The sequence below is a fragment of the Bufo gargarizans genome, chromosome 10 (genome assembly GCF_014858855.1).
Source record: "Bufo gargarizans isolate SCDJY-AF-19 chromosome 10, ASM1485885v1, whole genome shotgun sequence".
Lineage (NCBI taxonomy): Eukaryota > Metazoa > Chordata > Amphibia > Anura > Bufonidae > Bufo > Bufo gargarizans.
The window spans coordinates 3,423,657-3,484,871 of record NC_058089.1 but is presented as its reverse complement, the minus strand read 5'-3'; the positions used below and the strand labels follow the sequence as shown (position 1 = coordinate 3,484,871).

Sequence of the window (61,215 nt, the reverse complement as noted above, 5' to 3'; positions counted from 1 at the left end):
CCCTCCTGCCCTCTCCAGACACACAGCCGTCTATGTATCTTCTCCACAGTATTACGTTCCCATCCCCCCCCACCCTCATTTCCGAGGAGTGGAAGCTAATAATAAACACTCTCTCAGTGCGCCATAAATAGATTTGCAAAACTGGGTGCGAATTTCACACCCGTCGCTATAACCATTCGTCTGCAGGTATCATTTCCTCCAAAATAGTTAAGCACCAAACAGAAATCTGTGCCAACCTAAAGCAAGCTTCCTCTGGTTCCCCGTGAGGTTCTCCTCCTATGTCTTTGGGTATGATGGTACATCATGAAGGGACTGTCTCTCTAGACTTGCCCTGTGTCTGTCCAGGTAGGATGGGGTCATTCGCTAGTCAGAGAGTGGACCCCCGAGATGATCGCTCTAACCCAGAGGATTTTTCTGAAAATACCTTCCTGATTTGCACTTTTCTACTAGTATCTCCTTGGTCATACTGAGGTGGATTCTTCATCACACTCATTAACTACCAAACAACCAAAGGGGTTAAATAGTGAATGGGGCGTCAGATCGGCGCGTATGTTATTAGGAGTAAAATCTAATACCTGGACACGCGGTAGCCGACCCGGTACCATTCTGAACATGTGATACCCGATCGTCTGATGGGAGTTTTTATCGTGTTGGCCGTTTTGTAAGGTAGAAAAGTTCAGATATCGGATGAGGCTAAATGTGAAGACACTTTATTTACAACTAGATCTGAAGTTGGACGTGTCGGAAATGGGGCCGAATACAACTACAGATGGGTTGTATGAAATGAATTATTATTGAATATACTGAGTATTGTGTTTAAAAATGCCTTTTTGGGGGTATTTTAAAAGGAGGATATTATGATATATTTAAATGTATAACGATAGGACAAGGAAATGAGGTATCGCAATGTTTTAACAAATACCGCCCATACTTGTGAAAATCCAGGAGGCCCCTGACGAAGCCGAGGAAAACCCGGGTCGGGCAGTTGGGACGATTTTATGAGCAATCCAAGATGCCCATCTTGTGAGTGAATAAAGTGTCTGGGCAGAAGCTTCTATGGGGATCTAGACTATGCTGTTTTCCGATTGAAGGCATGACATCTAGAGATCCTCTGCTGCTCGGCGGTGGCGGTGTGCGTGGAGAGCAGAGATATCGGAAAGCGACTCATTGGTCGCTCAGTAGAACTCGCATTGGTTACACAGAGTGCGGATCTGCTGTAGTTTTGTGGGTGAAGGAGGGAATGGAGACGAGTCCTGGTTTTTGGATCCTACTGAAGTATGGTGACACTTTCCAGGGACAAGTATTTATATTGATGAATAACTTCTCTTTTCATCCAGACATTTGTGTCCACGTGCATCTCCTGAGCTACGATGACTTCTCCCCGGGCCGTAGCCTTTGCTTCTCTCTCCCTCTTCCACATCCTGGTGACGCCATTATTCTTACTGTCCAGTGTAGTCCGCTCCACCGTTAAAGCGCTGGTCAGGTAAACGATAGTGAGCAGCGGTGCTGAAAGCGGGCGTGTAGTGGGTGGAGGCATTCAGTGTCTTATGGGGGTGAGGGCACTGGGAGGGGAATCTGTGGGACGTGCAGTTAAGTAGTGGATCAGTTGCAGATTAATGGTGGCTGTCAGTGGCTGAGCCGTGGTGGTAGCTCCATGGTACCTGCAGGTAAGTGTCTGTCAGTGGCTGAGATTGGATGGTAGCTCCATGGTAGCTGTGGGTAGGTGTTGGTCAGTGACTGAGCTCTGGTGGTAGCTATGTGGTACCTGCAGGTAGGTGGCGGTAGTGGCTGAGCAGTGGTTGTAGCTCTCTGGGACCTGCAGGTAAGTGGCGGATGGTGGCTGAGCAGTAGTGGTAGCTAATGTGGTACCTTCAGTAAGTGGCAGTCAGTGGCTGAGCGAGCAGTGGTGGCAGCTATGTGGTACCTGCAGGTAGGTGGTGGTCGGTGGCTGAGAAATGGTGGTAGCTATGTGGTACCTGCAGGTAGGTGGCTGAGCAGTGGTGGTAGCTCTCTGGGACCTGCAGGTAGGTGGCGGTCGGTGGCTGAGCAGTGGTGCAGCTATGTGGTACCTTCAGGTCGGTGGCGGAGCAGTGGTGGTAGCTCGATGATACCTGTAGGTCTGTGGCTGAGCATTGGTGGCAGCTATGTAGTGCCTTCAGGTCGGTGGCGGAGCAGTGGTGGTCGCTCCATGATACCTTCAGGTCGGTGGCTGAGCAGTGGTCGCAGCTATGTGGTACCTTCAGGTAGTGTAGGTCAGTGGCTGAGCAGTGGTGGTCGCTCGATGATACCTGCAGGTCGGTGGCTGAGCAGTGGTGGTAGCTCTCTGGGACCTGCAGGTAGGTGGCGGTCGGTGGCTGAGCAGTGGTGGTCGCTCCATGATACCTTCAGGTCGGTGGCTGAGCAGTGGTGGTCGCTCCATGATACCTGCAGGTCGGTGGCTGAGCAGTGGTGTTAGCTCTCTGGGACCTGCAGGTAGGTGGCAGAGCAGTGGTGGTGGCTGTCTTCTAGTGCTCTCCCTGACCCATTGATCTCCTGCAGAGACGCCGTTACCTTGTTGGGTGAGGGGCGGACGTCTTGAAATGTTGATGTTTTGTATTTCGGCTTCTTGTAGCGTCCAGAAGCTCAGCGAGTTCTTCTCCAGCGAGGAGATCGGCGAGGAGACGGAGAAGTGTGCGCTCTCCCATAAGACGGGGCATCAGAACAAGTATCAGGCGCTGGTGAGTTACCGGAAATGCGAGTCACATGACCTTGACCACCGCCGCTATCACCAACACAGTCTCTCCCCGCTCAGCCCCTCAAGGTGGTCAATCGTAAGAGGCCGATCAGAGACGATTGGAACGTTGTCAGCTGCCCCCAGCGGAGGCCCGAGAGCGACCCCCAGGGGAGGAGGAAGAGGAAGTCTGTATAAAGGCGAGGATGAACCACCAAATTTTGCAAGCCACGACATGGTGGGGGGGGGGAATCACTGTGTATCGCACGGGGAAGAGAGGGGGAGCACTGTATATTCACAGGGATGAGAGGGGGGGTCACTGTGTGTCCACGGGGATGAGCGGGGTCACTGTGTATCCACGGGGAGAAGGGGGGGTCACTGTGGTATCCACAGGGATGAGGGGTGTCACTGTATCCACGGGGAGTACGGGGGTCACTGTGTATCCACGGGGAGAAGGGGGGTCACTGTCTATCCACAGGGAGGAGGGGGTGTCACTGTGTATCCACGGGGAGGAGGGGGGGTCACTGTCTATCCACAGGGATGAGGGGTGTCACTGTATCCACGGGGAGGAGGGGGGTCACTGTCTATCCACGGGGAGGAGGGGGGTCACTGTCTATCCACGGGGAGGATGGGGGTCACTGTCTATCCACGGGGAGGAGGGGGGTCACTGTGTGTCCACGGGGATGAGCGGGGTCACTGTGTATTCACGGGGAGGAGGGGGGGTCACTGTTTGTCCACAGGGAGGAGGGGGGGTCACTGTGTATCCACAGGGATGAGGGGTGTCACTGTATCCACGGGGAGTACGGGGGTCACTGTGTATCCACGGGGAGGAGGGGGGTCACTGTCTATCCACAGGGATAAGGGGTGTCACTGTGTATCCACGGGGAGTACGGGGGTCACTGTGTATCCACGGGGAGGAGGGGGGTCACTGTCTATCCACGGGGAGGAGGGGGGGTCCTGTCTATCCACGGGGAGGAGGGGGGTCACTGTCTATCCACGGGGAGGAGTGGGTGTCACTATATTATATTCACAGGGATGAGGCGGTCACTGTGTATCCACGGGGAGTATCGGGGTCACTGTGTATCCACGGGGGAGTACGGGGGGTCCACTGTGTATCCATGGGGAGTACGGGGGGTCACTGTTTATCCACGGGGAAGAGAGGGGGGTCACTGTATATTCACAGGGATGAGGGGGGGTCAACTGTGTATCCACGGGGAGGAGGGGGTGTCACTATATATTCACAGGGATGAGGGGGGGTCACTGTGTATCCACGGGGAGGAGGGGGGTCACTGTTATCCACGGGGAGGGGGGGTCACTGTATCCACGGGGAGGAGGGGGGTCACTGTATCCACGGGGAGGAGGGGGTGTCACTGTATATTCACAGGGATGAGGGGGGGTCACTGTGTATCCACGGGGAGGGTGGGTGTCACTGTGTATCCACGGGGAGGGGAGGTGTCACTGTATCCACGGGAGGAGGGGGGTCACTGTATATCCACGGAGAGTGCGGGGGGTCACTCTGTATCCACGGGAGGAGGGGGGGCATTCTGGGGGAGGGGCCCCGCTATCATCCAGTGGTAACTCCCATGCTCCTCTGCAGGTCAGCAGCGGCTTTTTCACGTGGACTCCGGAGGGCACGCCTGCACTATCAAGCATTGACATCCGGATTCCTCGAGGTGATTTACTCCTCCTCTCCCATGATGCTCTGCTCCTCCCGGTATATTATACAGCAGTATTTGACGGCGTTCTCCCCGCCCCCAGGTCAGCTGACTATGATCGTCGGACAGGTCGGCTGCGGGAAGTCCTCGCTCTTAATGGCCACGCTGGGCGAAATGCACAAGATCTCCGGGGACGTATTCTGGAACAGGTGAGAACTCCAGAACTGGGGGGGGGGGGGGTCAGTAGTGCGTCCACACTGGTTGTCAGCCGGCTTATCTATAAGTGGGGGGTCTGTGGTGTGTCCACACTGGTTGTCAGCCAGCTTATACAAACCGGATTCCCAAAAAGTTGGGACACTATACAAATCGTGAATAAATACTGAATGCAATGATGTGGAGGCGCCAACTTCTAATATTTTATTCAGAATAGAACATAAATCACGGAACAAAAGTTTAAACTGAGAAAATGCACCATTTTAAGGGAAAAATATGTTGAATCAGAATTTCATGGTGTCAACAAATCCCTAAAAAGTTGGGACAAGGCCATTTTCCCCGCTGTGCGGCATCTCCCCTTCTTCTTACAACACTCAGCAGACGTCTGGGGACCGAGGAGACCAGTTTCTCAAGTTTAGAAATAGGAATGCTCTCCCATTCTTGTCTAATACAGGCCTCTAACTGTTCCATCGTCTTGGGCCTTCTTTGTTGCACCTTCCTCTTTATGATGCGCCAAATGTTCTCTATAGGTGACAGATCTGGACTGCAGACCGGCCATTTCAGTACCCGGATCCTTCTCCTACGCAGCCATGATGTTGTGATTGATGCAGAATGTGGTCTGGCATTATCTTGTTGAAAAATGCAGGGTCTTCCCTGAAAGAGATGACGTCTGGATGGGAGCAGATGTTGTTCTAGAACCTGAATATATTTTTCTGCATTGATGGTGCCTTTCCAGACATGCAAGCTGCCCATGCCACACGCACTCATGCCACCCCATACCATCAGAGATGCAGGCTTCTGAACTGAGCGTTGATAACAACTTGGGTTGTCCTTGTCCTCTTTGGTCCGGATGACATGGCGTCCCAGATTTCCAAAAAGAACTTTGAATCGTGACTCGTCTGACCACAGAACAGTCTTCCATTTTGCCGCACTCCATTGTAAATGACCCCTGGCCCAGTGAAAACGCCTGAGCTTGTGGATCTTGCTTAGAAATGGCTTCTTCTTTGCACTGTAGAGTGTCAGCTGGCAGCGGCGGATGGCGCGGTGGATTGTGGTCACTGACAATGGTTTCTGGAAGTATTCCTGAGCCCATTCTGGGATTTCCTTTACAGTAGCATTCCTGTTTGTGGTGCAGTGTCGTGTAAGGGCCCGGAGATCACGGGCATCCAGTATGGTTTTACCGCCTTGACCCTTACCACAGAGATTGTTCCAGATTCTCTGACTCTTCGGATGATGTTATGCACAGTTGATGATGATAGATGCAAAGTCTTTGCAGTTTTCGCTGGGTAACACCTTTCTGATATTGCTCCACTATCTTTCTGCGCAACATTGTGGGAATTGGTGATCCTCTACCCATCTTGGCTTCTGAGAGACACGGCCGCTCTGAGAAGCTCTTTTTATACCCAATCATGTTGCCAATTGACCTAATTAGTGGTAATTGGTCTTCCAGCTCTTCGTTATGCTCAAATTTACTTTTTCCAGCCTCTTATTGCTACTTGTCCCAACTTTTTGGGGATTTGTTGACACCGTGAAAATTTGAATCAACGTATTTTTCCTTTAAAATGATACATTTACTCGGATTAAACGTTTGATCCGTCATCTACCTTCTATTACAAATAACATAGTGACATTTGCCATCTCCACATCATTGCATTCAGTTTTTATTCACGATTTGTTTAGTGTCCCAACTTTTTTGGAATCCAGCTTATCTATATGTGGGGGGTCTGTGGTGTGTCCACACTGGTTGTCAGCCGGCTTATCTATATGTGGGGGCTCTGTGGTGTGTCCACACTGGTTGTCAGCCGGCTTATCTATATGTGGGGGCTCTGTAGTGTGTTCATACTGGTTGTCAGCCGGCTTATCTATATGTGGGGGCTCTGTGGTGTGTCCACACTGGTTGTCAGCCGGCTTACGCTCAGCTCATGATTCACGGTGCATTAATCCTCTTATCGGCGGGGTGCGAGGCGTGCTGTGGCTCCTGCCTCGCTGAGTGATCAGGTGCTGGAGTCAGCGTCCCGTGTACGATCGCCTCTAATCTGTTTGCTCAGCTGCAGATTGCCGCCATTTACTGCGTCTAATGACTTGTGCTTTATTTTCCAGCGTTGCTGACGGTGAGGCGACGGCGGAGGACATGAGGTGAGTGTCCTGAGATATGGAGGGGGGGGCGGGAGGTAGCGCTCCAGTGGGGGTCGCTGGAATACCGCACCGGATTTACTGCAGTCAACTCGACAAAGCGTGGGGGCTCTGTCGGCTCCATCGAGTGCCTTTCAAATGCTGGGATTAACGCAGTGGGGGGAGTCTTGAAGACCCTCCATGTTCTTACACCTGTCTCTTGTTTTACAGCGCAGAGCGGGAGGCAGCCATGGATGTGGAGATCAGGTGACGTCTGGGTCATTGTCCTCGCGGTTCTGTGCAGGAAAGTCAGATAGCGACCAGTTGCGCTGCTCCCTCTTTTCCTGAAGATCATTTGTTTATATATTCATTTGCTCTTCGTTTTGATAAATAAAAAGAGATGGAAAGTCGCTGACTCCTCCCACCGCCGGCAAAGGTCACAAAACCGAAAGTGACGTCATTGACTCCTCCCACCGCCTCCAAATATCACTAAAATCAAACTCTAATAAAAGAGAGTATGGAGGCGCAGCAACACACTCTGAAGGAACTCCCCCTTCTTCCTCTAACAGGGGGCACTCCGCCTTCTTCCCCTGACAGGGGGCGCTCCGCCTTCTTCTCTGACAGGGGGCGCTCCGCCTTCTTCTCTGACAGGGGGCGCTCCGCCTTCTTCCCCTGACAGCGGGGGCTCCGCCTTCTTCCCCTGACAGGGGGCGCTCCGTCTTCTTTCTCTTACATACCCAGTGCTACAGGAGGGAACTGCTGGGAGCTGATGTATGTCACAAATCCTGCACTCCTCAAAACGTAAAGTGGTCATACCCCACCCTCCGCGGAACGCAACACGGTCATACCCCGCCCTCCTTGGAACTTAAAGCGGTCATACCCTGCCCTCCTTGGAACGTAAAGCGGTCATACCCCTCCCTCCTCGGAACTCAACGCAGTCATACCCCGCCCTCCTTGGAACTTAAAGCGGTCATACCCTGCCCTCCTCGGAACGTAAAGCGGTCATACCCCTCCCTCCTCGGAACGTAAAGCAGTCATACCCCGCCCTCCTCAAACGTAAAGCAGTCATACCCCGCCCTCCTCAAAGCGTAAAGTGGTCATACCCCACCCTCCTCGGAACGCAATGCGGTCATACCCCGCCCTCCTTGGAACTTAAAGCGTTCATACCCCGCCCTCCTCGGAACATAAAGCTGTCATACCCCACCCTCCTCGGAACATAAAGCCGTCATACCCCTCCCTCCTCGGAACATAAAGCCGTCATACCCCACCCTCCTCGGAACATAAAGCCGTCATTCCCCACCCTCCTCGGAACATAAAGCCGTCATTCCCCACCCTCCTCGGAACATAAAGCCGTCATTCCCCACCCTCCTCGGAACATAAAGCCGTCATTCCCCACCCTCCTCGGAACATAAAGCCGTCATTCCCCACCCTCCTCGGAACATAAAGCCGTCATTCCCCACCCTCCTCGGAACATAAAGCCGTCATTCCCCACCCTCCTCGGAACATAAAGCCGTCATTCCCCACCCTCGGAACATAAAGCCGTCATTCCCCCCCTCCTCGGAACATAAAGCCGTCATTCCCCACCCTCCTCGGAACATAAAGCCGTCATTCCCCACCCTCCTCGGAACATAAAGCCGTCATTCCCCACCCTCCTCGGAACATAAAGCCATCGTAGGTTTGTCACCACTTTCTCATCAGGCAGATACTGTGCAGACATTGCGGCTTCAAGAACTAATCTTCCTGATAAACCAGGTCTTATGTTTAGGAGACGCAGAATTTGTGGAATCCATTGGCTTCAGCGCCTCGGGCCGGAGACTGCATTCTGACTCTAGTCCCGGGTGCGGTTCTTAGTCACATCTACATCACACTGCAGGAGATCACCCCAATCATACAGCTGCCCGAGATGGACACGGCAGGTGACAGCGCCAACCCTTTCATCCACCACAAAATGAGAGGATTAGGGGGAAAAAAGAGAGCCCCTCCAACTCAATGCCCCTGCCCTCCCTGTCACTTCCTGCCCTCCTTGCCCCTCCCCTTCCTCTCACTATCCCTGTTTGCTCTTCTAGCACCTCCCATTCCTCTCCCTCTCTGCCCTTTTAACCACTTCTTTTCCTCCCACTTCTTGCCTTTCTAGTCCCCCTACCCCCTCACTCACTTCCTCCCCTTCTAACTGCTCCCTCTCACTCTGCCCTTCTAGCCCCTCCCCTTCCTCTCCCTCCCTGCCCTTATAGCTCCTACCTTTCCTCTTACTCTCCCTTCTAGCCCCTCCCCTTCCTCTTACTCTCCCTTCGTGCCCTTCTAGCCCCTCCCCTTCCTCTTACTCTCCCTTCGTGCCCTTCTAGCCCCTCCCCTTCCTCTTACTCTCCCTTCGTGCCCTTCTAGCCCCTCCCCTTCCTCTTACTCTCCCTTCCTGCCCTTCTAGCCCCTCCCCTTCCTCTTACTCTCCCTCCCTGCCCTTCTAGCCCCTCCCCTTCCTCTTACTCTCCCTCCCTGCCCTTATAGCCCCTACCTTTCCTCTTACTCTCCCTTCCTGCCCTTCTAGCCCCTCCCCTTCCTCTTACTCTCCCTCCCTGCCCTTCTAGCCCCTCCTCTTCCTCTTACTCTCCCTTCCTGCCCTTCTAGACCCTCCCCTTCCTTTCCCCTCCCCCTCTGAAATATTGCAGTATGGAGATGGTCAGTGTGCTTGGGCTGAAGAGCATGCACTCTATTGCGCCCCACTTAATGCTAACCCTTGTGCTCTTTTTCAGGAGGCGGGGGGCGGTGGCGTACGCCTCCCAGAAGCCCTGGCTCCTGAACGCTACGGTGGAAGAAAACATCACGTTTGAGAGCCCCTTTAATAAGCAGAAGTGAGGATCTGCTAAGTCTTTGTGCCACTGTCTGCTTGGTCAGGAAGTGAAGGGGTTAATGATAACTTACCCTCAGGATAGGTTATCAGTATCGGATGGGCGGGGGCCCGACTCCCATGGAGAAAAAGTGCTATGGGGCCCGGAGGACGAGAGAGCCTGTATATACATAGATGACGAACCTATGAAGAAAACCTGCTCAGGGGCCCGGAGGACCCATTCATTTCTATGGGGCAGCACGATGTGCTGCCTGGATCCGGAATTGCAGATCCGCACTTCCGGGTCCGCAATTCCGATCCTGAAAAAAATAGAACATGTCCTATTCTTGTCCGCAAAACACACACGGACATGTGAATAGACCCTAAAAGCTGTGAATCTGTAGCCACTTCAGGAGCTGGTTCTCTGCTGTAAGAGCTGTGAACTGACCACTGCTGAGAATCCATTATCCCAATGATACTGAGAGTCGCTCATTGCCACTGCAGATCGGTGATGTTCTCTGCCCCTGTCTTTCATAGTTCTCCCCCTTCGCTCTGCGCTGTTCTCATAGATTGATCCCATACCGTGTATCTGCAGGTATAAAGCCATGATTGACGCCTGTTCCCTGCAGCCAGATATCGACATCCTGCCACATGGAGATCAGACGCAGATTGGAGAACGGGTGAGTAATGCTGGTATGTGGCCACCAGGGGGCACCATGTTCGGATCAGTGATTCCCTGCTGCTTGGACATGTGAAATGACTGCTGGACCTGGACAGACGGATGTATCAGTTGCCAATAACATTGCAGTCCATTAATAGAAACCTTTTCCTTTTTTATAATGGTTCCATATCTTGTATTTCAGGGGATTAACCTGTCCGGGGGTCAGCGGCAGCGCATTAGCGTGGCGAGGGCGCTGTACCAGCAGGCGAGCGTTGTGTTTCTGGTGAGCATTTACCTCTTGTCTGCTGTATGTGTGAGCTGTGAACCTGGAGCTATTGGTATAGTATATACCAGTATATGACTAGAGATAACGCATCCCAAAGGGTGCCCAGATAACGCATCCCACAGGGTCTCCAGATAACGCATCCCACAGGGTCTCCAGATAACGCATCCCACAGGGTGCCCAGATAACGCATCCCACAGGGTCTCCAGATAACGCATCCCACAGGGTCTCCAGATAACGCATCCCACAGGGTCTCTAGATAACGCATCCCACAGGGTGTCCAGATAACGCATCCCACAGGGTGCCCAGATAACGCATCCCACAGGGTCTCCAGATAACGCAACACACAGGGTGTCCAGATAACGCATCCCACAGGGTCTCCAGATAACGCATCCCACAGGGTCTCCAGATAACGCATCCCACAGGGTCTCCAGATAACGCATCCCACAGGGTGTCCAGATAACGCATCCCACAGGGTGTCCAGATAACGCATCCCACAGGGTGTCCAGATAACGCATCCCACAGGGTCTCCAGATAACGCATCCCACAGGGTGTCCAGATAACGCATCCCACAGGGTGTCCAGATAACGCATCCCACAGGGTGTCCAGATAACGCATCCCACAGGGTGTCCAGATAACGCATCCCACAGGGTGTCCAGATAACGCATCCCACAGGGTCTCCAGATAACGCATCCCACAGGGTGTCCAGATAACGCATCCCACAGGGTGTCCAGATAACGCATCCCACAGGGTGTCCAGATAACGCATCCCACAGGGTGTCCAGATAACGCATCCCACAGGGTCTCCAGATAACGCATCCCACAGGGTGCCCAGATAACGCATCCCACAGGGTGTCCAGATAACGCATCCCACAGGGTGTCCAGATAACGCATCCCACAGGGTGTCCAGATAACGCATCCCACAGGGTGTCCAGATAACGCATCCCACAGGGTGTCCAGATAACGCGTCCCACAGGGTGTCCAGATAACGCATCCCACAGGGTCTCCAGATAACGCGTCCCACAGGGTGTCCAGATAACGCAACAATTAGCAGCACATCTCCCGTGTAATCAGGATGAGAGACGCCCGATTATCTGCAGCACATCTCCTGTGTAATCAGGATGAATGATCCCGTTATCTGCAGCACATCTCCTGTGTAATCAGGATGAGAGACGCCCGATTATCGGCAGCACATCTGTGTAATGAGGATGAATTACCCCCGGTTATCTGCAGCACATCTCCTGTGTAATGAGGATGAATGACCCCCGGTTATCTGCAGCACATCTCCTGTGTAATGAGGATGAATGACCCCCGGTTATCTGCAGCACATCTCCTGTGTAATCAGGATAAATGACCCCGGTTATCTGCAGAACATCTCCTGTGTAATCAGGATGAGACGCCCGATTATCTGCAGCACATCTCCTGTGTAATGAGGATGAATGACCCCCGGTTATCTGCAGCACATCTCCTGTGTAATCAGGATGAATGCCCCCTGGTTATCTGCAGCACATCTCCTGTGTAATCAGGATGAATGACCCCCGTTATCTGCAGCACATCTGTGTAATCAGGATGAGACGCCCGATTATCTGCAGCACATCTCCTGTGTAATCGGGATGAGACGCCCGGTTATCGGCCGCAGATCTTCCTCTATGATCAGAGATGTGATAATCCCTAGAACTGAATGAGGGAGGAATGATCGGTGGTGATCGTTTCCCCAACATTCACTATTGCTTGATGATTGTCCTTCAGGCAGGGCCCTTAACGCTGACTTTCCCGTGGCCCCATCCTCTTGGCTTTGTGATTCTGTAGATTGAGGCTTGGCACCATTTAGCCGGTGTCTGCTGCCACAGAACACCACATGGGGGTCGTCGTCAGCCACATTACCCTTATAGGTGTCCCCTTTCTCCATGGGCACCATAAACCGCAGCGTGGCTGCAGCGCCCATCTTGTGTCCACTTCAGACCTCCCACAGAATTGCCCCTATTACCCACACGCTCTGCATGGAAGCCTCCGACACTCCTTCATTTAAAGGGGTTGTGCCAGTAATAAAAATGTAATAAAATAAAATGAAGTCTCTGTTGAAAATACTTGTCCTCTCTAGCGCTGCAAATCCAAAGACAATGTGGGAAAAGTCAGCTGAGTAAAGTTATATAGAAGGATTGCGCTGCAGGAGAGAATTATTTTACGTAAATAGAAGTTCCTTTTGTAGATCCTCAATCAATGTGGTCATATGCCAACCTCACAATCTAACACCGGTATGGAAACCTGTTGTGAAATGAAAAAGCGCACTATGGTGTAGCAAATTCCAAGTACTTGACGCACCATGTGAATAGATTATACTCACAGGATTTCTTGTTAGTAGATGCGTGTAAAAACTAGATGGTATCTTCAATAGAACTCTGTTGGAGGAAGAGAACTATAGTGTAGCATGTAATTACACTTGACACGCTTGCTACAAGATTGTACTCACAGAATATCCTTTGTAAGATGCATGGAAATATATCTGCGCAGTCTTCACAGACGGCTGGGCAGGTGGAGCCGGCAAGGATCAAGACACTTGAGCAGGAAAAATCCCAAATATCGATCCGACAGATGAAACACTTCTACACCTGGATGACAGTGAACCACAGCTTCCCAAAAGGACTGGCAAGTAGGATGGATGCGCACCAAAGGGTCAGATAAAAGTTGTTTAATAAAAACAGAAATTACAGCTAAAAAACATATATTAAAAGTCTCTGAAATGCCCGACCCGGGTTTCGCCGTGATGCTTCGTCTGGGGCGTTGATTAGTAATTGGATTCCACAGAGTTTAAATTAGCAGGAGACCTCCCCTGTACCACGTCATGAACACATTCACAAGAATACAAGGTAAGAACAATTATATACAAGCAGACACATATGGACAAAGAATATATATAAAATTACACATAAAAATATATAAAAATATATGGGGCAATGTATTGCTGGCAAATATATTAGAATAGACAGGCATTAACATCACACTCAATATTCAATCCTTGAGGCTGAATGGTTCCTAAAAGAAACATCCATTCAACCTCTTTTTTGTTTATTAAGGAGATAAAGTCCCCTCCACGGGTAGGTGTGCGCACAAGTTCTAATCCAAAAAAGCGCAAATCTCTAGGGTTTTTATTGTGACAGATTTTAATATTTAATATTACGTATGTGTTCCTGCATACGAGTTTTTAGACTGCGTGTAGTCCTGCCGACATATTGGAGGCCACAGGGGCACTCCAAAAGATAAATTACGCCAACATTATTGCAGGAAAATTGGCCCCTAATTTTCAAAGTGATATCCTTGGTTTTATTGCTTATAATGGTATCCACAAACCTTTCTCGGTCTTTTTGGATACGGTTTTTGCAGGGTAAGCAAAAGCCGCACCATGTAAACCTGCCTTTATGTGTGCTAATGCGTTTTTTACTAGTAGCGAGATTTGCACTCCGGACCAATTTATTGGTAAGATTGTCGGCTCTTGTAAAGACTACAGGAGGCCTAGCTGGTAAATCTTTACTAAGTACAGGATCGTTCTGAAGGATATGCCAGTTTTTACTGATCATATTTTTAATACAACCCATCTTGCTATTATATCGAGTCAGGAATGTATATCTGAAATCCTTCTTATGTTCATATTTATTATTAGTTGTCTGAGATGTAATATCAGTGCGTTTCTGTTCTACTTCCTCCTTACAGTGATCTAAAAATTCAGTCTCATATCCCTTTTCCAAGAATCTGTTTTTGATCAATTGTCCTTGTTCTCTGTAGTCTTCTAACTTACTACAATTTTTTGAGATACGTTGGAATTGGTTTTTAGGGATGTTTTTTAGCCATGATGGATGATGACAACTATTTAGCTCAATATACGTATTAACATCAAACCGTTTTGAAGAAGGTCTTAGTTTTTAATCTCCCATCTTCCACAAATATAACCAAATCTAGGAAATCTACAGAAACCGCACTGATATGACTAGTGAATTTTAAATTAAAATTATTTATGTTAATGCCCGCTATGAAGGTATCTAGACCCTCCCTCTCACCTAGCCAGATGAGAAGGCAGTCGTCTATATATCTTCGCCACACTAATAGCTGTCCCCCTCCCAAATCTTTTTTAAGAATCTGGTCAATATTCTCCCTCTCCCACATTGTCATAAAAAGATTGGCGAGGCTTGGGGCGAATTTCGACCCCATCGCCACGCCAGAATGCTGAAGATAAAAATTATCTTTATAAAGAAAATAATTGTGAGTCAGATTTTTATCTTCAGCATTCTGGCAATCTTTTTATGACAATGTGGGAGAGGGAGAATATTGACCAGATTCTTAAAAAAGATTTGGGAGGGGGACAGCTATTAGTGTGGCGAAGATATATAGACGACTGCCTTCTCATCTGGCTAGGTGAGAGGGAGGGTCTAGATACCTTCATAGCGGGCATTAACATAAATAATTTTAATTTAAAATTCACTAGTCATATCAGTGCGGTTTCTGTAGATTTCCTAGATTTGGTTATATTTGTGGAAGATGGGAGATTAAAAACTAAGACCTTCTTCAAAACGGTTTGATGTTAATACGTATATTGAGCTAAATAGTTGTCATCATCCATCATGGCTAAAAAACATCCCTAAAAACCAATTCCAACGTATCTCAAAAAATTGTAGTAAGTTAGAAGACTACAGAGAACAAGGACAATTGATCAAAAACAGATTCTTGGAAAAGGGATATGAGACTGAATTTTTAGATCACTGTAAGGAGGAAGTAGAACAGAAACGCACTGATATTACTTTTCAGACAACTAATAATAAATATGAACATAAGAAGGATTTCAGATATACATTTCTGACTCGATATAATAGCAAGATGGGTTGTATTAAAAATATGATCAGTAAAAACTGGCATATCCTTCAGAACGATCCTGTACTTAGTAAAGATTTACCAGCTAGGCCTCCTGTAGTCTTTACAAGAGCCGACAATCTTACCAATAAATTGGTCCGGAGTGCAAGTCTCGCTACTAGTAAAAAACGCATTAGCACACATAAAGGCAGGTTTACATGGTGCGGCTTTTGCTTACCCTGCAAAAACCGTATCCAAAAAGACCGAGAAAGGTTTGTGGATACCATTATAAGCAATAAAACCAAGGATATCACTTTGAAAATTAGGGGCCAATTTTCCTGCAATAATGTTGGCGTAATTTATCTTTTGGAGTGCCCCTGTGGCCTCCAATATGTCGGCAGGACTACACGCAGTCTAAAAACTCGTATGCAGGAACACATACGTAATATTAAAATCTGTCGCAATAAAAATCCTAGAGGTTTGCGCTTTTTTGGATTAGAACTTGTGCGCACACCTACCCGTGGAGGGGACTTTATCTCCTTAATAAACAAAAAAGAGGTTGAATGGATGTTCCTTTTAGGAACCATTCAGCCTCAAGGATTGAATATTGAGTGTGATGTTAATGCCTGTCTATTCTAATATATTTGCCACCAATACATTGCCCCATATATTTTTATATATATATATATTTCTCGTGCTTTTTTCCATTGGGGGACACAGACCATGGGTATAGCTTAGAGGTATTAGTAGGAGGGACACTATGCAAATGAAAGAGCTCCTCCTCCTCGGGCTATACCCCCAGACTCCACCAGGAGGAACTCAGTCTTTGCTTAGTGTCTGGTGAAGGAGGTTGACACTCTCTGATTCTACTCCTTTTTGTTATTTTTATTCTAGATGGGGACACAGGTCGGCATGGCGCCTTCCTGGTCCCCCGTGGAGTGCCCGCCGCCGTCTTTGGGACGTTGCCTGGCTGCCTCCATTTCCCCCCAAGAAGATAAGTGGATCCGGGCTCGACCTGTTAGCTCCGGCATCCCACCAGCTGCTGGGACGCCTGCTGCCTACCCTCCTCCAGAGCACTGTTCTCCTGGATTGGAGTCAGAAGTCTGAAGAGGCGCATCCCTGCTGGTCTGGACATCGAGGGAGCATGCTGAGCAGATAAGTGTTGCCCAATCCCTCCCCCTCCCTCTGTGTCTATTTGTCTGTGGCTACCTGGGTGAGCTTGAAGAAGGATCCTGATGGGGCACTTTCTTCATTTTGGCACTGGAGTACTGGCATCTCTTCCCCCTTAAACTGTGGGCTTCAGCGCTTCTCTCGTCGGGCCTTGGCTGCTGCGCTCCCTCAGCGCCCGCCGACAGGCCGCTCCTCCACGTGGTGTTTGTTTAAATCACGCGCGCGCTTATTTCCGCGCGCGTGCGCTTATTTTCGCGCGTGCGCTTATTTTCGCGCGTGCGCTTATTTTCGCGCGTATTTTCGCGCGTGCGCTTATTTTCGCGCATATTTTCGCGAGCGCATATTTTCGCGCGCGCGCTTATTTTCGCGCGCTTTTTTCGCGCCATAATGACGCGTTCGGGGAGGCGGAGCCTCGGCATGCCGCTCTGACTCTCCTTACACCGGAGACTCTGTTTACTCATGGCCGTGCAGCTCCTCATCACTCTACTCCGTTTTGTGCCAGGCAAGCTGGTAGCTCAGTGGTACTGCTGCTGCTGCCCCATGTCCAGGCTTTCTGAGTTCAAAGCCCCTTTCAGCCTTCAAAAATTGTTTATATTATTCTAGATGGGGACACAGGTCGGCATGGCGCCTTCCTGGTCCCCCGTGGAATGCCCGCTGCCGTCCTTGGACGCTGCCTGGCTGCCTCCATTGCCCCCCAAAGAAGACAAGTGGATCCGGGCTCGACCTGCAGCTCCGGTATCCCACCAGCTACTGGGTCTCCTGCTGCCACCCTCCACCAGAACACTGCACTCCTGGACAAGGAGTCAGAAGCCTGATGAGGTGCATCCCTGCTGGTCCTGGAGTCGAGGGAGAAGTTCTGCAGGAGCAGATAAGTATTACCTGCATCCCTGCCTTACCCCCCTCCTCCACCCCTCCTCCACGTCCCTGGGGGCCTGCGGTCCCCGCTTGGGCATCTGCCATGTCCAGCGCGGCCGCTAAATTGGTCTTAGTCGCCAAGGCAACCATGTCCTTTAATCCTGTGGCGCTAACGACTCCATCTCTCTCAGTGGTCCCCACAGTGGGTGACTGACTACGAAGAGGCAGCGTGAGCGGCAGCATCCCACCTCGGATGTCTCCGTCTCTCCACCCCCCTCACCTCGCCGGTGGCGCTTGCGGACTGCTCTTCCCCCTCCCTAGGGAGAGTAATCCGAAGGAGAATTATCCGGCTCGGACGAGCCAGGTCCTTTTTGGACTATAGGGCATTTTCAAATCCTGTGACGCCAACCACCTCTCTAAGTGGTTTTCCACAGAAGACGCCCGACTACTAACAGGGAGCGTGAGCAGCAGCATCCCTCCTCGGATGGCTCTGGCTCCCCCCCCCCCCCCCCCCTCGTCTAGAGGCGCGTTCGGGCGACTCTCCCCTCCCTTAGGGAGCGCAAGTCTGAAGGAGAATTTCCGGCTCTGATTAGGTCATGGAGCGGGACCCCTCGCCTAAGCTCTCCACCAGGGTGGCTGACTTAGTGGTGACTGTCCGAGACACCTTTATTCTCCAAGGGGATTCTCCTCCTTCCACTGGTCAGGAGTTCCCCCTTTTTCCGTCCAGGCAGTCGGAGACTACCATGTTCCCGGTCCATGAGGGATTTTTCCGCGGTCATGTCCAGGGCCTGGGGTGGTCTTAATAAGGTTCTCGACCACCCAGCGCATGAATATACTTTCCTTTCCCTGCTGACGGCGAGGAGAGGTGTCTCCTCCCCCTAAGGTGGATCCTCCGGTGGCCGGATTAGCCAATTATGTGGCCCTTCCTGTCTTAGTCAGTTCCTCTTTCCAGGATGCTGTAGACAGACGCATAGACTCTCTTCCAGGTCCTTTTTTCGCTGGCAGCGCGTCCCTGTGACCTACCTTTCACTCAGCAGGGGTAGCCAGTGCTCTCTCGGTGTGGTTACAACACCACCACCAGGAACTGGCGGTACGAGATGCGGCTACTAACACACTGGAGTTGGTTCTCCAGATGTCTCAGGCTTCTAAGATTCTTTGCGAAGCTTCTAGGGACATTGTTTCCCTCTTTGCCCGCAGGTTGGCCATCTCTGTCACTCAGCGCGAAGAGATCTGATTGAAGGTGTGGGACGCTGACGCCTCCACCAAGCGTTCCCTTGCTAATCTCCCCTTTGGGGTTTCCAGACCTTATGGGGATCAGCTGGACGAGTTCATCTCTGCATGCCTTTTGCCGTTTCTCATCTGGTAGGCCGTCGCCTGCTTCCTCCGCCGGGGGTCTCAGGTCGCCCGCAAAGAGGCCTTCCTTTGCACCAGCCTTCCCGGCACTAGAGGGCCCAGTCAGCCCGCCCTGCTGCTCCTAGGCCTATCACATGTCCCGATTGCGGAATCCCACCATCGATTCCTGCGCTTCGCCATTATGGGTCGACACTGTCAGTTTGTCGCCCTTCCTTCGGGTTGGCGACCACCCCGCGGGTCCTTGCCACGGTCCTGGACCGCTCATGGCGCTTCTTCGTACCAGGGGCATTCCTTTGCTGCCCTATCGGGACGATATCCGGATAGAGGCCCCCCTCTCTACCGCAGACCACGGACAGCGTCCGGATCACTGTTCAGACCCTGGAACGGTTCGGCTGGCTGGTAACTTTCCCAAACTCCTGCCTCTTCCCGTCCCAGAGGCTCTCCTTCCGGAGGGTGATTTTGGACACCTCGGCTGCCTAAGTATTCTACCAGCCTTCAAGTCCTCCCAGGTCCAGGGGGCAGTGTCGCATCTGCTGCGCTCCCCGTGCCTCTCCATTCGGGAATACTTGCAGGTCCTGGGTCTTATGGTAGCCTCTTTCGAGGCCTTCCATATGCCCAGTTTCACACTCGCCTGGCGCAACAGGAGATCCTTTACCTTTCAGCGGGTTCGGGCAGCTCTCCCTTGGTGGCTGTTCCCAAAGAACCTGAGGTCGGGGAGTTCCTTTCTCGCATTCTCCTGGACGATCGCCGCCACCGATGCCAGCATCCTGGGTTGGGGGGGGCGTTTTCCAGTCTCGCACGGTTCAAGGAATTTGGTCGGCGGCAGAGTCTCGCCTTCCAATCAACTTTCTGGAACTGAGGGCGATTTTTTCCGCTCTCTCTCTCCTATTGGACCTCTCTCCTTGCGGGCCTCCCAGTGCGGGTTCAAACGGGCAATGCCGCGGCCGTGGCCTATATCGACCATCAGGGCGGGACCCGCAGCCGGATGGTGATGCAGGAGGTGAAGAGAATTCTGACGTGGGCGGAGACGCACGTTCCGGTGTTGTCAGCAGTTTGCATTCCAGGAGTGGACAACTGGACAGCGGACTTTCTAAGCCACAACACGGTGGATCCAAGCGAGTGGTCTCTGCATCCAGAAGGGTTCGAGGAAATCTGCCACAGATGGGACCGTCCGGATGTGGACTTAATGGCGTCCGGGTTCAACAACAAGATCCCAGTGGTCCTGGCTCGCGCCCGAGATCCGGAGGCGTACGGATGGATGCGCAGGTGTCTCCGTGGCAGGACTTCAGCCTCCTCTGTTTTCCTCTCCTACCAAAGGGTCTACGCCAGTTCGAGGCGGAAGGGACTCCGACCGTTCTCATCACCCCAGAGTGGCCTCGCCGCGCGTGGTTTTTTCGGACGTGGCTCGGTTGCTGGCGGACGCCCCATGGCCTCTTCCCGACGGACAGGACCTACTGTCTCAGGGCCCGTTCTTCCACCGGAATTTGCGGTCTCTTCGTTTACCGGCGTGACTGTTGAAACCGCCATCCTGATAAAGATGGGGTTCTCGGATTCAGTGGTTAGGACCATGATCAGTCCGGGGAAGTCTTCTTCCTCCCGGATTTACTATCGTACCTGGATGGCCTTCCTATCCTTTTTTGAGGGTTCGGGGTTCCCTCCCCTTCGGTTTTCCATCTTGATGGTACTGTCTTTTCTTCAGTCTGGGCTTGTGCAGGGACTGTCGCTTAGTTCCCTGTAAGGTCAGGTTTCGGCGCGGGCCGTCAGAGGTCCCTTGCTCTTAAGGGTCCGGTGGTGACCTTTCTTCGGGGGTGGCGCATTCGGTTCCCCGTATGTTCCCCCTTTGTCTCCTTGGGATCTCAATTTGGTTCTGCGCGCTCTGCAGTCGGCCCCCTTCGAGCCTTTGAGGAGGGTCTCTCTGACTGTTCTCATCTGGACTTCCTTGTGACCATAGCTTCTGATACAGCTACATAGCGTAGTGATTAAAGTTCTGGGCTATTATGCAGTGGCTGTGAGTTCACGTCCCATCACGAGCTTTTAAGTCAGACTGGTGTCGGAGCTGGCCGCTCTTTCCTGTCAGGAGCCTTTCTGGTTTTCCACCAGGATTAAGTTGTGCTCCGTCCAGTCCCCTTCTTTTTGCCCAGGGTGGTCTCTCCCTTCCGCCTTGATGAGGATCTTGTCCTGCCTTCCTTTTGTCCTTCTCCGGCTAACCCCAAGGAACGCACTCTGCATTCCCTGGATGTTGTACGGGTCCTGAAGGTGTGTCTCGCGGCTACTGCTTCCGTCCGCCGTTCTTGGCGCTCTGGATCTGCTTGGCTATTTCCGCGGCTTGTCACGCTTGTGGTGGAGTTCCCCCGGCTAGAATTGCCGCTCACTCCATTGGGGCGGAGGGGGCTTCCTGGGCAAGACGCAGTCGTGCCTCTGCGTCTCAGCTGTGTACGGCGGCCACCTGGTCGTCCTTGCATACCTTTGCAAATTTTTGTCAGTTGCATTCACTGGCTTCGGCTGATGCGGCTTTGGCCGCAGGGTTTTGCAGGCTGTGGTTCCTGTTTGACCGTTGGGGCGTTCCTCCTGGCGGTGCTGATATTTTTTCCCACCCCATGGACTGCTTTTGGACGTCCCATGGTCTGTGTCCCCCAATGGAAAAAAGCACGAGAAAAGGAGATTTTTGTGAAACTCACCTGTAAAATCTTTTTCTCGTCTTTTCCATTGGGGGACACAGCTCCCACCCATTATTCCTGTTGCAGGAGGGGTCTTTAGTTCAGTTTTTCTGTTTCTGGTTGGACCTTATGGCTTGGTCCGATGGTTTCCATGATTTTTTCTTGCTCCTTCTCCTACTGCTTGTGCAACGCCTGAGTTCCTCCTGGTGGAGTCTGGGGGTATAGCCCGAGGAAGAGGAGCTCTTTCATTTGCATAGTGTCCCTCCTACTAATACCTCTAAGCTATACCCATGGTCTGTGTCCCCCAATGGAAAAGACGAGAAAAAGATTTTACAGGTGAGTTTCACAAAAATCTCCTTTTTTATGTGTAATTTTATATATATTCTTTGTCCATATGTGTCTGCTTGTATATAATTGTTCTTACCTTGTATTCTTGTGAATGTGTTCATGACGTGGTACAGGGGAGGTCTCCTGCTAATTTAAACTCTGTGGAATCCAATTACTAATCAACGCCCCAGACGAAGCATCACGGCGAAACCCGGGTCGGGCATTTCAGAGACTTTTAATATATGTTTTTTAGCTGTAATTTCTGTTTTTATTAAACAACTTTTATCTGACCCTTTGGTGCGCATCCATCCTACTTGCCAGTCCTTTTGGGAAGCTGTGGTTCACTGTCATCCAGGTGTAGAAGTGTTTCATCTGTCGGATCGATATTTGGGATTTTTCCTGCTCAAGTGTCTTGATCCTTGCCGGCTCCACCTGCCCAGCCGTCTGTGAAGACTGCGCAGATATATTTCCATGCATCTTACAAAGGATATTCTGTGAGTACAATCTTGTAGCAAGCGTGTCAAGTGTAATTACATGCTACACTATAGTTCTCTTCCTCCAACAGAGTTCTATTGAAGATACCATCTAGTTTTTACACGCATCTACTAACAAGAAATCCTGTGAGTATAATCTATTCACATGGTGCGTCAAGTACTTGGAATTTGCTACACCATAGTGCGCTTTTTCATTTCACAACAGGTTTCCATACCGGTGTTAGATTGTGAGGTTGGCATATGACCACATTGATTGAGGATCTACAAAAAGGAACTTCTATTTACGTAAAATAATTCTCTCCTGCAGCGCAATCCTTCTATATAACAGTAATATAAATGTGTCCCTCCAGCAGATATTGCTGTTCTACCATTTATTCCACCGTCAGTGGCCGCCATTACTCCCTGCAGAAGATCGGTTTCAGTATTCAGTTGCTGTTGGTTACGTCCTGCTCTGGAGCCTTGTAGTGTAGGACATAGGAACAAGGGGCGTGGTTAGTGTCACATGATCTGCTGGTGTCAGGACAAATCGCACTTTCCCAAGGCATGATGGGACAGCAGTCACATGACAAACCAGGAAATAGGATTTAAGCTGCGAATGAGAACAAAACAGGAGGAGGAGGAGGAGGAATGGGAGCGAGAGAAAGTAACGAGTGAAAAGTAGTTTAGGGCCTGGTCCAGTCTTCTAACCCTCCAATCACCTAATAGAAACAGTCCGTACCGACCAATCACAGCGCAGCTTTCACTATTCATCAGCAGAAACTAAATGAAAGCTGTGCTGTGGTTGGTTGCTGTGGGCAATGCAGATAAATCTCTTGTGGGCCATTTCCTCACCATTCACAGCTGAGAGTTTGTCGCATTGTGTTCTTTACTGGGGGGTATTGGGTTGGAATTGGTGTCCAGCGAGCTCACAGTTATAATCGCGAGGTTCATTTCCCACAGGACGACCCGTTCTCCGCTCTGGACATTCACCTGAGCGACCACCTCATGCAGGACGGTATTCTAAAGATGCTGCGAGACAACAAGACGACGACTGTGCTGGTCACACACAAGCTGCAGTACCTGCCGCACGCTGACTGGGTAAGGGGCGCCCCTGAGCCCAGGCAGATTGTAGGATATTTGTGGGAAGTACCAGCCATACATGCTGATGAAGCCTCAGACCTAAGCACTGTGCTTTATACTGCGGCTCTGCCCCTTTATGGTACGGTTATGAACTGCTGTTTTACCTTAGCTGGAGCCTTAAGTTGAGCTATCATAGTCCAGCCCCTATGCTTTACACTACATCTCAGGACAGAATGGGACACATCTATCGAGGCATATAGTCAGGCAGGCGTTTTATTCGTCTGTTTGTCTTTTGGCGATTATTTATTAATAGTCACACAGCCGTTGATGTATTAGACTTGGTGTCTTGTTATTGGTCTGCCCTCTGGTGGTTGTTTTTCAGTTACATGGGTTCATATTCACTAAGACTGGTGGCGCAAGTGAGCGGACAGTAGCACGTTGCCACGAAAGTAGGCAAAATGTGGCGCAGCTCACTTCTCAGTACAGATGAAGAAAAGTACACCAGCCCTAGGGTAGACTGTTTGTGAGACTAAAAACCGGCGCAAGAAAACGTGCACCTACGTAAATAGTCTAAAGAAATCAAAAAAAATGAACGAGGCTCAAATGCCTCTAAAAAACAGGTGCAATTTCCATAGTAAATGCGAGTAAGAAATAAAACATAATTTTTCCTCCTAAAAAAAAAGGTGCAGACATTATAGTAAATGTGGCCCAATCACTATAAACTACAAATAGGTGACGCAGCTTGGAGAGTACTGGCAGCCTATGTAGAGGGCGGGGCCATGTATAGAGGGCTGGGTCATGATAGAGGGCGGGGCATGTATAGATTGTTCCGCACAGTTCTTCCTCTTCCGTCATCTTCTTACTTTCCACTTTTTCAGATTATTGCCATGAAGGATGGGACGATCCAGCGAGAGGGAACTCTGAAAGACATCCAGAATTCGGAGCCTGAACTGTACGAGCAATGGAAGACGCTCATGAATCGCCAGGACCAAGAGCTGGAAAAGGTGCAGCCAGTCCTCACGGGTGACATCACTGTCAGCAGCCACAGCCAGTCCTCACGGGTGACATCACTGTCAGAGGCCACAGCCAGTCCTCACGGGTTACATCACTGTCAGCAGCCACAGCCAGTCCTCACGGGTGACATCACTGTCAGCAGCCACAGCCAGTCCTCACGGGTGACATCACTGTCAGCAGCCACAGCCAGTCCTCACGGGTGACATCACTGTCAGAGGCCACAGCCAGTCCTCACGGGTGTCATCACTGTCAGCAGCCACAGCCAGTCCTCACGGGTGACATCACTGTCAGCAGCCACAGCCAGTCTTCACGGGTGACATCACTGTCAGAGGCCACAGCCAGTCCTCACGGGTGACATCACTGTCAGCAGCCACAGCCAGTCCTCACGGGTGACATCACTGTCAGAGGCCACAGCCAGTCCTCACGGGTGACATCACTGTCGGAGGCCACAGCCAGTCCTCACGGGTGACATCACTGTCGGCGGCCACAGCCAGTCCTCACGGGTGACATCACTGTCGGCGGCCACAGCCAGTCCTCACGGGTGACATCACTGTCAGCGGCCACAGCCAGTCCTCACGGGTGACATCACTGTCAGCAGCCACAGCCAGTCCTCACGGGTGACATCACTGTCAGAGGCCACAGCCAGTCCTCACGGGTGACATCACTGTCAGCGGCCACAGCCAGTCCTCACGGGTGACATCACTGTCAGCGGCCACAGCCAGTCCTCACGGGTGATATCACTGTCAGCAGCCACAGCCAGTCCTCACGGGTGACATCACTGTCAGCGGCCACAGCCAGTCCTCACGGGTGACATCACTGTCAGCGGCCACGGCCAGTCCTCACGGGTGACATCACTGTCGGAGGCCACGGCCAGTCCTCACGGGTGACATCACTGTCGGAGGCCACGGCCAGTCCTCACGGGTGACATCACTGTCAGAGGCCACAGCCAGTCCTCACGGGTGACATCACTGTCAGCGGCCACAGCCAGTCCTCACGGGTGACATCACTGTCAGCGGCCACAGCCAGTCCTCACGGGTGACATCACTGTCAGTCCACAGCCAGTCCTCACGGGTGACATCACTGTCAGAGGCCACAGCCAGTCCTCACGGGTGACATGACTGTCAGCGGCCACGGCCAGTCCTCACGGGTGACATGACTGTCAAGAGGCCACAGCTAGTCCTCACGGGTGACATCACTGTCAGAGGCCACGGCCAGTCCTCACGGGTGACATCACTGTCAGAGGCCACGGCCAGTCCTCACGGGTGACATCACTGTCAGGCCACAGCCAGTCCTCACGGGTGACATCACTGTCAGAGGCCACAGCCAGTCCTCCTGTGTGACACTACTTTTGGTGATCACAGTCAGTCCTCCTGGGTGACATCACTGTGGGCGGTCATAGCCGGTCCTCACAGGGGACATCACTGTCAGCAGCCACAGCTGGTCCTCCTGGGTGACATCACTGTCAGCGGCCACAGCCAGTCTTCACGGGTGACATCACTGTCAGAGGCCACAGCCAGTCCTCACGGGTGACATCACTGTCAGCAGCCACAGCCAGTCCTCACGGGTGACATCACTGTCAGAGGCCACAGCCAGTCCTCACGGGTGACATCACTGTCGGAGGCCACGGCCAGTCCTCACGGGTGACATCACTGTCGGAGGCCACGGCCAGTCCTCACGGGTGACATCACTGTCGGCGGCCACAGCCAGTCCTCACGGGTGACATCACTGTCAGCGGCCACAGCCAGTCCTCACGGGTGACATCACTGTCAGCGGCCACAGCCAGTCCTCACGGGTGACATCACTGTCAGAGGCCACAGCCAGTCCTCACGGGTGACATCACTGTCAGCGGCCACAGCCAGTCCTCACGGGTGACATCACTGTCAGCGGCCACAGCCAGTCCTCACGGGTGACATCACTGTCAGCAGCCACAGCCAGTCCTCACGGGTGACATCACTGTCGGAGGCCACGGCCAGTCCTCACGGGTGACATCACTGTCGGAGGCCACGGCCAGTCCTCACGGGTGACATCACTGTCAGAGGCCACAGCCAGTCCTCACGGGTGACATCACTGTCAGCGACCACAGCCAGTCCTCACGGGTGACATCACTGTCAGCGGCCACAGCCAGTCCTCACGGGTGACATCACTGTCAGTCCACAGCCAGTCCTCACGGGTGACATCACTGTCAGAGGCCACAGCCAGTCCTCACGGGTGACATGACTGTCAGCGGCCACGGCCAGTCCTCACGGGTGACATGACTGTCAAGAGGCCACAGCTAGTCCTCACGGGTGACATCACTGTCAGAGGCCACGGCCAGTCCTCACGGGTGACATCACTGTCAGAGGCCACGGCCAGTCCTCACGGGTGACATCACTGTCAGGCCACAGCCAGTCCTCACGGGTGACATCACTGTCAGAGGCCACAGCCAGTCCTCCTGTGTGACACTACTTTTGGTGATCACAGTCAGTCCTCCTGGGTGACATCACTGTGGGCGGTCATAGCCGGTCCTCACAGGGGACATCACTGTCAGCAGCCACAGCTGGTCCTCCTGGGAGACATCACTGTCAGCGGCCACAGCCAGTCTTCACGGGTGACATCACTGTCAGAGGCCACAGCCAGTCCTCACGGGTGACATCACTGTCAGCAGCCACAGCCAGTCCTCACGGGTGACATCACTGTCAGAGGCCACAGCCAGTCCTCACGGGTGACATCACTGTCGGAGGCCACGGCCAGTCCTCACGGGTGACATCACTGTCGGAGGCCACGGCCAGTCCTCACGGGTGACATCACTGTCAGCGGCCACAGCCAGTCCTCACGGGTGACATCACTGTCAGCGGCCACAGCCAGTCCTCACGGGTGACATCACTGTCAGCGGCCACAGCCAGTCCTCACGGGTGACATCACTGTCAGAGGCCACAGCCAGTCCTCACGGGTGACCTCACTGTCAGCGGCCACAGCCAGTCCTCACGGGTGACATCACTGTCAGCGGCCACAGCCAGTCCTCACGGGTGACATCACTGTCAGCAGCCACAGCCAGTCCTCACGGGTGACATCACTGTCAGCGGCCACAGCCAGTCCTCACGGGTGACATCACTGTCAGGCCACAGCCAGTCCTCACGGGTGACATCACTGTCAGAGGCCACAGCCAGTCCTCACGGGTGACATGACTGTCAGCGGCCACGGCCAGTCCTCACGGGTGACATGACTGTCAAGAGGCCACAGCTAGTCCTCACGGGTGACATCACTGTCAGAGGCCACGGCCAGTCCTCACGGGTGACATCACTGTCAGAGGCCACGGCCAGTCCTCACGGGTGACATCACTGTCAGGCCACAGCCAGTCCTCACGGGTGACATCACTGTCAGAGGCCACAGCCAGTCCTCACGGGTTACATCACTGTCAGCAGCCACAGCCAGTCCTCACGGGTGACATCACTGTCAGCAGCCACAGCCAGTCCTCACGGGTGACATCACTGTCAGCAGCCACAGCCAGTCCTCACGGGTGACATCACTGTGGGCGGTCATAGCCGGTCCTCACAGGGGACATCACTGTCAGCAGCCACAGCTGGTCCTCCTGGGTGACATCACTGTCAGCGGCAGCTGCCAGTCCTCACAGTGTTACATCGGCAGTCCTGAGTCACCCTCTTCTGTTAAAAAGTTCTGTTCTGTTCATTTTAGCTTATCTGTTTCTGGGAAAGCTAAGTGACCTACAAATGGCTGCCATCACTGCTCCCACAGTGGTCCTATACTACCCAGTTTTGCAGATTCTTGCTCTGCTCTTCTAGGACTGTGGAATATCCGGGTGGTGGCAGCCATATTGCTCGTCGCCCACTCTCTCACGTCCCAGGTACTGCTGAATAGAAGAGGACTATTCCAGGACGGACATTTACTGGGAATCCTGTGATGTTACAGGAAATTGCCTGCTTACTGACATCAAGCAGAGATAATGAATTAATAATGAAAGTGGGGCACACTCTAAAAGTAAAGGGATCTTTATTAACACTGTTGGTAATAAAAGCACTAAAATAACAGCAGATATTAAAAATAAAAATTACAGAAGAAAGTTTAAAATGCAATAAATGTTGACAGTAAGATTAAACCTTAGATTGTAAATGACCATAAAAACAAAATGGATAAAATATAGGTAAAAATATATTAAATAAGACACTATGGTCAATTGCATGGATCCCAATATAAACTTTGTGTACGGGTAACCGGTCACAAAATGTAAACTCACTTGTTGCTTGGTACAAAGTCCCGTACAAGATTAGTATGCTGTTGTATATAATTTTGCAGAAAGTCCTTGCTTGCCAATACTGGCAGTGATCGGAAGCGTATGCAGCCTGTAGGTTTGGCGTTATACGATGTTCCGGCTGTTCATGCGCACAGCGGCGTCCCGCTGTATTTGATTTAACAAAGCGATCGCTTAGCGAAAATTTGTAGAGGCTTACCCGAGGATCTCTTGGAGCTGGACGTTAGGCTCTCGACTCGGCGTACCTGTCTTGGTTCCGGTCTCACGAGCTGGTATCCAGATTTGAATTTTTAAGCGCCAGTGGAATTTGTTTGTTGCACGCGGTGTCGATGTCTTTCATCACCAGCGTGACAGCGGTAACTCACTTCGGCAGCTCACTGGTTAAATAGCAGTTGTCCAGACTTCCTCGGTTTTGCAGGGTCTCTCTACTCCATAGGGGGACTGATACCCCTATGGAGTAGAGAGACCCTGCAAAACCGAGGAAGTCTGGACAACTGCTATTTAACCAGTGAGCTGCCGAAGTGAGTTTCCGCTGTCACGCTGGTGATGAAAGACATCGACACCGCGTGCAACAAACAAATTCCACTGGCGCTTAAAAATTCAAATCTGGATACCAGCTCGTGAGACCGGAACCAAGACAGGTACGCCGAGTCGAGAGCCTAACGTCCAGCTCCAAGAGATCCTCGGGTAAGCCTCTACAAATTTTCGCTAAGCGATCGCTTTGTTAAATCAAATACAGCGGGACGCCGCTGTGCGCATGAACAGCCGGAACATCGTATAACGCCAAACCTACAGGCTGCATACGCTTCCGATCACTGCCAGTATTGGCAAGCAAGGACTTTCTGCAAAATTATATACAACAGCATACTAATCTTGTACGGGACTTTGTACCAAGCAACAAGTGAGTTTACATTTTGTGACCGGTTACCCGTACACAAAGTTTATATTGGGATCCATGCAATTGACCATAGTGTCTTATTTAATATATTTTTACCTATATTTTATCCATTTTGTTTTTATGGTCATTTACAATCTAAGGTTTAATCTTACTGTCAACATTTATTGCATTTTAAACTTCCTTCTGTAATTTTTATTTTTAATATCTGCTGTTATTTTAGTGCTTTTATTACCAACAGTGTTAATAAAGATCCCTTTACTTTTAGAGTGTGCCCCACTTTCATTATTAATTCATTATTTATCACTTTCAGACTGGGTGTTGTCTGTTAAGTGGGCGCACCTCTGTGTGGTTCTCCACCTCATTTTTGTGCGACATTCCCTGTTTCATTAATCAAGCAGAGATAGTCTAATAGAAATCCCCAGAATGTCTCCATATTCGAGACTGGAGCTTGGGATGGATTATATGGCACAAGAGAGCAGCCCGTCCTTGGCAGCAGAGCTGACACTCTAATATCCATACCTGCCGGTGTGGCCGCCGTGTATAACTGTAATTGTTTTATGCAGGAAATCATAGAGCGGAAGACCCCGGGGGAGAGGAAGAACTGTACGAGACCCTTATACTCGAGGGAGACGCTGCTGGGAGATGATGAGGAAGATGAAGGTCAGTGGAAGGATGCTGGGGACGTGTGGCAGGTGGTCGTCTCCTGCATGGGTGACTTGTGGACTCTCTGACTTGTGCTGTTTGCTCCTGACTTGGGCTCCTTCCGCTTCACGTAGGCCTCTGACTTGGGCTCCCATGAGGCAGATGTGGGGTGCCCTGACAGTGTCCTACATCCCCTGCTCCTGACGTGGACACTCTGGCCCTCAACTTGTTCTCCCTTGATCCTGGTGTGGGGTGTCCTGGCCCCCGACTTGGACTCAATGCTCCTGACATGGACACCCTGACACTGGAGCTGTGTTCCTCTCTCCATGTTTATTCCTGATGTCTGATTGTCTCCTCTACAGAAGAGATCTCCGAGAGCGATGATGATGATGACAACTTGTCCTCCGTTCTGCACCAGAGGGCGAAGATGCCGTGGAGAGCATGTGGCAAATACCTGAGCTCAGCCGGGATCCTGCTGCTCCCGCTCCTGGTCTTCTCCCAGCTCCTCAAGCACTCGCTCATGGTCGCCATTGATTTCTGTCTGGCAAAGTGGACCTCAGATGCGATTTTCAACGCTTCATCTTCGGGCTGTACGGGGCAGGTAAACATCTGATACGTGTGGTGAGGAGTGAGCAGATTGGATGTATCTTTCAGACTACCTGATGATACATGTGCACCACAACTCCCATCCTCTCCCTCAGAGCTGCGGTTTTGACCACTCGCCATACTCCATGGTGTTCAGTGTTCTGTCCTGCCTGACCATCATTATGTGCCTTGCGACCTCCATCGCAGTAGAGTGGACCGGTCTGCGAGTCGCCAAGAAGCTGCACAACAGTCTCCTGAATGCCATCATTCTGGCGCCCATGAGGTGAGGAGGAGGCTGCAGCGGCCATGGTCCGCCTGGTCCTCGGTGGTGCTGCCTTTCACTGAATTCTTTGCTTTATCTTTGTGGTAGGTTTTTTGAGACAACGCCTCTGGGCAGCATCTTGAACCGCTTCTCCGCAGACTTCAACACCATAGATCAGGTAGGATCAGTATAGTAGAGATGGGTGTGTGTCCGACCCCAGCAGTCACATGAGAGAGGCCCCTCCACGTGTCGTGACTCAGAAGGGAACGGCTATAGTGTCATAGAAAGCTTTGGCCCTGGCATTATCCATTAAGGGATACCCAACCAGAGGTGGTCTCCACGTGCTGGACCATGCAGGGAAGGCTTCCTCATCCCCAAAGAAGATGGCATGTGTATGAAGGGGTTAAACCCCCGGATGATCCCTGAGGTCTCAGTCCACGTATGTAATGTGTTCTGTGTTCTCTGGCAGCACATCCCAGCTACCTTGGAATGTCTGAGCCGCTCCACCCTCCTGTGTGTGTCAGCGCTGGCCGTCATCTCCTACGTCACCCCCATCTTCCTCATCTCCTTGGTCCCTCTGGTCATCACCTGCTACTTTATTCAGAAGCATTTCCGAGTAGCCGCCAGGTAAGCAACACTCGTTGCATCACGTGTCTGGTAATGTACAGATGGCGGCATCTGGTTGTGGGCCACATACAAGGGGCCCGTCCGCTAGCATAAATACAGACATTTCCAGCACTCAGGTTTCGGTTACGTCCTGCGGTCAAATCTTGATCCGCTCACTGGGAGGAACTGTGTGCCGGGCGAGCTGGGTCCTTGGGTGGATGATGGGGGTAGTGCAGGGGTTAACTCCCCATGTATCTGGATCACAATGGAATGTAAAGCCTCATTAATGTCAGCATCCCCCCCCCCCCCCAAGGAAAGTCAGTATTACATTGGGGCCTCATTAGCTTGAAATGGCGGCTCTGAGCCGCATGTTAATAAGCCCCCCGCTGTGCATGGAATGAAGTCAGACATGTCCGCTGCATGTGGTATGAAGGGTCAGATATGTCCGCTGTGTGTGGTACGAAAAGTCAGACACGTCCGCTGTGTGCTGTATGAAGAGTCAGACACGTCCGCTGTGTGCTGTATGAAGAGTCAGACACGTCCGCTGTGTGCTGTATGAAGAGTCAGACACGTCCGCTGTGTGCTGTATGAAGAGTCAGACACGTCCGCTGTGTGCTGTATGAAGGGTCGGACACGTCCGCTGTGTGCTGTATGAAGAGTCAGACACGTCCGCTGTGTGCTGTATGAAGGGTCAGATATGTCCGCTGTGTGTGGTATGAAGGATCAGATATGTCCGCTGTGTGTGGTATGAAAAGTCAGACACGTCCGCTGTGTGCTGTATGAAGAGTCGGACACGTCCGCTGTGTGCTGTATGAAGGTTTGGATACGTATTCTGGCCGCGTTACGAAGGGTCGGACGCGTTCCCTGGGCGCGTTATGAAAGGTTGGACACGTCCGCCGTGTGCTTCATAAAGGGTCAGACAAGTACTCTGGGCGCGTTACGAAAAGTCTGACACGTCCACTGTGCGCTGTATGAAGGGTCAGACGTCCACACAGGAGGTGGCTGCTGTGTCCAGTGAAGATAATTCACACACCAGTGCAGCCGCTGCGACTTCACACTGGACCACAGAGCTTACTCTCTACATAGAACAAGAAAATGGAAAGGTGAAATGATAGGAAGCCATGACGCTGGTGTTACAGGACTGATAGGAGGATGAGGGTAGTGTTACAGGACTGATAGGAGGATAAGGGTAGTGTTACAGGACTGATAGGAGGATGAGGGTAGTGTTACAGGACTGATAGGAGGATGAGGGTAGTGTTACAGGACTGATAGGAGGATGAGGGTAGTGTTACAGGACCGATAGGAGGATGAGGGTAGTGTTACAGGACCGATAGGAGGATGAGGGTAGTGTTACAGGACCGATAGGAGGATGAGGGTAGTGTTACAGGACCGATAGGAGGATGAGGGTAGTGTTACAGGACCGATAGGAGGATGAGGGTAGTGTTACAGGACCGATAGGAGGATGAGGGTAGTGTTACAGGACCGATAGGAGGATGAGGGTAGTGATACAGGACCGATAGGAGGATGAGGTTGAGTTACAGGACCGATAAAAGGGTGGGGGTAGCGTTACAGGACAGATAGGAGGATGGACGTAGAGTTGCAGAACTGATAGGAGGATGAGGGTAGAGTTACAATCTCTGCCTCTTTTTGTATTAATTTTGCATTATTATTACTGTGCTTCAGGGATCTCCAGCAGCTGGAAGACAGTACACAGCTCCCCCTGCTGGCGCACTTCTCTGAGACCGTTGAGGGGCTGACCACCATACGAGCCTTCAGGTAAGTGCCAGGTCCAGTATGTGCCCAGGTGATGTGGTGTCCAGGTCAGGACTGGTATGTGTCCAGGTGATGTTATGTTCAGTATGTGTCCGGGTCTGGTATGTGTCCAGGTCTAGTATGTGTCCAGGTGATGTGGTGTCCAGGTCAGGTCTGGTATGTGTCCAGGTGATGTTATGTTCAGTATGTGTCCAGGTCTGGTATGTGTCCAGGTGATGTGGTGTCCAGGTCTAGTATGTGTCCAGGTGATGTGGTGTCCAGGTCTAGTATGTGTCCAGGTGATGTGGTGTCCAGGTCTAGTATGTGTCCAGGTGATGTGGTGTCCAGGACTAGTATGTGTCCAGGTGATGTGGTGTCCAGGACAGGTCTGGTATGTGTCCAGGTGATGTGGTGTCCAGGTCTAGTATGTGTTCAGGTGATGTGGTGTCCAGGTCCAGTATGTGTTCAGGTGATGTGGTGTCCAGGTCCAGTATGTGTCCAGGGGATGTGGTGTCCAGGTCTAGTATGTGTCCAGGTGATGTGGTGTCCAGGTCTAGTATGTGTCCAAGTGATGTGGTGTCCAGATCTAGTATGTGTCCAGGTCTAGTATGTGTCCAGGTCTAGTATGGTTCCAAGTGATGTGGTGTCCAGTTCCAGTATGTGTCCAGGTCTAGTATGTGTCCAAGTGACGTGGTGTCCAGGTCTAGTGTTTGTCCAAGTGACGTGGTGTCCAGGTCTAGTATGTGTCCAGGTCTAGTATGTGTCCAGGTGATGTGGTGTCCAGTTCCACTATGTGTCCAGGTGATGTGGTGTCCAGTTCCACTATGTGTCCAGGGGATGTGGTGTCCAGGTCTAGTATGTGTCCAGGTGATGTGGTGTCCAGGTCTAGTATGTGTCCAAATGATGTGGTGTCCAGGTCTAGTATGTGTCCAGTTCCAGTATGTGTCCAGGTGATGTGGTGTCCATGTCTAGTATGTGTCCAGTTCCAGTATGTGTCCAGGTGATGTGGTGTCCAGTTCCAGTATGTGTCCAGGTGATGTGGTGTCCAGGTCTAGTATGTGTCCAGGTGATGTGGTGTCCAGGTCTGGTATGTGTCCATGTGATATGGTGTCCAGGTCTAGTATGTGTCCAGGTGATGTGGTGTCCAGGTCTGGTATGTGTCCATGTGATATGGTGTCCAGGTCTAGTATGTGTTCCGATGCAGCATTGAGCTGTTCCACTCAGTGGTCCGTCCATGTCGTGATCTCCTGTCACGGTGAGGACTGATGATTTTTCTCTCCCAGGTATGAGGCCAGATTCAGACAGAAGCTGCTAGAACTCACGGACTCCAACAACATTGCATCTCTGTTCCTCACAGCAGCTAACCGTTGGCTGGAGGTGCGCATGGTAAGTTAATAGGCAGATGGACAGTGAAAATGTGGGGGGTAGTAAAGGAACAGAAGGACAACGATGAAACAGGGGTCAGGAGTGTAACATGAGGCAATGATGGAATTGGGGCAGTAATGGAAGATCTTGTGTATTATTGTTTGTTTGCATTTTACCACCATGATGGCATATACCTGGAGATTGACCTCTGTAGGGGCAGGAAGCAGAGAAAGGTTGTCCCCTCCCACCAGCCTTCCTCAGTGTTATCCTGCCCCCACAGAAAGGCCTCTCTGCCAGCCGGGGAGGTGAAGAAGGAATTTCATGTATGTTTACCAGGAAAGACACATCGGGGGCTGGAGCCCCCCGCCGGCGGTACCTTACCAGGGAGATAGAAAAGGCCTCGCATCTGTTGATCGGATGCCTGTCCTTACATTGCCGCATCTTCCGTTCCCCTAGTGGGATAAGCAGGTGTATGTATGGGAAGGCCGCATGATGAGCGCCGGTGTATGGCGTCACTTCCGGGTTCAGAGTGGCGCAGCGCGTACCCGGAAGTTCATTTACTATGCGGCCCCAGAGCTACTGAGCTGAGGTCTGGTGAGCATCATGTCGGGCCCTGAACTTCAGGCACCTAGAGAGCTATGTGCCCCACCAAATGTAATCCCCACCTGGGGAGTGATGTTGGCAGCAATGTACAGTTAGGGCCATATATATTTGGACAGAGACAACATTTTTCTCCTCTGCTCTGTACACCACCACAATGGATTTTGAACAAAACCATTCAGATGCCGGTGAAGTTCAGACTTTCAGCTTTAATTCAGTCGGTGGAACAAAATGATTGCATAAAAATGTGAGGAACTAAAGCGTTTTTTAAACTCAATCCCTTCATTTCAGGGGCTCAAAAGTAATTGGACAAAATAAATAATTGTCAATAAAATATTAATTTCTAATACTTGGTTGAAAACCCTTTGTTGGCAGTGACTGCCTGGAGTCTTGACCTCATGGACATCACCGGACGCTGTGTTTCCTCCTCTTTAATGCTCGGCCTTTACTGCCGCTGTTTTTTAGTTGCTGTTTGTGGCCTTTCTGTCTGAAGTTTAGTCTGTAACCAGTGACACGCTCTATTGGGTTCAGATCCGGTGACTCGGCCGTTCTAGAATATTCCACTTCTTTAATAAACTCCTGGGTTGCTTTGGCTTTATGTTTTGGGTCATTGTCCATCCGTATTATGAACGCCGACCAATCAGTTTGGCTGGATTTGAGCACACAGTATGTCTCTGACAACCCCAGAATTTATCCGGCTACTTCTGTCCTCTGTCACATCATCAATAAACACTAAGGCCCCGGGGCCACCGGCAGCCATGCATGCCCAAGCATCACACCGCCTCCGCCAAGTTCTACTGATGATGCGGTATGCTTTGGATCATGAGCTGTACCGAGCCTTTTGCCATACTTTTTTCTTTCCATCATTCTGGTAGAGGTTGATCTTGGTTTCTTCTGTCCACAGAACGTTCTTCCAGAGGTGTGCTGGTTTTTTAAGATGTTTTTTTTTTGTTTCTTTATGGTAGATTTGGATATTGATACGTCTATATCCTGGAGAGTGGGGTCACTTGGTTGGCTGTTGTGAAGGGGCTTCTCTTCACCATGGTAATTATTCTGTCATTATCCACCACTGTTGTCTTTGGTGGGCGTCCAGGTCTTTTAGCATTTTTGAGGTCACCAGGGCTTTCTTTCTGTCTCAGGATGTACCAAACTGTAGATTTTGCCGCTCCTAAAAGTGCGGCAATTTCTCGAAAGGGTTTTTTCTGTTTTCGCAGATGAAGGATGGCTTGTTTCACCTGCATGGAGACCTCCTGTGACCGCATGTTTACTTCTCAGAAAAATCTTCAAAATGCAAGCACCACACCTCAAATCAACTCCGGGCCTTTTATGTGCTTAATTGAGAATGAAATAATGAAGGAACTGCCCACAGCTGCCCATGAAACAATCTGAGAGTCAATTGTCCAATTGCTGCCACATGTAAAGGAGCTGAAACTCCTAAACCCTTTATCCAATTTTAATATCCAAATTGATCCAGTTCTGGATAAGATTCTTGAAAAAGCAGCTGACAAGAAAAAAAAGATTCCTTGGAGAAAAACCTCTTAGAAGGAAATTTCCCTTTCGCCCTTATAGTAAGCAGGAGAGATCATACAGGTGGAAAGGAAAGACGGGACGTTGGAGCTACCATAAGAGAGGCCAAGGAAGAGGCTTCCACCTTAACCCTCAAAACAAGGCAAGTGATAAACAATGACGTCAAGATAGGGGTGTTAGGGCAAAACCCCCACCTCTACGACGGTCAGGATTCCAAATGGAAGTTGTATGAGCGCTCAGAGAGCTGACACAGACACACTGCTGAATCAACTACCCTACTTTATTCCATAAAAGCATACGTTTTATAACAGTATAGATAACAGACAAACCTGGCACACCACCAAAGGGGGTGGAAAGCGAAACTAATGATTTGATTGGTTACTCATAAAACGCAATACTTCTGCACCATACTAACAGAATTTGCCTTTAATGGTTAAAAACTTCTAATAATTAAAAAGACTCTGCAGCATCTAATCTGAAAGTTAGTACTCATTAGCAGCACATTCCAAACTAACAAGGAGTATAACTCCCTCTAGTATGTCAGACTCTGATAAGGAAGCGAGGGGGCCACTATCTTGGCCTTGCAGCTAGGAGCATTTGATCTATATACACAGAGACTCTTGACGTCCTGCCAGCTGGTTCATTAATTTTTCCACATATGTTCAAGATGGAGGACATGTTCATACAAAATGGATTCTCATCTCTCACAAGGGAGGAGATTGAAGAATTTTTTATCTCAATTGAGGAAGGTAACATCAAATCCTTGGGCTCTGAATATGGTGGAGAATGGATACAAGATGGAATTCTCTTCTCTCCCTCCAAACAGATACATGATCACAACACACAGATCAAAATCAACCCTAGAAAAGATCTGGAATGGCGTTCAGGACCTACTAAGGTTGGGGGTGGTAGTTCAGGTTCCACTATCACAGCGGAAGCTAGGCTATTACGCCAATCTCTTTCTTGTGACAAAACCGGAAGGATCATACAGAACTACACTGACCAAAAATGCTTTCGGTTTTGCTCCCATTTTGCATGAGCTGAACTCAAAGATCTGAAACATTTTCTACAGACACAAAAGACCCATTACTCTCAAATATTGTTCACAAATCTGTCTAATATTTGTGTCACTGAGCGCTTCTCCTTTGTCGAGATAATCCATCCCACCTGACAGGTGTGGCAGATCAAGGTGCGGATTAGACAGCATGAATATTGCACAGGTGTGCCTTAGACTGCCCACAATAAAAGACCACTCTGAAATGTGCAGTTTGATCACACCACAGATGTCGCAACATTTGAGGGAGCGTGCAGTTGGCATGCTGACTGCAGGAATGTCTACCAGAGCTGTTGCCCGTGCAATAAATGTTAATTTCTCTACCATAAGCCGTCTCCAAAGGCATTTCAGAGAATTCGGCAGTACATCCAACCGGCCTCACAACCGCAGACCAGGTGTAACCGCACCAGCCCAGGACCTCTACATCCAGCATGTTCACCTCCATTATTGTCTGAGACCAGCCACCTGGACAGCTGCAGCAACAATTGGTTTGCATAACCAAAGAATTTCTGCACAAACTGTCAGAAACCGTCTCGGGGAAGCTCATCTGCTCGCTCGTCGTCCTCATCGGGGTCTGGACCTGACTGCAGTTCATCGTCGTAACCGACTTGAGTGGGCAAATGCTCACATTCAATGGCGTCTGGCATGTTGTAGAGGCGTTCTGTTCACGGATGAGTCCCGACTTTCACTGTTCAGGGCAGATGGCAGACAGCGTGTGTGGCGTCGTGTGGGTGAGCGGTTTGTTGACGTCAACACTGTGGATCGAATGGCCCATGGTGGTGGTGGGGTTATGGTATGGCCAGGCGTATGTTACAGACAACGAACACAGGTGCGTTTTATTGATGGCATTTTGAATGCACAGAGATCCCGTGACGAGATCCTGAGGCCCATTGTTGTGCCGTTCATCCACGACCATCACCTCATGTGCAGCAGGATAATGCACGGCCCCATATTGCAAGGATCTGTATACAATTCCTGGAAGCTGAAAACATCCCAGTTCTTGCATGGCAGCATACTCCCCGGAGCATGTTTGGGATGCTCTGGATCGGCGTATACGACACCGTGTTCCAGTTCCTGCCAATATTCTGCAACTTCGCACAGGAGAGGAGCGGACCAACATCCCACAGGCCACAATCAACAACCTGATCAACCCTATGCCACGGAGATGTGTTGCACTGCGTGAGGCAAATGGTGGCCACACCAGATACTGACTGGTTTTCTGCCTCCCCCCATGCTGTCTAATCAGCACCTTGATATGCCACACCTGTGAGGTGGGATGGATTATCTCGGCAAAGGAGAAGTGCTCACTGACACAGATTTAGACAGATTTGTGAACAATAGCTGAGAGTAATGGGTCTTTTGTGTCTGTAGAAAATGTTTCAGATCTTTGAGTTCAGCTCATGCAAAATGGGAGCAAAACCGAAAGTGTTGTGTTTATACTTTTGGTCAGTGTATAATAAACCTGAAGAATCTGAACAAACATATATAAAATACAGGAGATTCAAGAGGGAGTCCCTGAACTCTACAATTCCATTAAAAGAGATGCGTTAATGAGTACAGTCGACCTAAAAGACGCTTATTACCACGTACCGACATCGGGACAATCTCAGAGTTACCTAAGGTTTGCCCTCAGAAGTCCAACTAGAAGCATATTCCATTTTAAATTTGTCGCTCTCCCATTTGGCATATCATCGGCTCCCAGAGTCTTCACCAAACTAGATACAGAAATGGTGGCACATCTAAGTAAGGAAGGTTTAATAATAATTCCTTACTTAGACGATTTCTTGATAGCAGCGGATACATGGAACCAGAGAAATCACAACACTTTTTGACTCCCGTTAACAGAGCTAGCTTGGTTGATAAACCCAAGAAAATCCTGCTTTCATCCCCAGACAAGGGTAACATTTTTAGGAATCATTCTGGATTCAGGGAGATAAACATCCTTTCTTCCAAGGGGAAAAAATAGTCATTACAACAGAAGGTGCAGAAATTTCAAAGGGAAAGAACCTGTTCCTCCAGAGGAGCTATGAGCCTATTTGGGTTACTAACGCCGTGCATAGCCTCAATAACCTGGTGTCAAATTCACTTCTGAATTCTCCAATCAGGGTTACTGACGAAATGGGACAGAAGTCAAATGTCCCTGGATCGGAAGATCTCCATCATGGAACATGTGAAACTATCCCTTTATTGGTGGACCATACCATCAAGCCTCAGAGGGGTGGTTTGGCAAATATTCTGATTCAAACAGACACGAGCAAGTATAGAAGACAAATTCTACCAAGCTCTTTGTCCAACAAGTATAGCCAATCAATCATCAAACTATAGAGAGCTTCGGGCAGTATGGAAGACTCTAAAAGCAGCATCAAATTACCTGGAGGGTCATCGTAAAAAAATCTTATCAGACAACATAACAACAGTGTCTTACCTAAAACAAGGAGGAACAAGATCAAAATATCTAATAAATCTTTCAGGTAAGATCTTCTCCTGGGCAGAAAAAACAGTGAGCTCCATATCAGCGGTTCATCTAAAAGGTTCTCAGAACCAGGTGGCGACTTTCTAAGCAGAAATAAGCTAGATCAAGGGGAATGGTCACTGAATATAGAAATGATGGAAAGCAGATGGGTCTCCCCAGTGATAGATCTATTCGCTTCAAGAAAGAATGTAAAGGTCCAAAAGTTTTGCTCTCTGGATCCCAGGTACAGTCCCTGGGCTATCGATGCATTCTTCCAGACTTAGAACTGGGATCTAGCCTAGTCTTTTCCACCATTCCAATTGATACTGAGAGTGGTTCAAAAAGTCCTTCAAGAAAGATCAACAATCATCATCGTTCTGGCTGAAAAAAAGCTGGTTTCCTCTCCTCAAAGAAAGGAAAGTGATAAAACCACCCAAGGGGCGCCACAGGCTCCAATGGTCTCTGAGTAAAGCACTAATAATTATTATAACTCATATTTTCTGCTGTAAAAACAGTTTCAACAATAAAATTCTATGTTAAAAGAAATAAGAGATACAATGACTCACTTCACTGAGTCCTTCAATTTGACAGCATGAATCCTGAGTCCGATATTCTAAGACGTCAGGGTCTTTCGGATAAAGTAATATCCACACTTGGATCTAGCAGGAAAAAAATTACTTCTGCAATTTTTCTAAAGATCGGGAAAAATTCTGTTCTGGGTCAGGTGAACCCAGACCAAATCATTCAGAACCAAAGATCCAAAAATGTTTGGAGTTTCTTCAGCAAGGTTTGGACATAGGTCTTAGACCTTCTACTTTAAAAGTACAAATATCAGCACTCGGTGCTTTTTTCGATACAGACCTGGCAAATCATAGATGGATAAGAAGATTTTTCAGAGCAACGTCTAGATTAAAACCCTTCATTAGACCTCGTGCCCCTTCCTGGGATTTAAACATTGTGCTTAAGGGCCTGACAGGAAGTCCTTTTTACCCTCTAGAAGATAACTCTGTTAAATATCTCTCTTACAAGACAAAAAAAACGCTTCAGTTTTATCCTAATGCATTCTGAATGGAGAGCAATCCGTTCAGGATGCATCAGGATGTCTTCAGTTCAGTCCCTTTTACGGTATTTTGCTGGAGAAAATACTGCAGCATGCTGCGGTATTTTCTCCGGCCAAAATTCCAGAACACTTTGGCGGATCCGGCATTAATATCAAATGAAATGTATTGATGCCGGATCCGGTACCAAGTGTTCCGAAAAAACGGATCCGGTTTCCCGGTCTGCGCATGCGCAGACCTTTAAATCTGTGAAAAAGATAAATACTGGATCTGTTTTTTTCTGGAGAGACGGATCCGAAAACAAATGATATCCGCTTGCATATGGAGTTCCGGATCCGGCAATGGAACTGCCTGCCGGATTCTTCTAACGCTAGTGTGAAAGTACCCCAACTCAGGTATACGTGCCGAGCTCTAATAAACTAGCAAATAAAATAAAAATATGACGTTACCCTTTAAACATTACAGACTTGATCTTTCAGTAATGTCAGATCTGTCTTTCGAAAGGACAGTTCTTTAAGCAGTAGCGTCCCAGTTACATGCCATCAGGGTGGTGAATTGGAAAATCCGAATTAGCCTTACTGGTAATTCTGTTTCCATGAATCCACCATGGCGGCACAAATTCCCCCCCTAAAAAGAAAAAAAAATGAATACTCAATAAAAATAAAGTAATATAGTAATGTAGAAAACACTGAGAAGGGTGGAAGCAATCTAAGCTTTCTCTGTTTCCAGACCTTATAGAGGTCAGGGGTCAGTCTCCAGGTACATGCCGTCATGGTGGATTCATGGAAACAGAATTACCGGTAAGACTAATTCCGATTATCTCCCCGCCTTCTGGTTGCAGGAATACATTGGAGCTTGTGTCGTCCTGGTTGCTGCCGTGGCCTCCATCACCAATTCTCTGCTGCCCTCTGGACAGGTCGGGCTCGGACTCACTTACGCTCTGATGGTAAAGAACAGATTATTCCAGTTCTTCTCCCGCGCCCATAACATGCTCTTTAGAAGGTGGTGTCGTACGTCTGTGTGTGTTGTACATGTGCACAATGTTGTACGTCTATTTATTGTATATTTGTATGTTGTCGGTGCTGCACATCTATGTGTTGTATACTTGTGTGTTGTCGGTGTTGCACATCAGCGCAATGTTGTACGTCTGTGCGTGTTGTACATCTGTGTGTTGTATGTTTGTGTGTTGTCGGTGTTGTATGTTTGTGTGTTGTCGGTGTTGTATGTTTGTGTGTTGTCGGTGTTGTATGTTTGTATGTTGTTGGTGTTGTATGTTTGTGTGTTGTCGGTGTTGTATGTTTGTGTGTTGTCGGTGTTGTATGTTTGTGTGTTGTCGGTGTTGTATGTTTGTGTGTTGTCGGTGTGAGTTGTTGTCCATGTGTTGTGTGTCGTTGTCATATGTTTGAGTCTCGTGTGCCTGTGACGTTATTACCACTGGTATTACATCTCGGTCTTCTCTGGCCGCAACCTGTGTAGTCATGTGATCAGCTCATGCGCTGTCAGATGTGTACATCTCGTGTACGCAGGACATTAACATGGCAGCCGTGTCCGCAGGTGTCTAACTACCTGAACTGGATGGTGCGCAACCTCTCGGACATGGAGATTCAGCTAGGAGCCGTGAAGAGGATTAACAGCCTCCTGAAGACTGAGCCGGAGAACTACATGGGGCTTCTCTGTGAGTGGTCAGCGCCCTCCTGTGCAGGTCACATGACCCCATCACAAATAACTAATGAGCCTCCCCCCTACAGCCGCCTCCCAGATCCCACAGAACTGGCCGGACCGAGGCGAGATCCAGATCCAGAACCTGAGTGTGCGCTACGACAGCTCCCTGAAACCCGTCCTCAAGCATGTGAACGCCCACATCACCCCGGGACAGAAGGTGGGGCGTGCCCAATGGGGGTGGTAGTCATAATGTCCTTACAACGCACACCCTGGAAACTCATCAGTCTCTTTCACAACAGATCGGGATTTGTGGGAGAACCGGAAGCGGAAAATCCTCCTTTTCTCTGGCGTTTTTCAGGATGGTGGACATGTTCCAGGGTGAGACCAGAGTGTGGAAAATATGTAGAGGTGGCGGCGGAATTATCTAGATATAAACGTCTCGTGGTAACCTCTTATTATGCGAGATGTAATGGGGGCGGGGCTGTCAGCAGTAATAGATGTTCCTGTAGTATAAGGTGTGATCACATGTCCACATGTCATTTCATCATCAGGGGCGGGGCTGTGACAACCTCTCAGACATGATGTACAGGCAGGTTGTCAGCAGTAATAGATTTTTAGATGTTCCTGTAGTATAAGGGGTGATCACATGTCCACATGTCATATCAGTGATGTCATCAGCAGGGGGCGGGGCAGTGACAACCTTTTCAGTGGACCGCCCCTTTCATACATGTGACTCTGTTTTGCAGCCACCGTTTCCTTTGTTTTTTAGGGCGCATTGTCATTGATGGAATCGATATCTCGAAGCTGCCGCTGCAGACGTTGCGATCCCGTCTCTCCATCATTCTGCAGGATCCCATATTATTCAGTGGGAGCATAAGGTGGGAGGCGAGCTGAGAGCGCTGGGCGTTGTCCTCTGGTGTCAGCCGGTGACGTGTAACGCGAGTCTCGTCTTTTCTGCAGATTTAATCTGGACCCTGAGAATAAATGTACGGACTGCGTGTTGTGGGAGGCGCTGGAAATCGCCCAGCTCAAACACGTGGTGAAGGCGCTACCCGGCGGCCTGGGTGAGAAGCAGATAATAGCCATATATTATACTACACTGCCCTCCCAGAGCAAAGTGTATACACTGGTACCTGATTGCACTGTTATACCGGCTCCTGCCCTGTCCTGTTAGATCAGCCCCTCCCCCGCCATGTTAGATCGGCTCCTTCCATGTTACATTGACCCCTCTCCCGCCCTCTTAGAAGATCGGCTCCTCCCCTGCCCTGTTAGATCGCCCCCCCCCCCCTGCCATGTTAGATCGGCCCCTCCCCCTCCATGTTAGATCGGCCCCTCCCCCTCCATGTTAGATCGGCTCCTCCCCTGCCCTTTTAGATCGGCTCCTCCCCTGCCCTGTTAGATCGACTCCTTCCATGTTACATTGACCCCTCTCCCGCCCTCTTAGAAGATCGGCTCCTCCCCTGCCCTGTTAGATCGGCCCCTCCCCTGCTAGGTCAGCTATTTCCCTGCCCTGTTAGATCGTCCCCCCCCCCCCCGCCATGTTGGATCGGCCCCTCCCCCCCGTTATGTTAGATCGGCTCCTCCCCTGTTGGGCTCGGCCCCTGCCCTGTTGGATCGGCTCCTCCCCTGCCCTGTTAGATCGGCTCCTCCCCTGTTAGATCAGCTCCGCCCCTGCCCTACTAGATCAGCCACTGCCCTGTTAGATCGGCTCCTCCCCTGCCCTGTTAGATCAGCCCCTGCCCTGTTAGGTTGGCCCCTGCCCTGCTAGATCAGCCCCTGCCCTGTTAGATCAGCCCCTGCCCTGTTAGATCGGCTCCGCCCCTGCCCTGTTAGATCGGCCTTGCCCCTGCCCTGTTAGATCGGCTCCGCCCCTGCCCTGTTAGGTTGGCCCCTGCCCTGCTAGATCAGCCCCTGCCCTGTTAGATCAGCTCCTCCCCTGCCCTGTTAGAAGATCGTCCCCTCCCCTGCCATGTTATAGCGGCTCTTCCCCTCCCCCGCCCTCTTATAGCTCATTGTGTCCTCTTTTTCCAGATGCGGCAGTCACCGAAGGAGGAGAGAACTTCAGCGTGGGGCAGCGGCAGCTCTTCTGTCTGGCCAGAGCCTTCGTCCGGAAGAGCAGCATATTAATCATGGACGAAGCCACAGCCTCCATAGACATGGCCACTGTACGTCTGACAACTTGGGCCCCGGGGCCCCTATGCATCAGATGCAGCACTAAGGCTAGGGCTACAACATTGATGTTGCATGACAATTTTTATAATGATAGTCTATGGTGTCGCCCTGCAACATGCGACATGACAGTCGCAGAAAAATCGATCTTGGATGGATGTTTTTGGTACCGTCGTGTCGCAGTCGCAGCATAGCCTATCGTTATGAAAAATGTCATCGTGTAGCCCTAGACTAATACTGGTGATACCCATAGTCACTGCGTCCTCCCACAATCCTCTGCTCTACATTGCTACATCATATGGGAGGGGCCTAATGGAATAATGAACAAAATGCTAGAACTTCAGTGCACACTGACACTCCTACAGGTGGAGTTGTACGATTGAAGAAGCAGAGGGATGAGATGCTACATGACAATGGTAGGTGGTCAGAAACACTGATAGAAGACTCCACGCAAGATGAGGGACAGGTGTCTCAGGTGGTCCACAGGGTTAAAGTGGTTTTCCGAGTTTTTAATACTGATGACCTATTCTCGGGATAGGTCATCTGTAACTGATTGGTAGGGGTCCGACACCCGGGGCCCCTGCCGATCAGCTGAGAAGGATCTGGTGCTCGCAGATCCCAAGTCTGGGTGATGTCACGTTCGTCAGTCACATGACCTCGGAGCAGCTCATAGAAGTGAATGGGGCTGAGTGCGATACCAAGCACGGCCACTGTACGGCGCTGTGCTTGGTGAGCACGGAGAAGACCGCGGCGCTCACAGGAGCATCGGTGCCCTGAGCGTCGGACCCCCACTGATCACCTATTCTCAGGATTAACCCTCTCAATTCTGCATGCGGGGTCTGTGACGTCTCAGTAATTTCTTTGTTCCTCGCAGGAGAACATCCTACAGAAGGTGGTGATGACGGCGTTTCAGGAGCGCACGGTGGTCATCATCGCGGTACGTGGGGGGCACCGGTGGCTGCAGTGCTTGCCTCCTGTCTCACAGTAGAGGGTTTGTTACAGTCTATCATTGTAACAGCTGTTGCCTTCATCTCCCAAAGGACTGTTCACACTGACACATTGTAACAAACCCTCAGCTGCATGTGCAGGACTAGGTGAGGACTCAATGTCAACAATGACTATAATGCAGAAGAGCATTCATGAGGACTCGTTTACATGGGACTGCAGGCTCCTCATACCCCTGTGGCCTCTGTGCACTGGACTGGAGTTTGGGGGGCTTCTGTTGTGGGACATTGGCGGCTGACCATGTTCAGTGACACGCAGAGTCCCCCACAGTGGGTTCAGGGGTCTCCTAATAGGGTCAGGGAGACGTGGGTGGTATGTGGGGTGATCTATTTATATGTTACCGTGGGTGCGGTCAGTCCGGGGGGCACGGTGCACAGAATGACCCCTCTGTATGCTGCTCCCAGAATCCTCCAGGCTACTTATTAACCCCTTCACTGCCTAGTCTCCCACTCTGGAAGGTGCGACACCACGGCAGGTGAGGCGCTGCACGCAGGGTCAGATAAGGCGTCACTTCCTCAGCCTGGCAGTCACAGCGTACTGACCTCTATGTGTGAGCAGGTGGTGAAAGGGTTAAGTCCGTCTGGCGTTCCCCTGCGCTCAGATTAGTGCAGATACAATTCTCTGTTCTCAGCGTTTTCTGGGTCACTGGTCCATGTGACGCTAGAGCTCAGACTGGGACTGCACATAGAGGACAGGTGTGGCCCCTGGGGGACAACAGTGAGAGGCAAAATCCTAGGTATAACACACAACTAATTAGAGCCTACACCTCTCAGGCCCCCAGAGCTGATGCCTCATGTGCCCGTCCCCCAAAGCTGAGGCCTCTTGGGCCCCCGACCTGACACCTCCCGGTCCCCCAGAGCTGATGCCTCTCATGTGCCCATCCCTCAAAGCTGACTCCTCTTGGGCCTCGCATCCCCCAAAGCTGATGCCTCTTGGGCCCCCGACCTGACACCTCCCGGGCCCCCGGTCCCCCAGAACAGACTCCTCCTCCAATGTGTCTCCGTTCTCTGGAGCTGATGTCTTGTTTTCTTGCAGCATCGGGTGCACACCATCTTGAATGCAGACATGGTAATTGTCATGAAGAGAGGCGCCATCATGGAGTACGACAAGCCGGAGGTCCTGCTGGAGCGCGAGGACAGTATGTTCGCCTCGTATGTTCAGGCCGATAAATAAGAAACTTCCAGAAGTGCAATTCACGAATCGTTTAGTTTTTTTAATTGTGTAAATTACCTGTAAATAAAGAGGATTTCGTAATAAAGATCTTCACGCAGAGGCGGAGTCTGGTGTCACCGGGGCCCAGGGTGTGGCCCCTGTACCGGAACACAACACAGGTTAGGGTTCATGTCACAGACAGCAGATCGTCACACTGATCCTGATGCCAGAGCTAAAGACACCGCCACATGTCCTCCTCAATGCCTGCAGCTCCCCATGACAACCCCTGCACAGGCCATACAGTCAGACACTAGGTGACGTGCCGGTGACATGTCCTCCTCAATGCCTGCAGCTCCCCATGACAGCCCCTGCACAGGCCATACAGTCAGACACTAGGTGACGTTCCGGTGACATGACCTCCAAGGGGCGCGGCTCTAGCCACAGTTTCTGACATATAGGCATAAAAAAGTGCTCATAGGGTAAAAGAGCGTAACAGGAATGTGGTGGTAAAAGAGGCTAACCTCTACGGAGCTGCTGCGCAGCGCTATCAGTACTTACGATTATGACACGCTCTGCGGTGTCCCGATGGCAGCCACTTCCAGACAGGAATGGGGTCAACCTGGTGTCACAAGGGTCGCAGAGTCTGGATACCGCTCTCATGAGTATCCTGAGGAAGGGCCCGAGAGCCCGAAATGTGTTGTTTTAGGAAGTCTCTTACTGTTTTTTTTTTTTTTTGCAGACCCGTATGTGGAACCATTCATTTCAATGGGGTCCGCAAAAAAAAAAAACTAAAGGTACTCCGTGAGCATTCAGTTTCCGTTCCGCAAAAAAATAGAACATGTCCTATTATTGTCCGCATTACGGACACGGATCGGACGTTCTATCAGGGGCCGGCTGTTCAGTATAATGCCGAGGTTCGGCAGGACAGTCGGAGACCCCCGTGTCACAGGCTACACCACAGTATAGGGAGAGAAATAGTCGCCGACTGGAGTGACGTCTATTCCTAGCCGCGGAGGCCATGTGTGTGACCCGGGCCTTCACATTCTGCCCCCAGAACAGATTGTAAGGAAATGAGTGCAGCCGGCCAGGGGACACGGAGCGACTAGTCACTGATGATGAGAGGGTGATTGACAGGTCTGTGACTGATGATGAGAGGGTGATTGACAGGTCCGTGACTAAAGAGGAGAGGATGATTGACAGGTCCGTGACTAAAGAGGAGAGGATGATTGACAGGTCAGTGACTAAAGAGGAGAGGATGATTGACAGGTCCGTGACTGATGAGAGGGTGATTGACAGGTCCGTGACTGATGATGAGAGGGTGATTGACAGGTCCGTGACTGATGATGAGAGGGTGATTGACAGGTCCGTGACTGATGATGAGAGGGTGATTGACAGGTCCGTGACTGATGATGAGAGGGTGATTGACAGGTCCGTGACTGATGATGAGAGGGTGATTGACAGGTCCGTGACTGATGATGAGAGGGTATTTGATAGGTCAGCAACTAATAAGAGGATAGAGCAATAGACAGGTCAGCAAACTGATGATAAGAGGAGAGGGTGAATGACAAATCAGCAACTGATGATGATGAGGAAGTGATGATTGACAGGTCAGATGATAAGAAGAGAGGGTGATTGACAGGTCAGTGACTAAAGCTACTTTCACACTAGCGTTTTAGTTTTCCGCTATTGAGATCCGTTATAAGGGCTCAATACCGGAAAAAAACGCTTCAGTTCTGTCCCTATTCATTGTCAAAAGGCATTCTGTTCCATTTAGTTGCGTTCCCAGACCGGAGAGCAAACCGCAACGTTGTATTTTGCCGTCATGACCCCCAATGCAAGTCAATTGGGATGGATCCGGTTTCTCTGACACAATAGAAAACAGATCGGCTCATAACGGACACAGACGGTTGTATTATCAGTAACGGAAGCGTTTTTGCTGAACCCCGCCGGATCCAGTAAGAACGCTGCTGTGAAAGTCGCCTAAAGAGGAGAGAGTGACTGACAGGTCATTGACGAAAGAGGAGAGGATGATTGAGAGGTCAGATGATTGAGAGGTCAGATGATAAGAGGAGAGGATGATTGAGAGGTCAGCAACTGATCATAAGAGGAGGGTCAGCGTAAGAGGAGGGTCAGCGACTAATAAGACGAGAGGGTGATTGACAGGTCAGCGATGGGCGATTGACAAGCCAGCAGATGATAAGAGGAGAAGGAGATTGACAGGTCAGTGACTGATGATAGGAGGGTGATTGACAGGTCAGTGATGGACGATAAGAGGAGAGGACAATTGATGGGTCAGTGACTGATAAGAGGAGAGTGTGATTGACATGTCAGCGACTGATAAGAGGAGGGCGATTGACAGGTTAGCGACTAACAAGAGGAGAAGGTGATTGACAGGTCAATGACTAAAGAGGTCAGGATGATTGACAGGTCAGCGACTGATGACAAGAGGAGAGCGCGATTGACAGGTCAGATAAGAGGACAGGGTGATTGACAGGTTAGTGACTGGTGATAGGGTGATTGACAGGTCAGCAATTAATAAGAGGAGGGCGCGATTGACAGGTTAATTACTAAAACAGAGAGTGACTGACAGGTCAGCGACTGATGATAAGTGGAGAGGGCGATTAACGGGTCAGTGACTAATAAGAGGAGAGGATGATTGACAGGTCAGATGATAGGAGAAGGTGATGACAGGTCAGTGACAGATAATAATAGGGTGATTGACAGGTCAGCGATAGATAATAATAGGGTGACTGACAGGTCAGCGACAGATAATAATAGGGTGATTGACAGGTCAGCGACAGATAATAATAGGGTGACTGTCAGGTCAGCGACAGATAATAATAGGGTGATTGACAGGTCAGCGACAGATAAGAGGAGGGTGATTGACGGGTCAGCGACAGATAATAATAGGGTGACTGTCAGGTCAGCGACAGATAATAATAGGGTGATTGACAGGTCAGCGATAGATAATAATAGGGTGACTGACAGGTCAGCGACAGATAATAATAGGGTGATTGACAGGTCAGCGACAGATAATAATAGGGTGACTGTCAGGTCAGCGACAGATAATAATAGGGTGATTGACAGGTCAGCGACAGATAAGAGGAGGGTGATTGACGGGTCAGCGACAGATAATAATAGGGTGACTGTCAGGTCAGCGACAGATAATAATAGGGTGATTGACAGGTCAGCGACAGATAAGAGGAGGGTGATTGACGGGTCAGCGACAGATAATAATAGGGTGATTGACAGGTCAGCGACAGATAAGAGGAGGGTGATTGACAGGTCAGCGACAGATAAGAGGAGGGTGATTGACAGGTCAGCGACAGATAAGAGGAGGGTGATTGACAGGTCAGCGACAGATAAGAGGAGGGTGATTGACAGGTCAGCGACAGATAAGGGGAGGGTGATTGACAGGTCAGCGACAGATAAGAGGAGGGTGATTGACAGGTCAGCGACAGATAAGAGGAGGGTGATTGACAGGTCAGCGACAGATAATAATAGGGTGACTGACAGGTCAGCGACAGATAATAATAGGGTGATTGACAGGTCAGCGACTGATGAGACGGTGATTGAAATGCGTTCCGTTAGGTTGCGTTCCCATAACAGAGAGCAAACCGCAGAATGTTGTGGTTTTCTTTCCGTCATGGGATGCAGAGCAAAGTGGATCGAGCGTGACGCTGTCACGGAATGTGTACAGGAAACAAGGCAAAGCAACATGTATAAATGACTCGCTGGATCCAAAAGCTAAGGAACCAAGGGAGACCCCTGCAGAAGACCTGGCACTTTCCCTGGCTGCTCAGCCTATGCAAAGATCCTAATGGTGGAGGTTTGCATATCCAGGAACCTTGACTATAAAGCCCTGAGCACCCTACAATAGTGAGGGGGCACGACCACCGGCTCCCTACACAAGATACGGAGGGAGTCAGGGTCACCTGGGATCCAGCAAACAGAAAATAACAGATAAAGGTACAACACTTAGCTTTGTAGAAAACAGGAGAACAAAGTCAGCATGCACACACACTCCAGGAAGTAGTATAAGCCGCCCAGAAAAGCATTTTGGGGAGGAATTTAAAGGGAAGCAATTAGTCCAACACATGACAGCTGAGAGAGGCTAACGAGAGGAGGAACTGAATACCACAACACAGAAACTCAAGGAGGAGGTTCTGAAAGGCCTCTGTCAGAGCTTCTCAGCTGTCTGGTTGTGACAGTACCCCTCCCTCTACGAGTGGACTCCGGACACTCAGAACCCACCTTCTCAGGATGGGACCTATGGAAAGCCCTGATGAGACGAGAGGCCTTAATGTCCGTCACTGGGACCCACATCCTCTCCTCAGGACCATACCCCTCCCAATGAACAAGGTACTGAAGAGAACCGCGGACAAGACGAGAATCCACAATCCTAGAGACCTGAAATTCAAGATTCCCATCAACCATAATCGGAGGAGGAGGCAAAGGCGAGGGTACAATGGGTTGAACATAAGGTTTCAATAAGGACTTATGAAAAACATTATGGATCTTCCAAGTCTGAGGAAGATCAAGACGGTATGCAACAGGATTGATGACAGACAGGATTTTGTAAGGCCCAATAAACCTAGGACCCAACTTCCAGGAGGGAACCTTCAATTTGATATTCTTGGTAGACAACCACACCAGATCACCAACATTCAGGTCCGGACCAAGCACACGTCTCTTATCTGCCACACGCTTATATCTCTCACTCATGCTCTTTAGATTATCCTGAATCTTTTGCCAAATAGATGACAAAGACGAGGAGAATCTGTCCTCATCAGGTAAACCAGAAGACCCCTCTCCCGAGAAAGTCCCAAACTGCGGATGAAACCCATATGCACCAAAAAATGGTGACTTATCAGAGGACTCCTGACGACGGTTATTTAAAGCAAACTCAGCAAGGGACAAAAAAGAACACCAATACTCCTGATTCTCCGCCACAAAACAGCGCAGATATGTCTCCAGATTCTGATTGACGCGTTCTGTCTGGCCATTCGACTGCGGGTGGAAAGCAGAAGAGAATGACAACCGAACCCCCAAGCGAGAACAGAAAGCCTTCCAGAATCTGGAAGCAAACTGCGTGCCCCTATCAGAGACTATGTCTGAAGGAATACCGTGCAATTTGACAATGTGATCAATAAATGCCTGCGCCAGCGTCTTAGCATTGGGCAAACCAGGAAAAGGGATGAAATGCACCATTTTGCTAAAACGGTCCACCACCACCAGAATCACGGTCTTCCCCGAGGAACGAGGCAGGTCCGTTATGAAGTCCATGGACAGATGTGTCCAAGGACGGGAAGGAATGGGTAAGGGAAGGAGAGGACCTGATGGCCGTGAATGAGGGACTTTGGCACGAGCGCAAGTCTCGCAGGCTGCCACAAAACCCTCAACCGACTTACGAAGCGCAGGCCACCAGAATCTCCGAGCGATGAGATCCAGTGTGGCTCTTACCCCCGGGTGCCCAGCAAGGACCGTATCGTGGTGTTCTTTAAAAATCTTGTGTCTTAAAGCGAGAGGCACAAACAACCTCCCAGGAGGACAAAGATCAGGAGCCTCTGACTGGGCTACCTGCACCTCTGCCTCCAATTCAGGAAAAAGAGCAGAGACCACCACACCTTCAGCCAAAATGGGACCCGGGTCTTCAAAATTCCTGCCTCCCGGAAAACAACGTGACAGGGCATCTGCCTTCACATTCTTAACTCCAGGGCGGAACGTGACAACAAAATTAAACCTAGAAAAGAACAAAGACCATCTGGCCTGTCTCGGGTTCAGACGCTTGGCTGACTCCAAGTAGGCCAGATTTTTATGGTCAGTAAATACGGTAATAGGGTGTCTGGCTCCCTCTAGCCAATGGCGCCATTCCTCAAAAGCCAACTTGATGGCCAACAATTCCCTATCTCCCACATCGTAATTTCTCTCTGCGGAGGAGAGTTTTCTTGAGAAAAAGGCACACGGTCGCCAATTGGCAGGAGAGGAACCCTGAGACAAGACCGCCCCCACACCCACCTCAGAAGCATCAACCTCAACTATGAAGGGTAAAGAAACATCAGGTTGCACCAAGATGGGAGCGGAAGCAAAACTCTCATTGATATTAGAGAAGGCCTTACGCGCCTCTACTGACCAAGAAGAAAAATCTACCCCCTTTCTGGTCATATCAGTGAGTGGTTTAACAATAGAAGAATAATTCAAAATGAACTTCCTGTAATAATTGGCAAAGCCCAAAAGACGCATCAGCGCCTTCTGATTCTCAGGAAGCTCCCACTCAAGCACAGCGCGGACCTTCTCGGGGTCCATGCGAAAACCAGAAGCGGAGAGAAGAAACCCCAGAAATTGAATTTCTGGAACCGCAAACACACATTTTTCCAGTTTCGCATATAATTTATTCTCCCGCAGGATGAGCAAGACCTGACGTAAATGTTCCTTATGAGTTTTGAAATCGGGAGAAAAAAATCAAAATGTCATCCAAATACACCAATACAAATCTTCCCATCAAATGATAAAAAATGCTGTTCACGAAATGCTGAAAAACGGCTGTGGCATTCATCAAACCAAAAGGCATAACCAAATTCTCAAAATGGCCCTCAGGGGTATTGAAGGCCGTCTTCCATTCGCCTCCTTCTCTGACCCTGACCAGGTTGTATGCCCCTCTTAGATCTAATTTGGAAAAGACTTTAGCCCCAACAACCTGGTTAAACAGGTCCGGGATCAGAGGAAGCGGATAAGGGTCACGAATTGTGATATTGTTCAGCTCCCTGAAATCCAGACAAGGTCTTAAAGAACCATCTTTTTTCTTAACAAAGAAAAAACCAGCGGCAACAGGTGACTTTGAGGGTCGTATGTGTCCCTTTCTCAGACTCTCAGAGATATAAGCACGCATAGCGACCCTTTCAGGTTGGGAGAGATTGTATAAACGAGATTTAGGCAGCTTGGCGTCTGAGATGAGATTAATAGGGCAATCGTACTCCCTGTGCGGGGGCAAATCCTGAACTCCACTCTCAGAGAAGACATCCGAAAATTCAGAGAGAAAAGGTGGTACAGTCTTAGTAGCAACCTCAGAAACAGATGTCGTGAGGCAATTCTCTCTGCAAAAGTCACTCCAACCATTTATTTGCCTTGCTTGCCAATCAATGGTGGGGTTATGCTTAGTGAGCCAGGGCAGCCCCAACACCAGAGGGGTGGGTAAACCGCTAAGGACGAAACATGACACATCCTCAACATGAGCATCACTCACAATTAAACGGATATTGGGAACTATGCCCTTTAATGATTTTTGAGAAAGTGGAGCCGAATCGATAGCAAAAACAGGAAAATCCTTTCCCAAAGTGCGCACCTGGAAACCATGAGTTATCGCAAATTGATTATCAATGAGATTGACCGCTGCTCCACTATCCACAAAAATCTCACAAAATTTTTTCTTGCTCTCTAGCGCCACCCTAGCCGGCAGGACAAAACGGGAACTACAAGCAAACGGAAAACCTTCAATTTCCGCCTCAACCCTGCCAATAGTAACAGACGGAACATTTTTAAAATATTTTTTCCTGTTTGTTTCTTTATTATACCCAGAGAACTGCCTGAATCTCCTAGAGGGACAAATATTTGCCCAATGATTTATACCTCCACAACAAAAACAAACCGTCCCATGAGAGCTGAATCTTCTATTGTCAGAAGCAATCAACCCCAGCTGCATGGGCTCCTGCTCAGAAGGGGCTGACAGCGACTGAGACCCCTGCGCAGAGAATGGGACCGCTGCACTGTCCTGGGACTGCGTATGACAGGAAGGAGAGATCTCTCCTCTCTCTCTAAGACGCCTGTCAATACGAACGGCCTGAGACATAGCAGAGTCCAAGGAAATAGGCCTCTCATGAAAGGCAAATGCATCTTTCAATCCCTCTGAAAGACCATGGCAAAATTGACTTCGGAGCGCAGCATCATTCCAACCAGTATCAGCTGCCCATCTCCGAAATTCTGAGCAGTATATCTCTGCGGACTGTTTACCCTGGCATAATAGACGTAGTCTAGACTCAGCCAGAGCAATACGATCCGGATCATCATATATCTGACCCAGGGCTAAAAAGAATTCATCCACTGAACGGAGAGGCCGTGCCCCCTCCGGCAGCGAAAAGGCCCAGGACTGAGCGTTACCCCTGAGCAGCGATATAATGATCCCCACCCTCCGTTCCTCATCTCCAGAGGAAAGGGGAAGAAGGCGAAAATGGAGTTTGCAAGCCTCTCTAAAACGCACAAAATTCTCACTACCCCCGGAGAACGTATCCGGGAGCGAGATCTTAGGCTCAGAACAAACTCCATGAACGCAAGCTGAACCGGTCAATTGAAACTGAGAAAAAGTCTTACGGAGGTCAGCTACCTCCAATGAAAGACCCTGGAAGCGTTCAGCCAAAAGTGAAACCGGATCCATGCTTAAGACGGTTTGGGCGGCTTATAATGTCACGGAATGTGTACAGGAAACAAGGCAAAGCAACATGCATAAATGACTCGCTGGATCCAAAAACTAAGGAACCAAGGGAGACCCCTGCAGAAGACCTGGCACTTTCCCTGGCTGCTTAGCCTATGCAAAGATCCTAATGGTGGAGGTATGCATATCCACGTACCTTGACTATAAAGCCCTGAGCACCCTACAATAGTGAGGGGACACGACCACCGGCTCCCTACACAAGACACGGAGGGAGTCAGGGTCACCTGGGATCCAGCAAACAGAAAATAACAGATAAAGGTACGACACTTAGCTTTGTAGCAAACAGGAGGACAGAGTCAGCGAGCACACACACTCCAGGGAGAAGTATAAGCCGCCCAGAAAAGCCTTCTGGGGAGGAATTTAAAGGGAAACAATTAGTCCAACACATGACAGCTGAGAGACGCTAACGAGAGGAGGAGCTGAATACCACAACACAGAACTCAAGGGGGAGGTTCTGAAAGGCCTCTGTGAGAGCTTCTCAGCTGTCTGGTTGTGACAGACGCACAATGTAAGGGCTCGTTCACACGACCGTATGGCTTTTTCAGTGTTTTGCAGGCTGTTTTAAACGGATCCGTTTTTTTATTTTTTGTTTCAGTAGTGTTTCCGGTTCAGTTTTGTTTTTCCGTATGGCATATACAGTAATTGCATAGAAAAAATTGGGCTGGGCACAACATTTTCTATAGATGGTTCCGCAAAAACGGAACGGATACGGAAGACATATGGAGTACATTCAGTATGTGTTACGTTATTTTTGCGGACCCATTGACTTGAATGTTGCCACGGAACGTGATTTGCAGGCAATAATACCGGGCAGCACGTTTTCGTCGGTTTCCTCCCACACTCCAAAGACAGACTGACAGGGACCTTAGATTGTGAGCTCCTGGGGACAGACGGATGCTGATGTCTGTACAGCGCTGTGTAAGTGCATAACATAAATAATAGGACGTTCTATCTTTGAACAAAACGGAAATACGGAATGCATACAGAGTACATTCCGTTTTTTTTTTCGGAACCATTGAAATGAATGGTTCTGTATATGGGCCGTATACGGAACGCATAAAACGTTTGTGTGAACGAGCCCTAAGTCAATGGGGACGGATCCGTTTTCTCTGACACCATAGAAAACGGATTCCCCCCCCCCCCATTGACTTGGCAATGTTAAAGGTAGGGCAATCGGAAGCGTTTTTGCTGATCCACGACGGATCCAGCAAGTGTGAAAGCTGCATACATAGAAGCCGCCATGTGTGCAGACACCCTGTGCTCCAGGACGCCCCCTAGTGGCCACACGTGACCTGCAGACCCCCTGTACCGCCTGCGGCATCGGCCAGAATCGCCAACCATCTGCAGTAAGAATATGGAATTTTTGGGCCACGAGTACAGAAAATGTGCCGTGACTGTAACTCTCATCATCTCTCCGCTCCGGCTCAGCGCCGGGTAACGCGATCACTGGGTAAATGATTAATCTCTCGTCAGCACAAAGCCCAGGGCTGCGGATACTGGGTGTCATACTACCTGCCATTAACCCTCACTATTCCAGCAAGTAAGTGTGCAGGATGGATACATGATACCCACGGGGGCTCGGAGATATACAGGGGAGAGGTATAGTGAGGACCCCCTGATATTAATGGGGGGGTATCGGGACATATATGAGGAATGGGTGATACACGGGGGGGGGGGGGGGGGGCAGATAGTTGGGGAGAAGCAAAGTACTTTATGGGGATGAAAAAGGGGGAAGGGGGATATTTTCAGGCAATCTTATGGGGGGTGGGGAATTTTGTGGGCGTTCATTTCGGGGGGGAATTTTCAGGCGATCATATCAAGAAGGGGTAATTTACAAATGATCACACAGGGGGGGATATTTTCGGGCGATCATATTGGGGGGATATTTTCGGGCGATCATATTGGGGGGATATTTTCGGGCGATCATATTGGGGGGATATTTTCGGGCGATCATATTGGGGGGATATTTTCGGGCAATCATATTGAGGGGATATTTTCGGGCAATCATATCAGGAGATGGGGGATTTTCGGGCAATCATATGGGAGAGGGGGATATTTTTGAGCGATCCTACCATGATTGGGGGGGATATTTTTCGGGCAATCATATCGAGGGGGATATTTTCGGGCAATCATATGGGAGAGGGGGATATTTTTGGGCGATCATATTGGGGGGATATCTTCGGTAGATCATATTGGGAGGGGGATATTTTTGGGCGATCCTATCATGATTGGGGGGATATCTTCGGGCGATCTTATCATGATTAGGGGGATATCTTCGGGCGATCCTATCATGATTGGGGGGATATCTTCGGCCGATCCTATCATGATTGGGGGCATATCTTCGGGCGATCTTATCATGATTAGGGGGATATCTTCGGGCGATCCTATCATGATTGGGGGGATATCTTCGGCCGATCCTATCATGATTAGGGGGATATCTTCGGGCGATCCTATCATGATTGGGGGGATGTCTTCGGCCGATCACATCGGGGCTTCTCTCCGCACCTGCCATTCCCGGCCTCGCTGCTCCCTCTGGCGGCCGCGTCCCGGAACTTCAGCACCGGCTCCAGGTGTCGTTTTGCAGCCGTTTGCCTTCTCTCGCGGCTCCGGTGTTTGCTGCGCCCGGCGGTGCCGGCTGGAGGTCCCGGAGTGCCCCGGCCTCAGATACCAGGTGCCCCGGTGCTCCGTGTGGCGGCGCCCGGCCCCTCATCCCCCGCCGCCCTGTGATTGGCGTGCACAGATGGGGAGCCCCGTCCGAGCAGCCCGGGCAGAGCTCTCCGGCAGCGGGCGGCTGCAGTCATGCTGGCCAGGAAGGGTCTGATCCCGGAGGAGTACGTGCTGACCACTCGCCTGGCCGAGGACATCAATGAGCCCAAGTACCGGGCGCAGGAGCGGAGGGCGAGGTTCGTGGCCAAGAACGGGACCTGCAATGTGGCCCATAAGAACATCCGGGAGCAGGGCCGCTTCCTGCTGGACGTCTTCACCACCGTGGTGGACCTCAAGTGGCATCACACCCTCCTCATCTTCACCATGTCCTTCCTCTGCACCTGGCTGCTCTTTGGGATGATCTGGTGGCTCATCGCCTTCGCCCATGGCGACCTGGACTACACCGAGGAAGGCTTTGTGCCCTGTGTGACCAGCGTCCAGTCCTTCACCGCTGCCTTCCTCTATTCCATTGAGGTGCAGGTGACCATCGGCTTTGGGGGACGAATGATCACAGAGGAGTGCCCCTTGGCCATTCTAGTCCTCATCATTCAGAACATTGTAGGTCTGGTCATCAATGCTATCATGTTGGGTTGTATCTTCATGAAGACGGCGCAGGCCCACCGTAGAGCGGAGACCCTCATCTTCAGCAAGCACGCCGTCATTGCCCTACGAAACAGCAAACTCTGCTTCATGTTTAGGGTTGGAGACCTGCGGAAGAGCATGATCATCAGCGCCACCATCCGCATGCAGGTGGTCAAGAAGTCCAGCAGCCTGGAGGGAGAGGTCCTGCCCCTCAACCAGATAGATATACAAATGGAGAACCCCATCAGTACCAATGGTATCTTTCTGGTGTCACCACTCATCATCTGCCACACCATCACCAAGGACAGTCCACTGTATGACATCTCCGCCACTGACCTCACTCACCAGCAAGACCTGGAGATCATTGTCATCCTGGAGGGGGTGGTGGAGACCACTGGAATCACCACCCAGGCCAGGACATCATACTTGGCTGATGAGATTCTGTGGGGTCAACGCTTTGTGTCCATCATAGCAGAAGAAGACGGCAGGTACTCGGTGGACTACTCAAAATTTGGCAATACGATCAAGGTGCCCACCCCGACATGCACAGCCAGGCAGCTGGAGGAAGACCACGGTAACCTGGACCTTCGCTCCTTCTCCCCTAAGAGCACCATCCGCAGAAGAAACATCTCCGTCAAGGTAAAGCCAAAGTTCACACTGTTTGATGAGGACCAAACGTGACCCTGGACCCATGACCTCTCCAGATCTGGTGTCTTCTATGCAGCAATTATCCCTTCTCCAGATCTGGTCTCTTCTATGCAGCAACAGTCCCTCAGGAGAGACGGGGCGGTAGAGACGTGTGTGTGTGTGCGCTGGACTCCTCACGTTTTTCAGGATTTTATATTTATTAACCTCTTGCTGTTCTCTGCAGATGCCTACCTATAGATGTCTTAGCAATGTCTCAAGATTCCTCCTGTGGGGGGAGGGAGGGGAAATGTTCATGCTATTTATACCCAGTGACTGCAGATGCTCCCTCGCTGCATCGTGTCTCGTTCTGCACTTAGTGCTCCCGGGGGGGGGGGGGGGGGAGGAGGTTCTGCAGCAGCTGCTTCACATTCATATCTATGTTTGCTCTCATTTTATAAAATTTTATAAAATGTATTGATTGATGACAGCGGCTCCTCCATCATTTACATCATCTGTACCATGTCGTTACCTTCTGGGGCACTGTACATAACATATACTTGGGGGAAGGGGCATACAAGAAACCTGAGCTTACTGACAGGTGCTGAGGGCCCTTCCCAAGTGAGCTAAGGGTCTTGCCCGCGTGACCTGAGGGCACTGCCAGTGAGAGCTGAGGCTCCTGCCCGAGAGAGCTGAGGGTGCCACCCATTAGCTGAGGGCCCTGCCCATGAAAGCTGAGAGCCCTGCCCATGAAAGCTGAGAGCCCTGCCCATGTGAGCCAAGAACCCTGCCCAAGAGAGTTGAGGCTCCTTCCTACGAGAGCTGAGGGTGGATGTGTGCACTATTAAAAGAACTTCACACATCCCGATGCAAACTGTATAAGGTATGAACAATCACTTGTGCCCCATACTCTATATCAGCAGCACCCCCTGGCCTACATGTGCTATGAGAACCCTCTCCACAAAAGATTCCATCAACTGGAAAATCGGTTTGTGTGTCTGCAGATCGGTCAGGTGTTAAAGTGTAAGATTAAGTAAAGTTTTAGATTTTCAAACACAAGAAAAACATCCCCTACAAATGAACCCTTAAACAAAACTTTAGAGCACAAACCCTACGAGAGTCCCCATGTAGATGTCCTCCAGCCATGAGATCTGTGTGGACTGCCTCCCTCTTAGATACCATAAGCTTATTGACCCCCAAGGGCATCACTTTACACCCCTAAAGCGACCTCACGTGCCCTCAGACCTCTCTGAGGAAAAGAAATGCGAACCATATTAATACCCTCTAGGGGCAGAAGATGGGAATCGGGACAAAGCTGGATATAGTCCTCCGCATCTCACCAGTTCCCTGGACATGAGTCCCGATGTGTCACTCCAGGGGAGCCGCAGTTTAATAAACTTGCTGTTTGCTCCCACGCACTCCCCTTTCCAGGGTCACCAGCCGGTTGATCTCATTACTAAATTCCTTACCGAGGGCCCCGCTTCCTTCAGTCCAGGCAGAGCAGTCGGCTCCTGTGCCAAATACCACATTGTGGACAAGGCAGGTTTCCCCAGAGGTGATG

General features: G+C 50.4%; 2 protein-coding genes across 2 annotated transcripts; both read left to right on the top strand.

The window, feature by feature from the left end:
• Window positions 1–1,370: 1,370 nt before the first annotated feature.
• On the top strand, window positions 1,371–47,375 carry LOC122920717 (ATP-binding cassette sub-family C member 8-like). Its single transcript, XM_044270427.1, has 27 exons — window positions 1,371–1,483; window positions 2,612–2,717; window positions 4,308–4,383; window positions 4,469–4,574; window positions 6,679–6,714; window positions 6,922–6,957; window positions 9,438–9,536; window positions 10,107–10,191; window positions 10,375–10,455; window positions 23,089–23,226; window positions 24,087–24,212; window positions 29,930–30,026; window positions 30,371–30,609; window positions 30,710–30,876; window positions 30,964–31,033; window positions 31,325–31,482; window positions 33,145–33,237; window positions 34,497–34,599; window positions 42,111–42,215; window positions 42,824–42,944; window positions 43,018–43,148; window positions 43,231–43,309; window positions 43,701–43,809; window positions 43,892–43,995; window positions 44,963–45,096; window positions 45,975–46,037; window positions 47,141–47,375. Exons 1-27 carry the CDS (start codon window positions 1,371–1,373, stop codon window positions 47,276–47,278), a joined length of 2,913 nt encoding a protein of 970 aa, XP_044126362.1. The 3' UTR covers window positions 47,279–47,375.
• A 10,936-nt stretch (window positions 47,376–58,311) lies between these two features.
• On the top strand, window positions 58,312–59,994 carry LOC122920566 (ATP-sensitive inward rectifier potassium channel 11-like). Its single transcript, XM_044270165.1, has one exon. The coding sequence runs from the start codon at window positions 58,542–58,544 to the stop codon at window positions 59,709–59,711; it is 1,170 nt and encodes a 389-aa protein (XP_044126100.1). The 5' UTR covers window positions 58,312–58,541; the 3' UTR covers window positions 59,712–59,994.
• Window positions 59,995–61,215: the final 1,221 nt, after the last annotated feature.

What these genes read in the sequence shown, in the direction of transcription:
- LOC122920717 (XM_044270427.1), top strand. Translation starts at nt 1,371, where the DNA reads ATGACTTCTCCCCGGGCCGTAGCCTTTGCTTCTCTCTCCCTCTTCCAC. An exon ending in ATCATTCTGGCGCCCATGAG is followed by an intron (nt 30,877 to 30,963) that starts GTGAGGAGGAGG and finishes TCTTTGTGGTAG; the next exon opens with GTTTTTTGAGACAACGCCTC. An exon ending in GACTCACTTACGCTCTGATG is followed by an intron (nt 42,216 to 42,823) that starts GTAAAGAACAGA and finishes CCGTGTCCGCAG; the next exon opens with GTGTCTAACTACCTGAACTG.
- LOC122920566 (XM_044270165.1), top strand. Translation starts at nt 58,542, where the DNA reads ATGCTGGCCAGGAAGGGTCTGATCCCGGAGGAGTACGTGCTGACCACT.